This window comes from Polistes fuscatus, unplaced genomic scaffold (assembly GCF_010416935.1).
Source record: "Polistes fuscatus isolate 324 unplaced genomic scaffold, CU_Pfus_HIC Scaffold18, whole genome shotgun sequence".
Classification (NCBI taxonomy): Eukaryota; Metazoa; Arthropoda; class Insecta; order Hymenoptera; family Vespidae; genus Polistes; species Polistes fuscatus.
The window spans coordinates 3,740,271-3,812,359 of NW_025113086.1; the positions used below are offsets into that span (position 1 = coordinate 3,740,271).

General features: G+C 43.1%; 1 protein-coding gene and 3 long non-coding RNA genes across 21 annotated transcripts; 2 read left to right on the forward strand and 2 right to left on the reverse strand.

Annotated features, from left to right (window-relative positions):
• Positions 1 to 210: 210 nt before the first annotated feature.
• Positions 211 to 51,612, reverse strand: LOC122515420 (RNA-binding protein Musashi homolog 2). Of its 18 annotated transcripts, none has more exons than XM_043632775.1 (6): positions 51,446 to 51,612; positions 50,066 to 50,257; positions 13,685 to 13,793; positions 10,646 to 11,318; positions 2,286 to 2,526; positions 211 to 1,146 (listed from the first exon to the last, which is right to left on the reverse strand). In XM_043632775.1, the coding sequence occupies exons 5-6, from the start codon at positions 2,517 to 2,519 to the stop codon at positions 295 to 297; spliced, it is 1,086 nt and encodes a 361-aa protein (XP_043488710.1). In that variant the 5' UTR covers positions 2,520 to 2,526; positions 10,646 to 11,318; positions 13,685 to 13,793; positions 50,066 to 50,257; positions 51,446 to 51,612; the 3' UTR covers positions 211 to 294. The 18 variants fall into 18 exon arrangements, 17 of the variants coding, with proteins under 17 accessions (XP_043488710.1, XP_043488709.1, XP_043488708.1 ...); XM_043632774.1 differs by having other exon boundaries at positions 10,650 to 11,318; positions 13,646 to 13,793; XM_043632773.1 differs by having other exon boundaries at positions 13,646 to 13,793.
• Positions 2,539 to 3,016, forward strand: LOC122515426. Its single transcript, XR_006303261.1, has 2 exons — positions 2,539 to 2,805; positions 2,887 to 3,016. It is a non-coding gene; the product is annotated as an uncharacterized LOC122515426 (long non-coding RNA).
• Positions 5,923 to 25,573, forward strand: LOC122515425. Its single transcript, XR_006303260.1, has 2 exons — positions 5,923 to 6,904; positions 19,215 to 25,573. It is a non-coding gene; the product is annotated as an uncharacterized LOC122515425 (long non-coding RNA).
• LOC122515427 lies at positions 13,943 to 19,221 on the reverse strand. The gene is made up of 2 exons (XR_006303262.1): positions 19,014 to 19,221; positions 13,943 to 14,120 (listed from the first exon to the last, which is right to left on the reverse strand). It is a non-coding gene; the product is annotated as an uncharacterized LOC122515427 (long non-coding RNA).
• Positions 51,613 to 72,089: the final 20,477 nt, after the last annotated feature.

Below are 72,089 nucleotides of genomic sequence, written 5' to 3' on the forward strand. Positions count from 1 at the left end.
CGGTTTGAACTTTTGATCTATTTCATGGTGCGTGCGTTCGCGCTTCTACCAAGGGATCGTCGCGACGATGGTTGCGCCCCCGATATTATTCTTGTCGACGTCGTAGACTCCAGAGAGATAAGTAGCAGCAGGCACTTGTAAATTTCTCGTCCGATTTCAGGACAGGTTGATGATGATCGAGAGGCGGGGCGGGGCGGGGGAAGTAGGGACTCAAGGGTAGAGAATAGAAGTCGGTAGAAGCGAGTAGAAACGACGCTTGAAGGAAATGGAAGGGTGGAGGGGTCGGGGGAGAGCTTAGACGTACATGCCCATGCCGTACATGGAGCTCCAGTCGACGCCTTGGAAGCTGGACATGTCGACGTTGGTGAGCGAGTAGCCTTGGTAGGGGTTGGCAGGGGCCGCAGGGGCTGCAGCGGCCGCCGCGGCCGCGGCCGCAGGCGGGGCCGGAGCCGGGGCCTGCGCCTGGGCGGCCGCCGCGGCGGCGACCGCCGCGGCCGGAATCGGGTAGGGCGCGTACCGGTACGCGGACAACGCGGGGTAGCCGCTGGCGAAGAGCTTGCCGTAGCCGGCCACCGCGTTCTGCACTTGGGCGGCCGCGGCCGCGGCCGCTGCCGCTGCCTGAACCTGGGCCTGCGCCTGGGCGGCCACCAGCTGCGAGGCCGCCGCGGTCACGGGGAGCGGCGGCTGGGGCGCCAACCTGACGCCCAGCGCGCCCAGGACCACTCTCTTACCGAGGGCCAGGGCGCCCGGCTGCACCGCCTCCTTCGGCTGAGCCTTCTTGCACTCGACCTTCTTGTTCTTTATCGTGTGGAAGTGGATCTCGCAGACGCGATCCACGACGTCCTCGTTCTCGAACGTGACGAACCCGAAGCCCCGGTGCCGCTTCGTCTGCTGGTCCATCAGCATCACCGTCTCCTCGACCTTGCCGAACTGGTTGAAGTAGGCCTTGACCTCCTCGCTACTCGTCTCCTGACTGACCCCGCCGACGAAGATCTTCTTCGTCCGATTGGCCTGCTTCGCGCGGTTCTTCGGCGTCGCGTGCTTCGGGTCGATCTTCTTCCCGTCGAGGGTGTGGACCGGACGCTGCAGCACCTTGTCGACGCTGCCGGGCTCGGCGAACGTGATGAAGCCGAACCCACGACTACGCTGTAACCGATAAAGCCAGAACGGCCACGATGCACGACTGTCCGCTTTCTCTACCTTTTTTGGGACTCTCATTCTTTTGCTCTTTCAACTTATTTTATGCTTTGCTCTTTTCTCTTAACTCCTGATACTTTTGCTTTTTTGTCTCTTTCCGTTTTTTTTATTTTTTATTTTTAACTTGCCCCTAAATTCAAACACGCCGCTCGACAACACCTGGCCAATAATATTGCGTATCGCGCGGAAACTCGAGAACACGGTCTCCTCTTTTTCCCCGAACGATTTCCAATCGCCGAAATGTACGATGCACACATACCCCTATATATGCATATGTGTGCCTCCTGATTCTAACTGCATCGAAAAAGTAGTCGTATTACAAATAAATATATATATATAGAAAATTTATATATAAATGTTGTTATTTACAATTAGCTAATGCTACCAAACTACCATTTACATGCAAGGCTTTCCAAGCTAATTTAAAGACAAACATTCTAGGGTTAAATATAAGACAAGGAGAATAAAATTTGAAAATATCAATTACGGCTCGTGAGTAATCTCGAATCCCCTACGCGAAACGTCTTCTCCCAATTACGTGTATAGCAAACTTTCGATAAATATATATATATATGTATGTATGTATATATATATATATATATTTCTGCCCTTTGTCACTTTTTACGGTCAATATACATTGTACTATTACGTTCTACTTCCTTTATACTCTCTCAGCTATTAGTTACATCGATTAGTACAACTCTCTTTCTACTTTCTACTGTATAAAGTCTCGTGCAAAAGTGAAAGGAATAGAAACTGGTGCATCGAATCTCCTTGAAAACGAGCTTGTCGCGCGCCTTGTACATATATATAGAAATTAGATACTTGGAAGGTACAAGGAAAGAACTGATTTAATGTACGATTTGACCTATCGAGAAAGAGACGAAAAATTGGTCGATTCGGGAGCAAATACGCGAAGCTGCTGCTGTTGCTACTCGTATTGAAAAATTTTCGTCTTTCGTGTTTACCAATGAAAATAAGTTTCTTTTTTTCTCGCAAAATGAATTCTAACGAGATGCAAACAGCCTCGCGTATAAAGCGCGATCGCTCCTTCTAATTCCTCGAGAGAGTCATGTTGATAAACCGACCTGTGTAACGGGATCTTTCATGATGAGTACATCGGTAACGGTCCCAAATATGCCAAAATATTCCCTGAGTTTTTCGCTACTGGTTTGCCACGACAGACCACCGACAAAGAGTTTCCCTGGCGCTGGATCACCTCCGTTTGGCGTACTTCTACCAGAGCTGCCAGAATGGCTCCCGTTTATCGGTACCAAAGCATTGTGAAAATCGTGCTCGATAGCACCGTTCGCTGCCTCCATGCCGGCGCTGAAACAGAAATTCCACGGATTCGTTAGTGTGCGCCCGAATCCTCGAGCCAGGGACACGCTCGTATCCCTTTTATTTCAACTAAATAACTTTGATACGAATACGGGAACTATACGCTAACATCTAGATTTACTACTAATCGCGCTAAAATTATGTTTCTTTAAGCGTATCGTGTTGTATGTTTCAGCTCATACCACTGTTTGCAATTAATGCAACGGTATTGATTGCCATCTCTTTCATGTGCTACCACAGGATGTTTGTGACTACAATCGATGTAACGTGAGTCTTTCGTTAAAAACGTCTTTTTTTGGAATGATCACTTGGACGATTTAAATCACCTTTAGTTTATTTGCATTTTAGACTCGGGGATTATCATCGATTCGAAATACCCTCGGAACCAAGATTTTTCGACTTGCGAAACCCCCGCATTCTCAAGGTCTGTCTTTTGTTATCTACTCAAAGTACGAATAAAGAAAATTTATTTCCTGCCTATTAGTTTTTGATTATATACCATCCAGAATCGATTTGGTTGGCTTCCAACATAATCGATCATTACCAGCCGTCGTTATATCGATCGGCTAACACGATTCCAAATGTCGGTGAGAGTTTTTTTCGCGAACGTCCAAAGGAAATGGCGAATAATTCGAAAGTTTGTTCGAACGTCTAGCTGAAATTGTACAAATGATACAATTCTACGTTCCCATCGCCACATGGGACAGAAATCTGATCGACTAATTCTTCATCTTTTCCTTCGTGACATATCGATCCTCGGGAAGAGAAGGAAGGGCTTCCTTGGACGATCACGCGAACAGCATTATCCTGAAATTTTGCGAATAAGGAGCGACCCTGACGCAAGAGGAAAAAAATGAAAAGAAAAGCGGATTCACGGGGATGCGGAAAAAATAAAAGAAAATAGAAGAAAACATCAGGAACGATAGAATAAAATGGATAAAGCTAGGAAATAGAATAAAAGTATAAGAGAAAGAGTTCGCTTTGGATATATCGTGCAGGTTCGCGGGCACAGTCGGAGAGAGAAAGAGGGTGCACGCCGGGTGGGGTGCGCCGTCGAGCTTGCGAGACGAGAAAGGGGATGCACGATCGCGAAGAGAAGGTCCCGAGGCAAGTAGAGTGCCTGCCTGCCTGCCTGCTGGGAGAGGGTCGAAGAGAAACGAGCGAACGTGTTTCGATGTACGAACGGAGAAAGAGAAGGTGCTGCTAGTGGGGGTGCTGACGGTGGAGGCGGAGGGGCTGAGAGAACGCGCAGCTGGTGGATCAATACGCCCCTCCGCCGTTCTTTCCCTCTCCAGCCGACTCTTCCGGGGGTCGTCGCGTTCCGCGCCGCACACCGCACCTTACCGTAGTACCGCGTGCGGCCTGATCCACCCCTGCGAACATTCTTTCTTCTATTCTTCATCTTCTTTCTTTTCGTCGTTAGATCTCCTTCTCAAATTTCTTTCTCCAACCGAGAGAATTTCCTACTTTGTCTTTCCCTGGCTCGTGGAAGAAATCGATCGGGATGGAGGGGGATCTCTCTTAGCCCTAACTCACACACACACGCACACATCGGAGGAAGGAAAATTTTCGCACGATGGATGTAGGATAGAGATATCAGGGTTTATTTCATCCTCCTATATTCTTCGATCCCCTAGCAGCACCTTACACTGCCATCGGTAAGACAGGAGAATATAGAATTGGATTTGGAGTTTGTCGCAAATCCAAAATTGATCGGGACGACGGACGGACGCATCGTCAAACTTGCGGTAGAACGGAACCCTTTTTCTAGCCATGACCCCGTTCGCTTGGTTCGCCATACCGACCACCGCCAAGCGCGTTGAAGAAAAAAGGAAGAAGAGGGAAGAGCGAGACATCGAATGGGAAGGGAAGGGAAGTTAAGTCGAGCAGCGGAAGAAGAAGCAAAGAAACGAAGAAAGTACGAACGAAGTACTTTCAGTGTAATATATATGAAAAATATTTTCAGTGTATCGGCGAATACTCCAATGGCCGGTAAACAGCAGTGGCCTCGCGGTAACATCGAGTCGTTCGGCTACCCTCTTTTCTCTCTTCTACGGGGTTGCGTGCGCGCACTCGAGTGTGCGCGCAAGCGCGAGGAGAAACCACGAGCCACGCAGACGCGACTACCTTCGCCGAGAGAGGAGTCGGTGCTTTTGAGGGTGAGTCCTGCTCTGGTGGGGCTCCAAGGTAGCCGATCGTCTCTCTCCCGCTTTGGGTGGGGGAGGGACAGGGTGCGGAGACGGCACCGCCATCGAGAGACGCAGTGCCGTCGGGACGCTCGGCCGAGCGATACGCGTACCACCAATCGCGGAAGGAACATTCGGTCGAACGCGAACGAGAACAAACCTTGTCGTCGAAAATTCTCTTCGCCTTCGCCTTGCCTTTACCTTTACCTTTACACCGAATCTTTACCGACGTCGTCGGCGCCGTCGTGTCGTCGTTGCCGCCGTTCATAACCTTTTTGATCGACGTAAGAACAAACACGTAACCTAGACGCGAGTTGGCGCGTCGCGTTCGAGAAATCGATCCACCCAGAATCTAACAAAATGTAGCAAAAGTATTGGGATTTTCTTTTAAGAGACTCTCCTCCTGTGTTTGAGAAAGATATCGGGACTGTTCAGTGCCACGATCATCGGACGAGGAAGAGGACCCGCAGGACACATGTGGACCAGTGCCGGGGATATTGTCCTGTCACAGCAGTACGCCTTCAAAAAGTTACTGGTGTGATGGGACATTGTCCTCGTCTCGTGGTCCATTCAACGCCACGACGACCGCCGCCGATCCTCGACGCCAAGGACTTTTTTCAGGAAAAAACACTGGCGCGCGATGGCTGAACCTCTCTATTCCTATACCTCTTACAATTTCTTCTTCCGCGTTGATTACTTTTCTTCTTCTTCTTCTTCTACTTCTTCTTCTTCTTCTTATTCTTCGTTGGACCAATAAAACACGGCAGTGTGTCGTATTATCTTGCTCGGTGCTTCGTGACAAACTTTGTTTGATCGAGCAGCCATTATGTTTTATCATATATGTACATATTTAACGGATAGATGGGTATAGAAACATTCGTGGCCCATCGTCATCTTAGAGTCGAGACTTTTAGGAAGAAAGATGGCCACGAGGTGAACGCGGAGGTGTCTCTTCTATTATCGCCAATGTAGATGCTACGAGCGATGTGGTGTTTCCGGTCGATAAGGCAGCTCCTCCTGGAAGGCGCGGCTTGTTCCTCGTACTCTTTAATCTCGTAATCGTCGGGACGACGTTCGATCGAAAACGATTCTTTACTCTCCCGAGTTGTCTCGCGTCTCCAAAAGTCCAAGTGATCGAGAGATGTATTTAGGACAAGATACGTTTCGTTTTCGCAGCATTCTCTGCTTGCCATTGCCAAGATGGCCGGTGTTGAACGCGAAAACGATATCACAATTTCTCACCAAATTCTCATACATTTTTCCCGAGTTGGCTAAGAAATAATATCCTATTATATACGATGATTCGAAACTTTGTTTCTCGTGAGAATGAACAAAATATAGAGTTTGAAGAATCCTCTAAGTAATTATAGGTAATTCAAAGTCTATATAATTGGTAGTCTCGAATCTCTTCCTTTGAACGTTCCACGAGACTGGACATGTAACTAAACTTTTTTTTTGTATCAATCATTTGCTCGTAAAAGAAAAACCTAATGTCTTATTTGAAGCAGATCCTAAAGAATCGATTTTGTATCCAAGCGTAGTTTGGTATAACAAATTAGAGTGACTCCATAAAAAGGGGTGGCGGTAGTCTCGAACGAGATCGATGCAAATGTTAACATCAAGGTTGCTCGCGAAAAATCTGATAGAAATGATGATACGGAATGAAGATGGAGAGAGAGAAAGAGAAGAGAGGGCCATTCTTCGCTCGAAAGATTTGTGAAAAGTGTCGAGGATAACCGTGTTGGTGGCGTCTACTACGATGATCGTGACGGAGACAAGTTGTTAACCGTGATGACTGTGATAGTGGTGCTTTTTCTGTGGTGCTTCGAATGATATGGGGTGGAGCAGAGAAGTCGCGATTGGGGTTGGATGGGAACGCGTTGTCGGCTCGCCCTCTCTCTGTACTTTACTTCAGGGCATGGACGCTAGGTGGCGAATCTTCCATCGATAAGAAAAGGGATAGAGGGAAGAAGAGGGAGAAGAGGAATACCAAGAGGAAAGCTAGCTGTTACCTTTTATTTATCCGGAGGATGCCGAAAACGAGAAGGGGAAGAAAAGAACAAAGTAATACAAGATGGACGAAAAGGGACAACCCAACGACCACGCATGGAAACAAGTCGACCGATGAGAATGCTGCTCGAACTCTCGTTCTGAAAAATGTATATTAAAAAAAGAGAAAGGTCCGCCATATTAATTCGCGTGAGAGACCTTAGACAGAGAACCCCATAGATGTTGTAGATCGTAGAGTACATGCTGCCACATGCAGATGTCGTTGTTGTGTAGGCGCATTACTATAGATTTTAGATAATACTTTGGTCAATTCTCTATTATTAACACACTTCCATCCGAATAAATCGCGTCGTCAATTTCTTAGCTTTATTTTTCTTTTCTTTACTTTTCTTTTATTTCGATCATGCAAATATAGTCGTCGTAGAAACTAGTTTGGTCGGCTAAAGATTTCTCTCGACCGGGGAGAAAAAAAAAGAAAAACTAAAGAAAATTTTGTAGCATCGCAACATAACAAACTCTGACGCGACACGCAAAGTTGCCGACGAGTTTTTCCGACGGAGTGAAAAGCCCCGGATCGATATAATCTATGTATTTGCGGCGGCAGCAGTTTGCATGCGTTGCACGTCGCAGTGGCAGCTGTAATCAAGCTATGTTCACACGTACACGTTAACTGTATAAACGTTGATATAAGCACCATTACCTTATGTGTAATTAGATATGCACACGTAGTATTTAGATATTTATATATATATATATCGAGTGGAGCTCCGATTTGAGATTCAAAGAATACCTGCATATTAAATATCCATATGTAATATGTATTATTAAACATTGGTCGTGTAATACTTGTCGAGTCGCGTTGTGTGCGCGCGTAAGAAGAATACGATCGATAAAAAAAAAGAACAAAACTCGATAGAACTTTAAAATCCAATAGAAACTGTATAAATTCAAGCGATCACGTTGTGCGCCGAACAAAACCTGGAGAGAGAGAGAGAGAGAGTCGATGAATAATAAATCCAATTTCAAGGAAATAAAACAATACGAACATTCAGTTATGTATGCTTCATTTCCGAACGAGAAATAATTTTTGTTCAACGCGCGAACTTTATTTCTCTTTTTCTTTGCCTTTAATTTTTCTCCCCCAATTTTTTCGTACTCTCTCTCGCACGAGAGGGAGCGCGAAACTTCAACGAGCAAAATTCCGAGATTACGCGCGGAAGACTACTGCCGGCGTTGCGTTCTCAATTTGTTTTAATTTGGACGATATTAGTTTTAATTAAGACTGACAATTAACGCGGTGGAACAACGACGTACGTTGGCATGGCTGAGGCGAAACAAGATGGTAATGACTAGAGGGGTTGCTTTAAAGTCTTCGAGGGTAGTCGCTTTTTAAGTCTCCCAACCCTCCCCCTTTTCCCTTTTTCTAGCAAGTTACGCGTCCTGAATCCTTTTAAGAAATTAAACGCACGCCGAGCGAAAGAAGATTCGGAAAGAACTGCGAGTGGTCTTTCGAACGAGTAAACATCTCCCTTTTCTGCTTCCTGCTTTTTATATTCAGTCACGTTAAATTCAATCGAAATACCAACATCTCAAAAGTATTCGAAGAATGAACCATTAGGGATTTTCAAATCCGTTGAAATGTCGACGCAAACGGGATGTTTAACGATGACTAACGATTTGTCTATTAGCTAATAGGTTTCCTTATTCCTTCCATATTTCATATATCCCAGAAATATCCGTAGCTTTCTCTCGCTCCCTTTTTCTCTCTTCGAAGCCCTCTACTACCCTCCTCGTAGGCTGACGACTCGCGTTAGCTCCCTCCCTCCCGCCCTCCTACCCTGTTGGTGGCTCGTGTATCCAGTACCTCTACGTTATTGGATCAATACGCAGGGCTCCAATTAATCCACGGGGGGCACTCTCGACAGATGGCCAACGGGAAACACCATACCCCAATGCAGTAACCCTCCTAAATCCGCAACGACCGCTAGAAGCATTGCTGCTAGAAGCATTGCCAGCATCGATACCAACACCACCCAACAATGTGTCTTATACGCGCGGAGTGCACGCTGGTCACGCCCAGCTCGGGAAGAACAGTTCATGCGAATGACTGTCCTTTCCTTTTGCACGTCTCATCAACCGATCCAACATTTTCTTCTCTTTCCCTCCTATTTTCATTAGCAAGAACATGAAAAAAAGTCTACGAGCGAAGAGAGCCTTGATTAAAGGCGAAGACCTTTCTGATATTTCTTTTCCCCTTCGAGGATCTTCTCAATTTCATCGATTAATCTCGACAATCTTCGACTTGTTCTTTTTCTTAGCATCCTTTAGCAAGGACGAAGAATGAGAGTCATTTCTCTCTCCTTTTTCTTCTTCATTTTATACATAGAAATGGTATTTTCGATAAATCGTTGAATTATTATTCAATCATAGGAAGTAAAAAAAAACGGATTAACATAGGTTTCGTTCGTTGAGAATTACCAATCGAGCCTTCGTAATACATATCTTCGCGAAAAGACCATCGAATTATGGGCTGGAAAAGTTTGCACGCGAAGAGCAGGGTAAAAATCGATGAACGTTAGACGAGAACTGGTATACGCAACATGCTACTACTACTACTCGTTGCAACGAGATGGGAACACGCTTTCAGATTTACGTAACTATTGCTCGTGTTCTCTTCAAAGGAAATATAGTCACGTTGCAGTATTTGGATACGATAATTTTATGCTATAAACGCGAACTTTCTTTTCCTTTTTCTATCTAAATAAAAATCATATTAATCAACGAGGTTTTCTATGAAATCGCATAATTATTATCGAGGGTAAGAGGCCAAACAGATATACCATTCGCAAACTACAATTCCGTAATAGCAAAAAACTCTTATCGATCGTTTAGTTGTTTTTTTTTCTTTTTTTATAAAAAAAGCTGAAATTCTTTGGAAAATAAACAAAAGATCGTTTGGTTAAGATTCGTTGAAAAACTTTGCGTAGCAATTACAGAAAAGATAGCTAGCATTCGTGCCAACGGTAGATTTCTGTATTATCAGCAGCTTGCGTTCTCTGTAACATCGATCGAATCCGTCTCCCTGCAGAATTTCGCATGGTAATGCAGATAACGTTTGCGCTTGCATAGTTTTTCTTTTTTCCAAAGAAAATTCTAATATCATAACGTTATCGTTTGTTTATTTTTGTCTCGCCAAGTAGTTCCACTAAAAATTTAGAAATACGTAGCATAGTTTGAATATTTGGCTTTTATTCCATACTTTGAAGCTTTGTCAAAATTCGTATACCGTAAAGAATCGTGGACGCAAGTGTCCTGGCGTTTCTATCTACTTGAAAGGAAAGAAAATCGAGAAAAAGTTGGATAAACAAGGCATTAAATTTCGAGCTAATGGTTTAATCTTTCCTATCTAATAATCGAAGACGATACAAATTATTTACTCGTAGACATCCTATCCTAGTAACTATCTACAATGGAAACTTGTAAACTCAACGACACGACATATACAAATTAAAAACACAAAGAAAATCACTCGGATTATAAAACGAGCAACGAATGCTACTTACGATATTTCGAAGGAGTGTTCGACATCTTAACCACTCGTATTCGTTAAAGAAAGAGAGCGAGAGAGAATATCGAACATCTCCGATCGACGGTCAAAGAATATCGATCGTGGAAAAAGTCTAATTTCGGGTTGGCTACTTCGATTGAAAAGTATATGCAACACAACAGTGAGATCTTGCAGAAAAGAAAAAGTAGAGAAAACCAGCAAGGAAACGCAAATGAGAAAAGAAATAAAAAAGGTACAAAAAGTGAACGGAACGGAAAAGGAAATCAAAACGAACGAGTAAGTTAGAGGTATAGTAGTAGTACGGTCTGTGTCGTGTTCGACAGTTTTCAACCAATTTACTGACCTACCGCTAAATCAGTGTCGTACAAGAGTTCGTCACCATCACCGGCCTCCTCCTCTTCTCTTCTCTTTCTTCTCTTTTCGCTTTCCCACCCCGCGGGCACGTGAACCTTTCTCTTTCTCTCGGACGACGATTTCATTATCGCACGAGTGAGGGTACTATAATAAGAGAGAAGAGAGAAAAGAGGGAAAGCTTGAAAAAAAGGGATTAGTTTTGATCAACGGATCGGCCTCTTTGGATTTGAACTCTGTCTAGGTCCTCCTTCTGCTCAATCGCTCCCATCTCCCCGCCGATCTGGAGAACACCTCGTTCGCCTCTTATCGCGTCGATCGATGCGAGATCCTTCGGGACCCTCTTTTCTTTTCTTTCCTCGCTCTCTTCTCCGTGACAAAAGCGAGAGAGACTCTTTGCTCTTGGCCTTTGTACGCAACGGAGAGAAACGAGGAGCTTCTTTTGTCTTCTCCCAAAGGTACGCGCTCGCGCGTCACCTTTCCCTTTGTCGAGCTTCTCCGTCGACACCCTTAATAAATAAGCTTTCGCGAGGCCTCGTGCACTCTGGTCCTGCGCCATCTTGAAATCCAACATGGCTCCGTTCTTGCTACTATACACCACGCCATCGACGACGACGACGACGACGACGACGACCAAACTGGATCGATTTTACTTCTTTTCTTTCCTACGGAAGCAGAGTACTTGCGGATGGTGCTTGTTTCTTTATGACGATGATAGAGAATGTGCAACACATCAACCAAGTTACTTTAAACAATATATTTATATATATATATATATATCTCTAGATTTATGTATATAGATATTTAGATTTCTATATGTACGTACTTATGTATAATACCCATGCTCTTTTTTACGATGCTCTCAACCAATCGACACAACGTGATATACATAGTTAATCGGTTAAACAATGGGAAATATATTTGATGTTATCGATGCTTCGTTAATATTGGAATTTGCCCAAAAGAACACTACGGACTAGTTGCTAAATCAAAATATCCAAAACGGGAGGGAATTACTCAAAGGGTAAGTGACACCAACCATGGTATAAGACGCGCGCTGCATAGTCAACGAACTTTCCTCGATCCAACTGAACCTCTACAGAGACCTATGGGATTTACTATGAAGGACAGTGGTCGGTGAAAGCTTACAATTAGAACGGATTTTCTACTACGTCTACGACAAAGTGTACGAGTCTCTTTGCTCGTTGTTACTCAACGTTACGAAATCAATGGCCGATCAAACGCAATCGGAAATATTTCGTTAGCTAAATTCGTCAATGAATTCTCACGCGATACATTTAACGTTCATTAATGTTTCTAATCGTTCTAAGCTAACACGCACGTTGGGAGAGGAGATTGTTTATAGGCTAAACGAGAACTGTTGCTATTAAACCAATGGGTTTGACGAGCTAAATTGATTTATATATCTTATTTCTTTGGAAGACCGTTAGAACGCGCAGTAGAACGAAAAAAGGAATAGAAGAAACGCTCGATTTCGGGCGAGCGCGAGAGAGTAATTTCGTGGTTACGATCCAATAGATTTTCGCGAAAAAAACGGAGAAAGAGAGATTGCGGGAGAATAGCGTGACTATGGGAAAAATAAAAACAAGGAAACGAAGGAGTGGACGGACGAGACTAAAAAAGTAAAACAGTAAAAAAAGAGAACTAGGAGAAAAAGTTAAGCCGAGAGAGAAACGAACGTCGAATAAAACGCGAACTCGTTCTGCGCTTTTACGACCACGTAATAACCGATAGAAAAATAATATCAAAATAGAAGAAAATAAAATGAACGACAAATAAAAAAAAAACAAGAAATAGAATTCGTTCGAGCGATTCCACGTTGGACGATCATTTCGGATGAGGCTAAGCAATTTGTCATCGCGTTTACCGTACCATACGCTTTCCATTACGACTACTACAAATGAACGAGTATCCATCGAAAAGGAAGATATCCTGCGTTTGCCTTTTCTACGTGGCATTACGCGGAGACAACGCAAACCCGTTTCGAGATTACGAGAGAAAACCCGTTTGGAAACTGGCATCGATAACGTGGGGACCTGTGATCCTACTTACCGACTACACCATCCTACACCCGCGCACCTTTACCACACTCTACCTAATAAACGTGATAAAGTAACCACGTAATAGGTGTTTACCTACATACACCATTTGCGAGAGGATCTAGGAAAGATCTAAGTCGTAGGAGGAGTCAATTTTCTTTCAGTTTCTTTTTCAACGTTACGTTTTTACATGATTATGTATGTTAGTGATGCTTTTCTAACGATTACCCTACTTCCATGTATTATACATAACGAAAGAGAGAGAGAGAAAGAGAGAGAGAGAGAAAGAAAAAGAGAGTCAAAATGTGCAACGAGAAAGAGAGAGAAATAGGAATACTGGGATGGCGAAGGAAGAGAAAGGTTGGTCGGTGTGCAAGAACAAGCTAAAAACAGAAAAAGAGGTGACAGAAAGAGAGAGAGAGAGAGAGAGAGAGAGAGAAGAAAAGGGCGACGAACGAAGGAAAAAAGGAGAGAGAGCGATAGAATGCGCGAAGGGAATCTTGGCGAGAGAGGCAGAAATCCTGACCACACCCATCGATTCGATTGTTGTGTATCGGGCGATCAGCGGCAAACGTTTTTTTCCTCCTTTCAATCCGGTTGAATTAAGACCGACGAACGATATTATGGTGGTGCTTTAATTAGAGCTCGTGTAAAAGACGATCTAACCTAAATTTCATCGCGTGCATAACTATTCGCGATAGAGTCGAACACTTATTGTGCAGGTTCTTAGAAAACGTAGAAAGTATATCTGGTTGAGCCAGTTTCCGAGATTTTTCGTCCTGCCATTCTGCGCTCACACCCACGCGGAAATGAACTTTTTATTATCGACTCGTTGGTCTGCTCCAGTTAACCTTGCTACGAGATAAGGAACCTATTCTCTCTCTCTCTCTCTCTCCCCCACCCCCTCTCTCTCCTCGTGGTAGTTTCTTTACCTGGACTCGGTTAGGATCTGGTAATTAGAGGAGACTCACAATAGACAATACACCGTGTCTTGGTCACCGTTGGTCCACCGTTCGCGCCCGCACCTGGTGGTCCACAGTCACTTCACCAGGTCCGACAACCAGATTTCGTACCTGCATCCTTGAAAAAAAAAAGAGACAACAGCGGTTCTCAGCTGAAAAGACTTTTCATCAAAGGGCCGACGGCGGCTCGCCATTTCTTTTTTTGTTTCTTTTCTATTTTTTAATGTACATTTTACTTTTCACCAGTCTCGCATACTTTTTCCATTCTTTTCATTTTCTCGATGGCAAAACGTAGTCGGGAAAGTCTGCGAAAAAGAATCTCCTTCTCAGACGTCAATCGAGCAAATTCAGGAAACGTCTTGAAAACTTCTTTCTTTTCTTTTCTTTTCTTTTCTTTTCCGCTCGCGAAGTTAGGAACACGTTCGTTCAAATACACAGCAAATATCTAACACAATAAACTCATTCTAAGATCGCTGCGACGAAACAGAAATAATATATAATATAAGTCTACCATAGAGAAGCTTACGTAAGTTCAACACGACAGAGACAATCACAAAATCCGCTAAGATACAAATACGCCGCCATATTTCTTGCACTTTAATTTGATACGTGTGGCTATGCGTTAGAGAGCAATGGGTGATATACTAATGACGATTAATAATTAATGCATCTAGATCTAAACGATATACACAACTATATATAAATTTTATATAATATGTATATACATATCAATAGATAATAAATACGTACAATGATCGAGTAAAAAAATAAGCGACAGAGTTATGTGTTAAGTTTGCCGCAACTACCAAATATATGTAACAGTGCCTCGCCATTCTAATTGCATAAAATTTAAAGCCACGAATATTCTAGGACCGGTGAGAGATTTATTTTCAACTACTAAAGCGATATAGAATAAATATAATATTAATATGATAATTATATGCTATGACAGCGTTTTTGAAGTTTTTAAAGGTGCTTCGTACTACGCTCGATAATTATTCACTACGTACTTATCACCAACAATACAGAGACTCTCCCCTTTTATTCGAAAACATCGAGATTTCCTACTAATACAGCTAATTGATTACGTTAGTAGCAGGAGAAAAGAGAAAGAGGGAAATTAACGCAACTCGCGAACGGAACACTGAACATGGCAAGAAAAACAAGATTTTCCCGATAGAGCAACGCGTTTAGAAGAATCATCATCATCATCATCGTTATCAGTTTCTACCTCTTTCTCCCTCCTCGTCGTCGTCGTCATCGTCATCGTCGTCGTCATTTTGTCGCGTTTCTACGGTTTTCTAACGATCTCTATCCTACTCGAAAAGTACTCGAGCTTTGTGAGAAGCTTCAAACTCGATTGGAATTTGTTTCCCGCAAAGTTCTCGCAAGCTTCGGATACTCGAATGATCGTCATGGTAGACGTTCCGTCTACTCTCAAGTATCTCGAGTAGAGGTTGAAGAAAAAACGGGGAAAAGTCCAAAGAGAGTGGAAATTTCGATGTCGCGCAAATTCTCTAATGAGAGAACGTACCTGGATGAAGTTAAAAAAAAAAAGTCTACGAGAAAATAAAACGACCTGGCTTGAAAAGTTTCCCTCCTTCCCTCGGAGCGCGCATAGCCTATCCGCCGTTCAACGTGGACTCGCTTTGGACCTTTTCTCGTTACTTTTTTTGCCCCCTACTTTTTATTATCTACGGTTCATATGATTCGCGAGTAAAATTTTCAAACGAATTTCATTTTCTTAGCACGTCAAGGTCGTTTGATTAATTTTCCCGCAATTCGTAGTAACGATAAGAGACAATCATCTAAGAAGAAATAGGGTGGGAGGTTAGTAATAATAGTAGTAGTAGGAAGAGAGAGAGAATAACGTAGGAGGAAATCCATAGGCGTAAAAGGTGCGCGCGGGCGCACACGCAGCTCTCGCACAGTTTTCGAGAAAGTAGTGGGGGATGAGGCTAGACACGATGGGGAGGAAGGCAAGGAAGGAGAGAGAGATAGCAAAAAGGCACGATAGGGAGAAAGATCGGACTATATGCCGCCACATCGGGTCGATACTCGTTTCCAACGAATCGAGAAAATTCTTCCGAATGACTCGTCTAATCCAGACACAAATATACACGCGCGTATGCATTCGTTGGGAACAGAGATATGAGAATAAAGTGCCATCGAGAAGTCACTCGAATCCGCTTGCGAGAGAATATTATACCTGGTGTCAAATAGACCCGCCGGAGACATAATAAATTGTAATCTAAGACTCGATCAATAAAGCATAACGTTTAAACGAGAGTAAATTATTACTTCCTTCGATTTTCCTCGCTAACTATTAGCCGGGGACAATATAATGGGTTTCTTTTTAATTATTTACATCCCAGCTGCAATGGAATCGTTCGCGCGCAATATTTAGCGTATTAACGGTAGTAGCACCCGGTGACCAATTCGCGTCTCGTTCCTACGAATAAATTTTGGCAAGAACCTTCGAGGATAGAAGATGTCCTTCTCGTTCCGTCGTAGGTAGAAGCAGTCGGTAAACTTAGATTCCTACCTCCGTGCGAACGCCTCCTGCTGCCACCAACGTCGTCCGTGACACCTCCCTTTCGCACCCACTAACACATCAGCGGCACCTCCTTACGCCACCGTCGTCGCCACCCCTTCGGCAAACCTATCTTCGCCTGGTCAATAACCTCCGAGCTCTCCTCCGCGACGCGTAATCGTTTCCTCGTCGTGGAGGAGTCCTCCGATTGAGAGCCTCTGCCTTCCCTCCCCCTCGGACCTTTTTCCGTTTCGTATTCTTTACCTTTATCGACGCTAATTCGTTTCTCTCAGTTATTTATCCTGCATAAATTATTCTAATTTTTATTTACATCAGAGTCGCCATCTTAAACGATATCAGGGAGCGTCCCTCGAGTTCCGTTGAGAACCACCGTCGTCGTCGTCGTCGTCGTCTCGAGAAACTTACCTCTCGAGGGAAACCTTAAGAAGTTATCACGACGTAAATGTTTCCAGGTAGACAGCGAGCCGGAGGGCCAGGGGGAAACTATACGAAACTTTAAAACTACGTCCCTGTCGATTCTGATCAAAAAGGAATGATTATTTATGGACGGAGGATGCTCGATTATTAGCTAATTAATACAAACTTTCAGTCTCCGCAAAATGAGAGCATAGAGAAACACGTATAATGGATTTTAATAGCGTTAAAATGGACAATTAATTATTATCGATCCTTGCGGGGTAGCTCGTGGGCAAAGCCAATGAAATTCAAGCTACGAATTTGATCGAAGAGTTTATAAAGACTAATGTGCAGACGCGATCTTGGACGAATTCGCTAACCCTGGAAATTGCAAGCGTAAGGTGATGCCATCTGTGCTGGTGGTCTGGAAGCGAGTCTTAAAAATCATCCCCCTAAGATCAATACTCTGTACGCGAGTGGGCACGAAGTCTATATAGCGTCTCGTCTGTTATTCTTCTTCAATCCGACTAATGTCTTACCGTCCCTTATAATCGTTGATAATTTCTATCGAAACGGTATCGTCCCTTCGTTACTATGATACGCGTACCTACGTCAAATTTTCTTTCATTCGATCTAGGCCAATTTGTTGCCGCAATCGCGGCTAAACGCGCGGATAATTTCTAGACTCGCGAGAAATGTACTCTCTTCTCTCTCTCGTTTGCTCGGAGAATCAACGAAGGGAGTTCAACATGGCTGCCTTCTTCTTGGGTAATCGATGATCATTAGCGAAGAGCTCGTTAAACAAATGCGAGGAGAGTCGAGACGATTTAGAAACGCGTGCTCTTTGGAAACCCTATGGCAGAGCAGTCGGATGGACGGATATGGAAGAAGACCCGTGAATTCGGGTCAGGTATTTGGCTTAGGATAGTACTTTGCAGAGGTTTCTTCGCGAGTCCTCTTTGCGGCTTCTAACGAGATAATTCGATTTCTACCACTTGAGTCGTAAAGCCTGCCCCCCCTCCCTCCCACCTCTTGCTTTTTCCTCTATCTTTTTACAACAAATTTCGTCTTTCGAGAATATTTTTTCTTCGACTTTTTGCTGCTCCGCGAGTAAACTCGCAATTTACGAAATTGATTCTTCTTCGAAGAGAGCGAGCAAGCAAGCGAGGGAAAAAAAAGATAGTCGCCTAGAAGAGAAAATAAAAAATTACAGGTGCAACAGGTCCGTCGAAAGAGAGCAAAGAGGTACGTACATGTAAGTATGTGTACGTAGAGATGCTAACGCGGAGATTCTGCGCGTAGGTCACGACGAGAAAATTCCTCTAACAAAATTAATTACTCGGCATCGATCGATTCGCCGATTCATTCGAACGAACATCTTCCGCGAACAGGTAGTAAACTAAAATGGGTCACCCTGTATACCGAGGACCACCAGCAGGCTACTATTCGAGCTCGACGATTCAGCCCACTCGTGTGCGTTTCCGAGTATCGAACTTTCCTTCGAAACGGGTAAAAGAGAGAGGCGAGTAAATACGGAAAACGCGTGTCGAGTACCCTCTCTCTTTGCTCTTCAGACGACCCAACGTAAAAAATTCTTTCCAGAAGTAAGACTCGCAGGAAAAAGAGGGAGCGAGAGGGATAGGAAGAAAAGGTTGCTTCGTTTTAAGCTGCTTTCGATGAACGGCAAAAAAGAAAAAAAAAGAAAAAAGGAAAAAGCAATGGCTTCTGCCACCGTTAATCGCCTTAACGACAAAACTCGAAGTCTTTTCTCGACAAATAAAATTTGTTAACGAAATAGAATGAAAATAGGAACGCAAAAATGTAAGTTGCACGAGCAATATAGATGAAGAGTTTGGTCGGGGTGAGAAGAAAAAATTGCAGAGCTTTGCACTCGTTTCGAAGGGGCTGACTCGATGAGCAGAGCAACGTCGATAGAAAAGCGTGTTTACTCGTCGTCGTGGTCGCGTTGTCGTCGTCGTTGTCGTCGTCGTTGTCGTCGTGTCAGCGATTCTAGGACGTATTATTCCCTGAGCGAGCTGACAATCTCGTCGGTTTAACGCGAGGGGGAGAGAGAGAGAGAAACGCGTAGAGGCACTTAACAAGCACTGTGGTCTATGCTTCCCCGAGCTCGTCGAGACGCGATTAAAATCCTGAATTCCACCCTAAGCGAGAGAGAATATATGCGCGATCTCGAGTTCCGTTCTACTTGGAGAATATCCTTCCAACTCGCGAAACTTTCGCTTGATCGAAGCTCCTACCCACCGTTGCTACTGCTGCTGCTGCTACTACTACTACTACTATTAGCTTACCAAACAAAATCTTTCGAATTTTACACAGATTTTGATATATCATACGGAGTCGCCTAAATCTTCGGTGAAAGCTTCTTACCCAAAGATTTTCTCGATGGACTGGTACTACCGTTCAGACGTTTTCAATAACGAAAGTCATCTCGGTGCTTACCGATCGATACTTTTTCAAACTCTTTCCACTCTTGGAAGTAGCAGCAACTTTGCTTGCTTATACTTAACGTCTACCGTCAAAATACTCGAGAGTTTACATTTGATTAAAAAGTCTCTTTTCCTTTTGCAGTTATGGCACACGAAAAAACTGAAGCCAGCCATTCATCTGGACAATCGATATCGACTCATGAGACACGAACCAATGCTGGACGCCAATGGAAACGAAACCAACGAAATCGGCGAAGACGATACGATCAGTATCGATGATCTAATAGAGGAAGAACAAACTCGAGACTAATTTAAGCCTGTTCAATGATTCCTAACTTTATGCATAAAAGATATCTGTTGGGAAAAGCAATTTCAGGTCAAAGTTTTGAGTGAGAAGTAATACAAAAAAAAAACAGCCAGGTAAATCCTCGGAGGACTTGCAACGCGAAGAGGATTAGGTTCTATTCAGGGCTCGTCGTAAAGTACGAAATTGTTCGAACCGGTGACTGTTTCGTACCAACCTTCTAACCTTTTCTTTCGAAATCCCAAAATCCCTTAGTTCTTTCTCTCTCTCTCTCTCTCACACTTTTCATCACCGAGTACGTTTCAACGTCGGAATAATTCTTTTAGACATCAAATTCGTGTAAGACGAGCATGAGTAGGTCGCAAAAATAAAATACAAGATAATTTACAACTATATGATATCTTTTTTGTTTATTATGCCAGTTTTTAATTTGACGCGCACGCGAGAAGCAATATTCTGGATAATTTTCAACGGAGACGCCAACGAAAAGACGTTCAACTTACGTACAATAGAAATAGAGAGAGAGAACGTGTCCCTTTTTCAAAACTTTAGTTGGAATTTTAATTTTCCAGAGACCAACTCCTAGAGCCCCGTACCAAAGCGTGTCCGCATTCACGTATCTAATTAAGAGAAACCCTCCGGAAGAGCTACTAATCTCAAACTTTTCCCCGGCTCCTCCCTTTTATTTTCCCCGGCTCCGGTAAAAAATAATTTCTCTTAGCTACGAACTGAATTTTTCCAAGGACCTGGAAAACTTAGAAAAATGGAAACGTATCGCCAAAACTGATTTCAAAGTAATAGAAAAAATGAATTGCAAAGATAATAATGGCACCGATGTCTCTGTTGGCAGAACAAGACGTTTAGAGGCGGCCGTGTTTGAGCTTGCCGATCGAGTTATATCCGGAACGTTGTTATCTCGAGTTATATCGAGAGTACAAGCGAAAATAGGTTGAAATCTTGCACCGTACTAATTTAGGGCGTGGTGTTGGTAGCTCGTAAAAGAGAGGAAAATGACAAGTCGCGCCGATAGGCCCCCCATCGATCGAACATTGCCGACGTTGACCCGATTGCAAAGATTTAACCTACCGCAAGTCTAGTACTTTTGTTTCTTTCCGAAAAAAAAAAAGTTTCTTCGCCCCCGTCTATTTCCATCTAGTCCAAACTCAATAGTAATTATTAATAGATGAATCAATGTCGGTAAGATTGCATAGATGCACCAGGTGACGCGGTAGCAACGGTAAAGCTCGAGTACTCCCACTCGAGTTCTCTCCTTCTCTGTTAAACGTCGATCTTCCGCCATAATGGTTAGAGCAGTCGATGTTCGGCAGCTGTTGCTCCTCCTTGCACACAACTATATATCTTGTTAAGGCTGGTTTAACGTCCTCCTTAGTCGGTCTCTCTCTATCTCTCTCTCCCTCTCTCTTACACGCGCCAAGGTAGACAGTTTCTTCCTCGAGATTCATCCTCGATGCGGTCTGAAGGACTACGAGCAGCTTCGAGGAGGCTAGAGAGAGTATGAGAGAGTATGAGAGAATATGAGAGAGAGAGAGAGAGAGAGGAGAAAGGAGATGCATCGTATCATCGACAACGAGCACGCCAACGAGCACGCCAACGGGTCAGCAAGCAGCAGAGCCAGCAGCAGCCATCGTCAGTGGCCGCTAGCAACGTCATCGACAACGCACACCATGTGTCCTCGCGACAAAGAGCTCATTCAACGGCGGACAATGGGTCTCCTCTCCCTTCTCTTTCTCTCTCTCTCTAGCACAGCACGAGCGTTCGCGTCGAGCCTCCAACGACGGACTTCAAAACCGAAAACTGGAAGAGAGATTATTGCCAATGGATTTCGATGTATTCTTTTTATGTATAGAAATATTTTATTCGATAATAAAATGATATTTATATGTTTCCGCGTATAGATATATTTTATAACTGAAGAAAAATCAATTTACGGTATATAGGTACGGGACATAAATGATATCTAAGAATGAGATCGTTGATCCTTTAAGACACCCGTGATCGATGACTTAAAGATTCATCAAGATCGTTTGTCGAACGACTGCGAAGGAAAGATGAAGAGAGAAGGGGAACGGTAAGAGAGAAAAACATCGCGTGCCGAGCCTGATGAACGACAAAGATGCGTCCGGTGCATCCCAATCGTAGTTGGCCTTCGCTCTTTGAATGAGAACCATCGTGCCGTTAGCAATTTAGCAAAGCTTCGCTGTCGGCAACAACGAAGCTCCTTCAGGATGAACTAACCGAGAAAAAGAGAAGAGTCGGTTTCTCTTTTCTCGTTTCTTCGTTCCAAGGCTTCCCTCGCGAAACGAAAAACGAGGAGAGAAACGAGAGGAGAAACGAGAGGAGAAACGCACGATGGTCCTCCATATATCCATCTTGCTCTCTCTCTCTCTCTTCTACACGAGAGAAAGAGGAGAGTTACTATCTCTCGCGATGCCAGTCCAGAGTTTCGTCTGGTAAAAGCGAGCCGAGCTACTCCAGAAAGGGTGTGGCTTGCTTGTGTTGCACGAAGGAGTAGTAATATATCCGTAGGTGCATACACGAAACCTACACCGAAAAGACTATCCAACACGGATGCAGAATTCACGTATAATACACATGGAAGAGGACGAGTGGTGCTCGAGGTGAACCGCGAGATGAGAGGAAAGGTGCCGTCTGCTCGGACTAAACTGCTTGTTTTCAACGAAGTAGGAGAGAAGTAGCTACCTTCAAAGGGACCGCTCCTGACCACGGACTCGATTTTATTGGTTGAGTAGGATGCTGCTCCGGTGGCTAGAACGACGACGTGTTCTCGAGTTTTCTCGATCATCTTATACGAGTTACGTGCCCCTTAAATTGGACTCTATTGCACTCCGCATATTCGGTGCGCAAACAACGGACGGAAACTAAATGAAATAAAACGTTCGAGAAATATTTATCCGTTAATAGTTTTTCCTTCGAGCAAAGTCACGCATGACCTGTTGCGCTCCGTCGCAACGACGCAACGCACGCTATAGCAAAAAACAGCAGACGTTTCGTGACACGTCGCAGCATCGAAGGTTAGACTCGTTAAAATCTTAATTACTGGCTTCAACACGCGAGTGTTCTCCTTTTGAATGCAAAGCAAAAACTTTAGGATTCCTAGATTGGCCGATCTAATCGTTCGATCTCCCAACAAACATATGCATTTTTACGAATTCATTATTAGTTAGAATTATAAATAATGAAAAGTAATCGGAAGTTTTTCAGATGTGTACGCGAGAACTAGTGACCGACTAAACGTCGTGGAATAAGAAAAGTTTCTACGTATTTCAAAGCTCGGCCAATAATTTTAATTAACGATTGCTTTTAACCTTATACCACTGTGTCGGAAGCTTCTAATAGATTTCTTTTTTTATTATGTATATATATACAAACATTGTCATCGATTTTCAGTCTATCCAGAGATACATTTAGAATTATTTTATTAAAAAAGAATTATTCATTATATTTCTTAGAAGGGAAACTCTACAAATGTAATATTAAATAAAATATCAGGGATAGGTAGATCCGAGAGTGGAGAGTTTGGTCGTTCCCTTCTGCAACTTACATATAAAATAAATGAGAGCTCGCAGCTGCTATCTAGCACCTGGCGAGGAAACCTTTCGATCCTGCGAGCCGTAATAAATACAAAAAGACAGAAAGAGAGCGTTCAGGTATCGGAAGTGGCCCTGTAATTCTACACGGGCGGCTTTCGCTGAGCGGAAATTTTCAAAATTATACGGTTTCCCGTATAAGACAAGTCCCTCTTTGAAAACTTCTCTCTCCTAGTGGATTAATGAAACGATTTTTGTTCTCTTTCTTCGCCCGAAATGCAAGAAACTTTCTGCGTAACGCAGAATTAACAAGGTAATTTAGCAAATCGATACGCTGCTGCCTCGTTTTTCATCATACTACCAGCTCCAAGGAAGAGAAATCAATGAGGTCGCGTGAGTCGCTATTGTGCGAAAAATTTGTTTTAAATCCCACCTTAGTATTAGCACGTTCCATTGTTCTTTCAGAATAACGTCGTACACGATCGAACCGAGTTTACGACGATTGTTAATAAAACGAATTTCAGTTAATAAATCTATTGTGTCATTTTTTTCCATACACATTTCACAGGGGAACAGAAGAAAAAGAAGAAAAATTACAAATGTGATGTGATGTGATGTGATGTGAGGTGATGTGTAAGGGTCCTATGAAGTTCCCTTCATAAGGGAACTTTTCCCCGGCAGAAAGAGTGTTTTGGAAATTTGGAATGCTTTCGAAATTATTCGATATCACCGTTTATATCAAAATCGTGGTTGCGCTTTTGACAAACAAGAATTGAATGGAAAAGTGTTGACTGTAACAAGGTCGAACACTGATTATTCCGTTTCTTTCTCGATATCGTTCTACACTGCGGAAAGAAGGAAAAATGTAAACGTTGACGTTGGCTATTTGCGAGAGAGAATACATGTGTCCTCTGTATAGTAAGTAAACAGGAGCTGCATAAAAAACACAAAGCTGTCTGAAAACCTTGGAGGTTTTTTATGTGGTGTGAAAGAAGAAGAAAGAGATAAAGACGGAACGATCGCTTCCCCTGGGAATAGATCAAAAAATTGTCTTCGAGAATAACCAAAAGTACGTACGCATACATTTGTTAATGAAATGTTTTTCCTTTGAGCTTCGTTCCGTTTAAATAATAACCGATCTCTTCTCAATCTTATGCAAATAATAAGAAAAAAGGTATATAATTAATTGATAGTTTAATGTAAATCAGCATTTATAACCGTTTGTCTAGAGTCATTATAAGGAAAATAAGTTTTTTCTATTCCCACATATATTTTACCGTTATCGGTAAGATTTGTTGGGCATTTTGAATAAAACAATAAAATACGTGGTTAAGCGGAAAAATTGTCCGGATGTGCAGGTCAATTATTATAATTAATTACAGTCTGGTGGGAACGGATAGGCGTTTTACGAATGACGGATTTAATTCGATGAATTTAGAGTTTGACGAACGAGCCGTCTCTGAAAATAATAATAACGACCAAGTAATGACGATGATAATAACAGCAATAATAATAGTAACAATAGCAATAAAAAGAAATGCGAATGTAGGGTGGTGGTGCATTCGACAGAAACGCCGGGGGGTCGGGGGGGAGGGTTATAAGAGAAAGAGAGAAATGCTTGTAGCAAATAACGAGCGTTTCTCCGCTCAGTTGAGAGAACAAGAATCCGACAATAGTTATCTCGTTATTCGAGATTCGTTGGACCGTGTTCCAAAGTTACACGCGAAACGCCCAAGGTAAAACGATCCTGGCAACTAGACGAATCGATGCATCATCCTAGTACCTATGCCGTTCCTTTTTCTACGCTAATCCCAACTCAATGTTCACTTTCACCACCAACCAATCGCCAAATCGATGCACGAGCACTTTGACGCGAGCTCCCGGTTCATTTTTCTACGAGAGATCCGATCTAAAATACAAGTAAGGAATAGTCAACGGTTAAGTTTCCGCACCGACAAGAGTAGCCGAAAAAAAATAATCTATTAGGTTATTTATCATAAAACCATTCGCGCGATTATTCTTCAGAATTACTAAGCGGAATATTGGAAAATGTATGATCGCGTAAACAACTTTAAACCGAATAATCAGGGCACGCATCGTCGATGCTTTTATAACTTTCAACGTCATTACGAACGTTGAATGAAAATTCAATGAGTCGATGTAGAAATACCCGTTAAACGAATGCAAAGCTTTTGTACTTAATACCTAAGCAAATAAAACAAGATTTAAATGGAATTCAATTCGTTTTATACGAATTCGAAGTTCGCTCGCATAAACGCGCATCGAAAGAATGGAAGTAAATATTATTCGTTTGTAAAACGCAAACGTCGGTTATTAGCTGTGCGAGATGATTCGGTTCTGTAGAAAAAGAACTCCTCTATGCGCTCAAAAATAATTCGATATCGCCCATAGAGTAATTACGGTTGGCGTAAACAACCGGGAGAAAGAGAATCGAATAATATAACGATCGAATTAATTCGGGTCACGTAGGCATCCTACTTTCCAAACTATACTATCGATCAATTCGCTTAATATCACGGTAAGTGAAAAAGTCGTCGCGTTCGTTGTTCGGTGATCGATGTTATATTAAGCATTTGTACTCTGGTCAATAAAGTGGTCAATAAAGTCTAACTTCTTTTTTTTCGATCCTATCATTTATAATCCCATAAAAAAGCAATAGAAAAAATCCATCGATCAAGACTAAGGAATAAAGTAAGAGTGCTGGAACGAGAAGAGATGAGAGTAGAGGAGAGGAAGAGGCGGAGGACAACAGGCCATAACAGGAAAGATCGCGAGAAAGAGAAGTGGAAAGAACGTATGCAGGTTGCATGTACGCGTATTCCAAGAGTAGTTGGTAGAAGGAGAAGCTCGACTGGTAAGCCAGAGGAATAGAGAGGTAAAGAGGAGGAAAAGAGTGGCAGGCAGGCACACCACGTGCATCGACCGAGGTCTTTGTCACTGGAAACCACCGTACTCGATTTCTCTCTTCTTCTACCTCTTTTTCTATTCTTCGTAACGCGAAGCCAAAGTTCTCCTATTTCGAAAAATCTACCAATGAAGATATCGAGTTCGATCGGCGAGAAAAATGCACGAGCGCGCTACAGGAAAATGAGGAAAATGTAAAAATGCGAGTACAACCTCGATTCGCGTAATCGCGAACACGTGCGTTGTAATTTCACGTCAATAAAGATATTAGTCCTATATGCTTGATTATGTTTCAGCTAAGATGTTTTATATCCACGGGAAGATTCAACGTTTATGTTATTTTTAACGAGTATACCAGTTTCTCTACCTTTCATCTTATTATTTATGTACCTTTCTGTATTCATTTATCAGACAATAAAATGAATGTGTATATTTATGCAAAACTGTTTATCTCATAATACGCGGACATCGAATCGAGCTGCCGTTCGATATCGCATAGAAAACTTTTCAAAGCGGAAAAAATTCCAACGCTTTCTTTTTCTCTTGCTTTCGACGAGGGTACGCCAGGCCTGAAAGAGTAAAAAAAGGAAGAGAGAAAGAGAAGGAAAGCAATTTGCTTCTAGTCCGCGAACGAGTCGCAGTCCAAACTAATTACGGCGGTCTGCGCTTTGCAGCAAAAAACAAAAGGGCGTTCATCGGAGCCGATGAACATTTATTGCAACAGAACCGAGGCGAGCACCAGAAGTCTCGGTGGAGTTGCGAGAGAAAGAGAAATGCCTGGCCTGTCCGAATTTCATCCGTAAAATGAACAAAGCTACGACGAATCGTTCAAAGTAAAAAAGTATCCCCGGATAATTATTGCTAGTATTATTATTATCAAGGGAGTTATGACAGAGTTGCAATTATTCCTTCCGCAATTAATTAAGCTAAACGAGCGCGCGAGATTTGACGGACGGACACTCGTACACACTCATACACACGCGCACGCACACACACACACATCCACGGTTTAGCCTTTTGCGGTGGGATGTCACTCTCGTGACGGCACTCGAGAGCCATGCGTTCCACTTTATCGGGGATTATCATGCACGAGGGGCTTATCAACGATATACGTATACTCTTTAATCGCTCTCCCTGACGATTATTCGCATTGGAAATTATTTACCGAATGTAACCAAGTCAAATTTTCCGAAAATCGTCGGCAGCTCGTTTTCATTTTAGTCGTATGGAAATGTGTCGGGCTACTTTGCTCTAAAAATTTTCCTTCGACCGAAATCGTAGCTCCTGCTGCTCGTCGTCGGATATAATCGGAGATTGCCACTTGAATTATCATCGATGCAAATGAGTCGACGGATCGAGTCTAATTTAGCTTCTACTCTTTGCTCTTAATAGAGTCCCTTAATGGACTTTAATAGCCGTCTTCATCTTCGAATACTTCCGTGTACTCCGTAGTAGAGTGAAAAAGCAAAAATAATCTTTCAAGGCCGATGCCAGGCAACGCGTGACAAAGTTTCCAAAGTATGCGCACAGATTATATCTGCGGGATAGTTGCAAGTTTCCCGCCTTAAATCCGTCCTTCCGCGAAGTCAAAAGTTCATCGCACGCTTCGGCTCATTTTTTACTCTCTCTCCTTGCTTGTGTCAAATAATTGTAGCTTAGAAGATGGGGGGAAAACCGTCCAGACGAAACTACTTTACTTTACTCTAATTCTTCCAGAGTAGATTTTCCTCTCAAACAAACTACACACAGCCATTTTGTTCCGGGCTTTTTGCATCCTTTGGAAAAGCAGTCACGGTCGACGTAACAAAAGACGTCTGTACGCGCGTGCTTCGTGTCGCGATGATATACATTCCCTGCCTATTTTTCGCAATAAAAGAAAGATAGAAAAATAATCTCCCGTGTTGGTGCACTCGTCGCGTCGACGAGAGAGAGAGAGAGAGAGAGAAAAAGAAAATAAATGGCAGCAAGTGTAACGGACAGATGGACTTCATTTCCGTCAAATCGTAACGTACGAGAAGCAATCGAGCAATTATTGCTGAAAGAAAAATATACCTGTCTGCATGATAATAAATATAAAATCCAGTTAGGAGAGATAAAAACAAATAAAGATGGAATGCATCCGGGCATACCATCTGTTTTTGCGTTGTCAAGACTACGAGTGCCTCGAACGTTGTTGAACGTTGGCCATCGCCGAGGAGGGAAAGAAACGTAACCGCGACACCCTTCGTCTTTTCTGCGGATTCTCCCCTTTACCTCGACCAATCGCAGCATAACGCTCGTCGTCATAACGACCAAATGAGGAATGCGGGGAACAAAAAATAACCAAACGAAACAACAAATGCAAGAGGAGTTGATCGTAGAGACGAACGATTCATTATCTTCCTTAGGTTATATTTTAATATAGGAAATAAAGGTTTTGCCAAAATAAAGATCGTTCCAAATGTGATTAAATCGATTGTAGAGCAGATACTAACGATAACGCAAAACTCCATCGGCTAGACGAGCACGTAATTCAAATGGTCGAACACTTGAAAAAGTGGAGGTTTGTTTTCTTCGCAATAGACGACGATAGTAATACGTATAGGTGTCGTCGTTGTGATTTCTTGAAAATGTGTGCGGCTCGCGTTCAGGAGGGGAGGTAACTACGCGACGAGAAGGCAGAAATGAAGAGAAAGCGAAAGCGGAGAGCGAGAGCGAGAGAGAAAGAGAAATAGGGTGAGCGGCGAACTAACTGGGAAGCCTAGGACGAAAGAGAAAGATAGAAGATCGCAGAAGGGGATAGACAAAGCCTCGACGCGCGTTCCCAAGTCCAGGCTACCTCTCGTGTGCGCGACGTGCATACCTACACACGCGCAAACAGTCCTTTCTACACAACAGCACGCATACAAGCAAAGGGAACGGCAGACAATATAGGCAAGGCAAAAGGGAGAGAAAGAAGAGACCCGACAAGCGATATCCTTTTTCGAGAGAGTCGTTCTACGAAAGGAAACAAAGCGTGGTGGTATGTGTAGCAGTGCCAGAGGAACAGAGAAAGAGAGAAAGAGAGAGAGGGAGAGAGGAGAGAGGAGAGAGAAAAGGGAGGGAGAGGATGCACGAGGACGAAACGTGCAGGTAGAAAAGCAACGCTCTCTCTCGCTTTCTCTCCTGTCCTCGCGGCAGTCGTCGCAACGAACGAACGAAGAGAAACAAACAAATCGAGGAAAGGAGAACAAGACAAATTACGAGGGAACGCGTTCAAATTTTAAAATGCGAGAGGAAGAGAGAGAGAGAGATAGCCATTAAGAAAGAGGAAGAAAGAGATTGTAGTTTTTCGTAGCTTACCCGACTGCCGGAAAGGTCGTGTAAGGAAACATCCTATTCTTCGCTTCCAGGCTCCTCGCTTTCCGCTCGCCTTTCTCTTTCTCTCCCTTTCTTTCAGTTTATTCCAAATATGCACAGGACAGAAATCTAACGTCGCCCCGTTAATATTTTGATAGTGTAGGTTTTCCCACGAGCTAGCCCTCTCCTCCTTTCAATGGATGCACGCGAGAATCCAAGGACGCGTGGAAGAAACGAATCGACGACGACGACGCGCGCGATGCCGATTACGAGGACGAGACTCGGCACAGCAAGTTCAAGGTCTCGGAGCACGCAGTATAAAGAACACAAAGCAGCACTACGATGCCAGTTAGTTGCTCGGGGAAAAATAAATCAAAAGAAATAAACGAATCCTCGAGAATTGTTCGTTCTTTTTCTCTCTCCTCGCGTGGTAACGCGCGGAACGAAACAGAGCGAGGGCCGGCGCGCGATCGCGCGAGACAAAGGACGAAAGGGATCTGCGAGCAGCGCTCTAACCAGTCTCACGCGAAACCAAACGGAGCAGGAAAGAGAGGTAGAAAAAAACGGCAGATGCCACACGTACTACTATACCTCGTGTTTTGTTCACACGAAGCCACGCACGCACAGTCACACACTCGTAGTCCCAGAAACTTTCTCGTCTCGTCTATTTTCTTCTTATTCTTCTTCTTCTTCTTCTTCTTGCTATCCTTGCGGTTTCCTTCTTCAGTCGTGTTACGCGTGCGCGGAAATGACGCGCGAAAATTCTTGCGATTCAAAAAAGTGATCGAGACAAAAATACTCGTTCGCGAGAGAAAAAGAGAGAGAAATAAATCGAGCAAACAAAGTTATGATAGATCGCGTTGCTTTTATAAAAGGGTAAACAGTCTTGGAACGGAAGAAAAATATAAGAAAACGCTCAGAGTCTCCGTATCTCTCTCTCAACGAAATGCGTCAACTGTGTGCTCGCACCGGGTGCCGGTGCTCGAGTGGTGGGGGTAGCTCCTGCCTCGGCGACTAGGCAGCAGTGGCGCCGCGCCGGCTGTTGCAAGGGAGGGGGGAACACTGCTCGTTGGCTAACACACTTTTACCGGGGGATGGGCTGCCTCGAGTTAGGTTAGGTAGTCTGCGGGGGGATGAATATGACGTGAGCGCACCCTCTAACGCACAACGGCCGACGTGCGTACTAACGGCCCTTCTCCTTTCTCTTTCTTTTTCTTTCTCCCTTTTCCTCCTCCAACAAATTCTTCTGAAAGTTTGTTACGACTTTTAATACATTTTCCTACACTCGATATCGTTCTCGTTCTCGTTTTTACGGTACCTACAAATGGCCATTATCGTTGGAAACTGTGCGAAAAGCAAGCAACTATAAATTATTTCAAACTTTGAGAAGCAAAGAAAATTTGTTTAAGAAATAAAAGCTAGGAGCTAGCGTCGTTGAAGTTGTAGAAAGGTTTCGCGTATGCTATGTTACTACCATGACGTTTGCCTATGCAAATAACGACCCGCTAAATTCGATACGCGAACAAACACGATCGATCAAAACTACGAACGAAACAAACGTATATCTTTCGGAATATGTTTTATTATAATAGGAAATATCGACGCGATCGACGTGTACCAATTCGTAGTACCTCTGCCCTTCGACAGAGGACCCTGCATCGTTAAATAAGCTATAATCCGTAGTGACGGCACTGGCCAAAATTATGACGCGTCCCTTCGGTCGGTAAGCTGTTTGCAAGCTTAATCAAATTAATTACAGATATTCATATGTATATACAACATGTATGATGGCGTATAAGTGGTCGCGTTTAAATATCGCGTCATTTATACCGGACTCTACGGCGGCGGTATCTTCTCTATCTCCCTCTTGATCTCTTCGCGAAATCGCATCCTAACGGATAGTTTTTAATCAATTTTCTACGTACGAAAGGACAAAAGTGACAGGGAAAAATGATGAAATATGTGTATTTATCCGCGCAAGATTTCGCAACGACGACCACGACACGCGCGAAGACGTTGACGCTTCGTTTCTCTCGACGTTGGAGGAAACTGCGGTGAAGGGAAAAAAAGGGAAGCACGCGTACGTACATATATAGATAAGTAAGTGTTCGCGCAAAGGTAATACGTGGGTTCGCAGGGAAACCGGTAAAGTGCCGCGGTGTTGGTTGCACCGTGGGTCGACGCCATGAGTTATGCAACCGTAAGACGTGTACGGTTCGTGGGTTTATATGCTCGTAGGAGAAGGAGTTTGACGGAATTATTATCTCTCTCGCTAAAAGAGATATATCTAAAGATCTTAGTAAAGCTAGCAGATCAACGTCCAACATTTCCTCCTTGTTTTTTTCCCTTCTGGACCACACGGGGATCCGATAGGAGGATAGGTCACGATCGGAAATAGCTGGCCAGCCTCCAAATCGTCGGACAGATTCCGAGCGTGCGAGGAACGTCTCAAGGTGAATGCGTTGACCCTATTCGGTAAATATACGCAGCTATGTATGCGCGTTCTGACCATATGCAGAAGAGAACAAAACTGGACTAGACTTTGCTCGAAATCAACGTCATCGCGTGCTCCTACGTATTCCGATTAAAGATTATTTCGCGATAGGAGCGCATACATATGCAAAAGTCGATCGAACGGGGAAAGAAAAACGTCGGAGTGGAATGTAAAAATTGCAGAATTGTGCGCGCGAAACGAATTCCACTCGAGTCGTCGGGAACAAAAAACAGGAAGCGTTCACTCGCGGTGTTTCCTATCTGCAATACGAGCTCCCTTTAAGAGGATTCTAGAGAGAAAGAGATGAGACACCTAGGGTGACCCGTTCGACGGCACTCCTCGTGCTTCCCCGTCCTCCTAGAGACTGCAATCGCGTCGCGTTCACCCTCCAGCCACGTGTTTCCCTTTATTCTCGATATACACATTGTACGCATAGCGTATACTCCTCGATGCATACGGACGCAGATGACGAGGATGGTGGCAGCGGTGGTCGTAGCACAATTTTATTACGCAAACTCGATTTACCTCGCGTCTACCTCGTCTATCTCTTTGGCGAGGAGCAGCGAACTGTTTTGTCGAATTTCTTGATAAGAAAGAGGATCGCGAGCATAAATAATTAGCGCTCTACTGCTCCACATAGTCATTGCACTTTTCACGTTTTCGTACGTAGGTAGATAGATCTTGGCAAGCCACAACTACATCAGCCACGCACATTCGGCCGCGATCGTTACGCCGTGTAACTCGGCTCCGGTGAAAGCTATCTGGGTTATTTTACAAAGGAACTCATCCGAGGGAGCTCTTAACAAGTGCTGCGGGTCGTACAGGAGAAAGAGAGAGAGAGAGAGAAGAGAATGAAACAAACGCGGTAACGATTTTGTGTCGACAAAAGCGGCCGTTTGCAATTTCACCAAATGGAACTTTACTTTAATGCTCCAAACGGCAAGATAAGTAAAGGGCGCGCATTAAAAATATCTATGTTGCATCAAACGGTTCGCTCGTGTCATACGAATTAGAAGACAAGGTAATTACGCGTTTACTATCTTCTCGCGCATTAACTCGCATTGGAATATCGAAAATGAAGGAACGATTAATAGGCAGTCAAGTTCGAATTTTAAACGATCGCCAGTGGCAGCTAGCGCCGTTTGAATATCACGGAAATTGAAACTATAAATTCTGCGATCCCATAAATTCCGTGACTTACCGAGCGTAAACTCTGTTCTCTCTCTCTCTCTCCCACACCCTCGTGGATAGAGAGAGAGAGAGAGAGAGAGAGAGAAAGTCGTAAGTACTGTGAAATAACGAGCGCGAGCTAGCTACCACTTCGGAACATTCTCACCTCGAGACTACGAGTCCGAAAGGCCTCTTACTTACAAAGATTCATTTTATCATTCTCCTCTCGTATCGCATACGCGAATAACAGGTAGCTAGCTACGTGACGCGAAAGAATTGTCCGCACAGAAGTCTATTATGCCCGAACGAATCTTTGCTTTTTAACTAACAACAATAATTTAACATTCAATCTTGAAAAGTCTTTAACTCGCGGAAAAGAGAAAGGTTTGAATAGGCAAATGCTAAGCTGTAAATAGCAAAATGGCGCTTGGTTGATCGTTCGAACGAGAGAGAAAGAGAGAGAGAGAGAAAGAGATCGAAAATGGTTCTCGCTGGTAGCGAACGTAAGTACGTATTCTCGTCACGACGAGTTGCACCGGGTGGTACGGCGTGCCAGACACGAGCCGGTCTTTACTACTGGCTACCCCTGCTACTACCACTACCACTACACACCCTTCTCACCCTTAGTCTCGTTCGACCTCACCCTTCGTTGTCGGAACACTCACTTAACTTCCATCCTTCCTTCTCCTTCTTCGTTGAGACTTTGCAAGATTTTCCTTCTTATCGCATTTTCCTTTTCTCTCTCTCTCTCTCTTTCTCTCTCTCTCAGTTTTGCCGAAGCTTATCCCTTCCCGCAGCTTTGCGTAATTTTATCCACCGTTTACTCGCGACACGTGTATAGAAATAAACACGTTTCCTAGCTTGTCCGACATTATTTCGTTGGGTTGTTAGAACATTTGGATATCTCGGATCCCTTACCTTAAGGATCGAAAGTCTTTACTTTGGAAATATACCGATAAACGTTCCAGCCATGAGATTGTGTCAACGAGCTAAGTATATCCTGGCAGAGATATCGTCCGACGCGATCGTTAGCAGAGTTCGTCCTTCGTCGTACCATCGAGTTTCTGGCCCCATTGTCGTGCTCGATACCGTATCGATTCTAAGGAGCTCGAGGTGGGGTTGCGAGTAGAAGAAAGAGAAACGAATGGAGGAGAACCGATGGAAAAGAGAAAACAAGTGGAAAGGGGAGAAAATGTTGCTGGAAAAAAAAAGAGAAATGGATAGTATAAAAGTACGCGGCCCTCTTCGTTACTCTTATCGGAAACCGGAAGCAGTATCGACAGCCCTGAGGTCACTCAGATCGAAGATTTTTCGATTGTTGCCTCCCACGAATACTCTGACAAAAGAAATCGGAGAAAAGTCGGTCGGGTCGGCGGCGGCGGTCCAAGGGAGAGGAAGAAGGAAGCAAACCACCAACTATATCTCGCTAAGGGTGGCCCTACCTTCGAGTTTACAATTATAGCTGATGACGACATTCGATAGCTCCAACGTTTCTCGACCTCACTTTTCTTCCTTTTCGTTGTAAACGTTTCTAAAAATCAAACAAGAGATCCGTGAAAGTCTTCCCACTCGGGCAAGCGCGATTAGATCTGATTAGAAAATCGATCGAAATAAAAGAAATATGCGAAGAAACGTCGTCGATTCTCGCGAAAGTGGGACGCATCGTTGCGCACGAATTAACACACACCGGACGAACGCGCATTTGACGCGCCTAACGCTTTCCTTTCCCCACCTCTAATCTTTGGTTCCTCTTCGTTAATCACGGAAATGCGACAAATCTTGGTAGACTTTTTCGAATCCCGAGGATCCCCCGCGAACTCTTCGATCAATTGCCAGTAATCTAATCGTCGTTTTATTTTCATTTGGAAACTCCAGAAATGACGTTTGCTTTTTTGTCGAATCTATATAACTCGCTAATCGGTCGTTTACATTAATCCTACCATTAGAGTAATTACGTTGGAATCTACAGGTCTTGTTGGAGCGTGCAGCAGGTGGGAGAGAAACAAGGCAAAAGGAAGATGATCATCGTGGTACCGATCGAAGCTGATTTCCATGGAGAGCGAGAGAGAATGGGAGAGAGAGGGAGGGAAGGGTCGAACGTGACTTCGTATAGGAAAAGGGGGTGTCCCGTTAGCGAGCTGTCCAACAACGCCGTAGAGACCGAAAACTATCGGGAATCATCTTGAGACGAACTCGTTTAACCGAGCTCGCTTATTCGACGAAGCAAAACCACGCTGCGGCTTTCTCAACGACAGTTTCAAGAGATTATCCTTACGCGAATCCCCCCGTCTTCCGTATACGCCGTGTCGTACAATTATTCCAATACTTTTTTTCTTGCGACGTGACATACTTTTCAACAAACGAATAATCTCTATCTCATGGAATTTGAGGATATTTCGGAATAGATGCATCCACTGTTCCAATATCTATCTTTTGATCGAATATTTATAGAATATCGATATTATCGTTAACTCTTTCGAAAGCAAAAAGGAGATTTCCGGGGATTAATACAGATATCGTTCGCGTTCTCCTATTTATTCATCATTCACGATAATATCATCCGCCATGTAGGATTGTTCGACTATTATCTTTGCCGAATTTAATCTATAAAGATAACAAAATATGAAAAGGCAACTGGGGTATCGCATTTTAACGGGGTATCCTATTTTGGGGACATCCTATGGATGAAATCGTGGTTGTTGTCTTTGCTCTCACACCTGTCTTCATTCCGCATTTCGTCGCGCAGCTGTCGTCAGCTTCTTCGTCTTCTAGAGTCGGCACGTTAATACCCACCTCTTTAACGAAACTTTGGAATCTCATTGTCAGCGTCGAAGACCACCAGAGAGAGAGTGAGAGATAAATGAATGGAACGATCAGAGCCATGGCCAAAGCATACGAATGCGCATACATATGTCAATGACATTAAAGCGTTACACCTAATTGCTCCATTACGGTATCCGTTTAATGCCAACTTCAAACCGTAATACCGTTCGATCCACAATTTCGATCCGATTTTGATGAATTTTCCAAAGCAACGAGAGATCGACGCTATTTCTTCAAACTACATTTTTCCCAATCATATGCACCGCGTCCGTAGTCAAATCCAGTTTAAATGCAATAAAATGTAAGAAAATCTAGCTGTTCTTTTTCTTACGATTACATAAAATTATAATAATAATTAAACAAATCGACTAGCTTGACTGGGTATAAACGTACACGTAATCCTCCACCATAATGGTATCTAAATGCGAATCATTTGATATTCCGGTTATATTGGATCTCTCGTATCAAGGCAAAGCGATATTATCGTGAGAATATATCGGAGATAGGAATAACGTTTGCTTTACTCGACGATAATTTCGTGGTCTTGCAAGTGTAAATACGTAGATAATCGCTTGATCGATGCAGGCAAAAATAATAATAATAGTAATAGTAATAAGAATGAGAAAATAATTTCGAAGGAATACGAGAAGATTGTAAATGAAAAGAAAATTATTCTTACTCGTGTTGCAACTCTATTCAACGTCTTAACCTCTCGCACATTCCTTAACAAAGCTTTTGGATTATTACCCCTCTCTCTCTCTCTTATTGATCTTCGAGAAATCTTCGCAAGGCAAAGATTCGCGAGAACAAAGAGCGGCTACGCTAGAAAGAAGAAGTTAATTGCAGACGCCGTTCTTTAGATCCTTTTTTTTTCTTTGCCCCCTTCTACCTGTAACGTAAAAAGAGAGAGAGAGAGAGAGAGTTGGGGAAGAACAACGGAAAAGGCTGAAAAAAGGGTACGCGCGTGTGCGTAACTCGTGCGTTTACTTACACGCTTATATACGTGTCTGTGTGTAAAATCACGGCGTTCTGCCCCTGAAAGAACTTTAATCAAAACTACAAGAGAGAGAGGAGACCTACTTTCTCACTCGTTCATCCTCGCTTCGGAGTTATATCTCCTCTCTCTTTCTCTTTTGGTTGCTACTGCACGTAGTCGGAGAAGAATCTAGGCAGAATGGCTCGTGCCTGGCAACGATGCTACATTGTCTATGCCACTTTATTGTCGCGACCGTTAGAAGACCATCCCAGTCCTCCTTCTCTTCGTTATTGTTGTCGTTGTCGTCGTCGTCGTCGTCGTCGTCGTAGTTTTTTTCAGAGTTTGATTTAAACAACGCGGGGACTGTCCGTCGACTCTACACCCTCTCGCGAAACTCTACGAAAAAAATGGACCCTTCTTCTTGCATCATCGATTATATTATGCGCTCTCCCTTCGGTAAAGGTAATAATAAATAATAATTCGTTTATTTGAACGCGGAATCTATTGCGAGATAACAACTGCATGATCTCCAGCGAAACGTTGCAATCTGTTCGTTGTACTATTCTACGGCATTTGGTGAAACCGGATAGCCAAGTGCTAGACTAGAATCGCTTAGAAATGGACGGAATATTGTCGGCTCGTTAGGAATTCGATCGTTCGATTCCAAGAAGAGAATACTCGCGGAGGCTAAATAATCTGCGTTATTCCGAATGGTCCATCTAATATAACGTAAACTGGGGGATGTTTCGATCGGGAGGAGAGAGAGAGCGAGCAAGCATCGTTTTTTTTTTTTCCTTTCGAGTAGGATTCGATCGAGACGACGATGCACATTTCTCGTTCTTCCATTCTATTAATTACCCTCGCAATCAGGAATATCCGAGTTTTAATGAATAGTTTAACGCGTCACTCTGTCACGAGTTTCTTCGATACCGAACAACAACCCCCTGTCCATCCACTTTACTCTAGGACGTTGATTCTAAGTACCGAGTGTGTCTAATTAAAAATCGTCATTCTCGCAACGAGCCTGTTAAACAGAAGCATCATAGAAGTTACCAATTATATTTCCCGCAAAATCGATAGTCGCGCAAAGTGAGCACGTTGCTTCGATTCAACCTGTGCAAACCTCGAAAACGAATTAAAGGAGAGAAGAAAAAAGAGAGAGATGAGAACAAATCTTATTGTCCTAAGCAGGTGGAATCGGAGGGATCGTTTGCTTAGGAAGAGGGATCTCTTATTTTTCACCTAAATAATTAAATCCTAATAGAGAGAAAGTTTTCATCGTATTCTCGTTGCTCTCCTCCTCTCGTTCTCTTCGTGAAATATAATGTCGATAATATACCGCGCTTGTGGAATTTATCCACGATAATATTGTAGTGATATTTTGTATGGATAAGTTTGAAAGTAGAAATATAATACTATGTGCATATCGGACGGATGGATCCCTTTTATCCAGGTTTATTCTTTGCCAAGCATTGTTTAATAAAAAGTCTACGGTATTCCAGATATTCCCGAGGTTAAATTTTCGCGAGGTACGCGAACAAAGTTCTTACAAGTTTCTCTCTCGTCTCGGGTAGGTACTCGGGCATTCGTCGTTAAGATATATTTCAGATATTCTACATACTCTTATATACTACTTCTATAGACATGCATGCACTACACGGACTTCTACACACGCTTTACGTACGTATCTATGTCAAGTGAAGCTTTCGATAACAGCTCTCTACCGCTTTATTTTACGCACTACAAGCGTGAAAGCACCTCGGAAACTTGTACGTTCGCGAATAAAGGAAAGAAAGTATTCCAAGAAAAAAGAAAAGAAATAAAGAGAGAGAGAAAGAGAGTGGGAGAGAAAATCTATCTCGCGAGCCATTAGATCTTTTTTCTTTTTCTTTTCTCGAAAATCGTACGCTGCTGTATCGCGTTCTTTTCCGAGTCGAAATTGAAACGAATCCGAAAGATTCGTTCAAACTTTATAAACGATGATTGGAAAAAGTATTCGAATGTTATGCAAACGTATACGTCTAAGATTGCATAAAACGTGTATTCTGAAGAAAATGACAAAAAAGAAAATAAAGAAAAGGAAAAATGATAATCAACGCTAATAAGACGACACTGATAAAGTGCCAAAGTGCCTTCACGTTTTACGTTAGAATTTCCGATCGGTACGAAAGCCGAGGCTTTCTCCGAGAGCTTTTATAAGAGGCTTCCGAAATGGTGGAAATATCGAGGAAACGACAAGGCATTTAAGAGACGTCACTCACCAGTTCTCTATGACGCCGACGTTCGTGAAATTTGGTGGGAAACTCGCGGCCGCCATAGGTGGTCGCGACCGATTACTCGAGTCTCCGTCACTTCCCTTTCTTCTCGAGGACACCGACGTTCTCTAAGAGTAAAACAATATCATAGATGAAAACACTTCGATGCTCCCGATTGCTCGATCAAACTGTACTATTAAGCGTCAAACTTTCAGTATCGACATTCGAAATTTCTTACTTGTGGTTTTTTTTTTACGCAATCGCATATCTTTATCGTATAAACTTTCAACAGGTTCTAACCCCGAACGTCTCCTCGCAGAAGACTCTATATTGTTCGATCTTATAGAGAAGATTGGTCGAGCAAACTACGTTTACAACAATAAGATGTATAATTTTAATTGGAAATAAAACCATACTATTACCTACTATATCTAATTACAAGTTTTCAAAGTTGAATTCATCCCTATTGTATTTAAATTCGTTTCCTAAAGTTACAAAGTTCTATCACCGAGCAAACAAGACGATCAATTTTAAGAAAGTCTGCGCAAATAGTTAAGTAAGACATACCACTGTTATAAAGGAAACTGAACTGAATTTCTTGTTCTCGAGAAATTTCTATTATATCGGAAAGAAACAAAAGGTTAGAAACTTGAAATTAACCGCACACGTAGACACCGACTTTTGCCTCTTAATTCTCAAAGACTCTACGCTGAAGTCTTCGCGTTTGGAGACGTTTGCAGTGTCGGTTATTCGAATCTCAACGCGAACGAAAGAAAGCGAGAAGGGTTGACGCTGTAGTTGGAATATGCCGAGAAAGAAAAGTCAATGATTATATCTTATAATTAATAAATAATTCCAGCGCCAAAAAGACAGGAAAAACGTAATCCTAAAGAATTCTTGTGGATAAAGTAAAAATAGAGTTGATCTTGGAAATAGATCAGCACCTAAAAAAGAAGTCTCCTCTTACGCAATATCCTCGTGGAAGTTTTGTATGCAACAATTTTTTCCGCGGAACGTAATTTCAAAGTTATTCAAAACGTGCGCGCGTGGCTCGCACCGACACATCTGAGCTCGGTATCTCTATCCGTATCTATCTCTTTGGTATACCTTTCTCGCATTATTATCTTTCTGCTTTCGGGTAGCACTTCGTCCCGCAGGCAGTCGGTATCGGTAATGAACGATCTATTGTGCCGTTGGATGCTCTTTGAAGAGGAGAGAGAGAGAAGGAGGAGAGAGAAGGAGGAGGCGACGGAAAGGAGAAACGGAAAATAAGAGAGATGGGTGCTGAACGAGCGAGATGGTCGCGAAGGGCTACGAAAAGAGTATAGAAGAGGTATGAAAACGGTACTCGTTAATGGACTCCCACCAGACACTTTTACCCTCTTCGTCCTCCCTCCCACTCTCTCTCTCTCTCTCTCTCATACTCTTTCTCTCTAACTCCCACTTCTTTCGAGGCAGCTTTTAACAAGCCCCAAGCGTACAGAGAGCGAGAGAAAGAGAGGTGGATTTGTTACACGTGTAAGCTCGTCTCGGTACATATCGTGCCGTTGTGCATCATTATCGTGCCCCAGCGCGTCTTTTTAGCGGCTATGTAGATAAAAAGAGAGACGATGTAATGGTTCAAGCCTAGTGCAATGCAGCCTAGACAAATATATATATAGCGGGTTCTAATAGCAACGTTAGGTAGGATCGTTTTCATTAGGACGCTTAAACGTGACGTTGAAAATTGGCAGATTACTTTTTTTTTGTTATTTTTCCTATTTCTTTTTCCTATCGCGATTTAGATCATCGGACAGGATAATGAGAAAATACGAGAAGGCTCTTCATCGTTGTACGCTATCAACCGTGGTCTATCCTGGATTTTCAGCCATGTTTTGTTCTTGAAAAATAAAAGAACAAAAGTATTCGATCGCAACGAAAGTATTTAATCGTCCCCCTATCTTTCTACCCCCCCCCTCCTATTCCTGCATGATTAATCATTTTTCATATTCCCGTTCTTTTGATTTCGTTTAATCTTGCAGACTTTTGTCTCATCGGTTGTCTAAATATTTGATCGACGATCGTACGTGATAATCCAAGTCCGTTCGGAGATTCGCGTAGTTATTTATGTATGTACTACGTACAAGAGAGAATAAGAGGAAGGAGAGGAAACTAGTTAGGTCCTCTTTGGCAGAGTTTGGGCCCGAACTTTCCTAACTAACTGACGAGAAGTCGAATGAGATGTATTCGCGAGGAGAAGGAGGACGAATACACTCGAACCTGGCTAATTAACATCGGCAGAGAGAGAGAGAGAGAGAGAGAAATCGATAGTCCCGCACCAGCTCGGCCAACGAATCGTTGTCGCACGAGCGCATGCACGTCGTTAAAAAAATCGAGGACTCGAAGCCCGCATATTTGGGTTAATTGAGGATAATCCATCTTTTCCAAGACTATCCATTTACCGGGCTCTTCATAAACCGACGTTATTTTCACGTGCACAATACCTCTCTCCCTCTGTCCGTCTTCTACTTTGAATCATTTTCTATGACAAGAAAGGGAGAGGTAAAAAGGCACACGATCCGTTCAACCTAATTTCGTTACGCAAAGACCTCGTTCGTTTCGAGAAATTCTATATTTTTATCTTTTATCTTTCTGCCTTTCTTGCTCTCTCTCTCTTTCTCTCTCCAAAACTATACATGGAATTGTGCGAGAGTTTCCAAGTTTCTAACTGTTGAGGAAAAGGGAGAGAGAGAAGATGCACGGTAATGCCATTTGCAGTTCTCCCGTTCCGTATCATTTCTGGCCACGAGCAGAGATACTAGCCCCGTTGTGTAGCACCGTCCTCGAGTACCGGCAAGTCTAGATAATAATATAATAGTAGGAACGTATTCGAATAATGTGTCTCTACCTGTGTGTTCATACATATCTTTCGAGCATTGTAATTGATAGAAGAGAGCCAAGTAAGTATATTTGCAACCGCAGCAGCCATACTCTTAGATCTTGTACGCGTATGAATGAATAGAAAATATCATTGACTCTGAATCTCTTCGTAGATACGCCGCGAATCGTTGAATCTTACACAACACACCACGGAGATCTAGATAGAAATAAATAATATGTTATAATGTACAAGTTGGCATGTAAATTTGCGGCAACGGAGTGCTCCTTCCCGACGGAAATTTTTCCTTTGATTTTTATTTCTTCGTCGTCATATTAAATGGGGTTGCGCAGGCGCCAGGGTTACTGTTTAATCCCCCATTCCTCCCCACCAGGTTTCTTTTGGTAACCTTCCAAGCCGACTTCCGGCCGGTTGGCCGAGATTCAACGCGTTAAACTACGTCCACGTCGAAAATTGAACGTTCGGACGCGAGCATCCGTATTAGAAAAAGATGGAGGAAAAAGTCGCGCGAAACTAATACGAGCGGATACCTGCATAATCGTTACGTAACGAGATAAGACAGAGGCCAAGTTCTTTTACCCATAAACGTATGAAGCTCCAATTATTGACGTTGCAAAAAGTTCATTAGACTGTAAGAACAAAAAGTCTAACACGTAAAAAAGAAAAAAGTAAATGATCGATAACGAGCGGAAGAAAAATATGAACGACTCGGCGTCCGGCTATTGTCAGTCGATCGTTCTCCTTCGGCCATTGGTCGTTTTGAATTTGACGAAAAAGAAAGAGATATGAGCGATGATACTGGAATCTCGATGGGATAACCGCCTAATCCATCACCGTTTATCCTTTGAATGAAGATCTCGATGACGATGCGATAGGGAAAATAGAACATTCCCGACAAAAGGTATGCTAACGATAATTCGATTCGATGAGTCTAGTCGTTTGGCGACTTTAAAATCGTTCTTTTTAACGGAAATAAAAATAAATAAAATGGTAGGGGTGTAAGGAAATCAATGGCGGAAAGGAGAAGGATGTTGGAACACTTTTGCTCGCGGTACTCGCTTTACGGTTCGCGTGCGACGCCACTTCGAATCTAGGTTGCGCGTCCTCGAGTGGTCCACGTTAGTTCTCCATTTTTTTTCTCTTCCTTTTTCCTCCTTCCATTCGAAGGGATTCGCGTCCTTAACTTACGCTTTCTTTCCTCTACTTTTTTTTCTCTTTTTTTTAATTACTTAACCCTTGAACTTTTCACATCGAACGCGTTCGATATACTTTTGTCGCGTTCTTATTATATTACTCCTAGATTCCTAGATTGTTTTTATAAGATAGGTGATCTAGAAAGTTGGACTCATTTATCTTCGTTGGATTAAATCTGTTAGCTCGTAAGAAGATTTACTTAACTCGTTTTTCGAAATCAAATGTGAAAGGAAAGAAAAGAATGTTAGGACTCGGAATGAAATTTCCACAGAGGAAATACTTTAATCGGGTTATCCAAAGTGTCTAATCTTTGATTATTCCAATACCAGTTTCGCTTTCTCTTTATCTAGACTGATTGTAAGTGGGAAGTTGTAAATCCGGTATCGGCCATTTCTCAACGAGTTCCGATAGATGCAAATAAGAAACGGAACGAACGCGATTAAATGGAAGGAAAGAAAATAAGTCGTTATAAATAACTGAAAGTGCTTTTTACTAAACGTCGATGAACGACAATGAAGATTACGAAAGAAGCACGTGGGTGGATCGGAACGTTCGTTGGTCATGGTCCATGTACCGCAGGCGGCACCACCTCGTTCCTGTCTCTGCCCTCCTTCTCTCTCGTGTTCTTGTTGCAGGAAGAACGATCGAGTCAGAAAGCTTAATGGATTTCCCAGGCTTGTCCCTTCGCTTCTGCTTTTGTCTCCTCAAATTGTATTAGCCCTTTCTTCTAACCCTTCCTTCCTCCCGGATCATCGAATTTACCGACTTAATCAAGTGGATGAGAATGTACCCAAAAGAAAAACTAAACCGAATGGAAGAGATGAGAAATATTCCTTTTATGTAAAACCTGCTAAATCCGTATGTAAATAGCGCGATAATATTTATGACTTACACCGTAAGATAATCGGTGTAGCAGTGGTTAGCATAATTAAAAGTCGATCGATTTTACGCAAGACGACCGAGGTGAAGAGAATTGAATCATCGTTGGCGGATCTCTCGCCACGGGAGATTTAAAGGGCTCGGCAGTAGGGAGCTTTGAAGAAGAAAAGAGAGAGAGAGAGAGAGAGAGAGAAAGGGCGAGACGGGATAAAGCAGAGTAAGAAGGAAACGAGATGGGAAATCAGATGTCGATTAGCGCCTTTCTTCGACGACTACCGACACTTCCTCCACTTCCTTTTTCTGTCCCCCCCTCTCTTACTCTTAGAGTCAACGGTGTCTGACATTTTCCTGAATATACTTCGTCGATCTATTCGAGGCAAACAAATTTATCGATAATTCTTCGCTTCGGAAATATAATTGTGGCTTGCAATTGGCTACCCAAGTATTTATTATATATTTATAGAAGAATTAACATATTGTCATTTCAGGTATTCTATTCTCTCTACTTTTATCTGCAAGTTTGTCCGTCTCTCCGTTTCTCGATGAACATTAATCTTTCTTGAAATAAGACATTAAGATTTACGAGCTTCGAGAAAGATTCTTTCGTCTGTTTCTTTTGCTTTGAAATTGTGACGATGACGGTAGCCAATTAAGAAGCAAATATAGACGACGACGTACCGTCTATCGTTCGCGAGGTAGAACAAAAAAGTATCGAATTTGCAAAAAATGAACGTTAAATTAGGAACAACGAGTTGAGATCGATTAAAACATCTTTCGATAATCTTTATCGACTAGGCTCGTAAATAAATAGTCGAAGAAATTGTCGGCGTTGGTCTCGTTCTAATAACGGGGAAGCCTTTTAGAAGAGAAGCGCGCGGGTATCGACGGTATCTCGTAAATAGGAAGCTTGCCTTTTAGGGCTCAGTAATATTTACTCGGCTCCATCGTGGTTCGTAGGATAGGAAAGACTCTAGGAGAAGACATAGCTCGTGGAGGTATCGGCGTAAACTAGGTAACGGAGAGAACGTAATGTCGAGATGTGGCCGTAATTTACGCGACGCAGCAAACTGATTAATGATCGGAACGGTTGCTCGCGTAAGAGTACCCTTCTCTTATCTTTTGAAAAATGATTAGATCGGAATATTTTTTCATGATAAATTTCCTTCCTTTAATTAAAATATCTAAGGTAAGGGGTAAGGTGTCGAGGGTGTCCCGTGGATGCCGAGAGCACCCATCTCGACTTATCGTTGTCTCTTCGACAAAGTAGACCAAACTCGACTCGGGAGCCGATATTTTTCAAACTTTTCACTTAAACTACCTGCAACGAGCTTCTCCCAGAGTCAAAGTTCTCGAGCGAGTGCTCGCATTATCCAGCTTAGACTATACGAGCGTGCTGCTCCTGCATCCTTCGCGACTTCCACCTCCGTGAACTTTGCACACTTTTTACGAGGATCAAAATGGTCGATATTCTAATGGTTTCTCCCTATTCCAAACTATCCGAGCTTCCTTTTCTCCCCGACGTCATTTCAAATATCCGCGTATTTCTCTATTTCTAATTCGATCGATGAAACGCGATAGGCGCACGCCGTTCAAACGTTTCATTTCGAAGCGAAGCGAGGCTATTCGAGGCATTGAATTCTCTACGAATCGTCGAAGCACGAAATATATCTATATGCATATAGATTTGTCTACGTGTGTATACGTGTGTTTTTAGTTGGATGTTATACATATGCTTGATATCGGATCGAACATTTTACCGCAAACATACCGCAACGAATCATTAGAGAAGTTTCTATGCAAACGGAAGAACCGATGTAAAAGAAAGAGAAAGAGAAAGAGAGTATCTTTCCTCTAGGCAAGGTCGCAAACGTGCCGCTCGGACCAAGCCAAATTCGTCCTCGGCGGGTAATTTGAATCAGGGCCAAACGACTAATCCCATGAATACCAGCAGCAGGTCTCTAACTGGAAACGTCGCGAACGCTTCTTACTCTTAATGACGGCATTTAAAAGCACCAGGTGCACGCTCGGTGTTATTTTTTCTCGCGAAGAATGGTGGCCGGCAAACCTTCCGGGAGAGGATCGATAACGATGCGGCAATTTGATATTTCGCCTGACATTTTCTTTTCTCATTACCTTCTCGAAAAAAACGGAGCCGTACCGTCGTCGCGCGGGGGGGCCCTTTGTTTTCCTCCAAAGAAATTCTTCGAAAATTATTCCGTGAGAATGCTAGGACGTATACGGTAGAATAAGGTAGGTATGCACGCGTGTAGGAGGCAAGGAACTTGCAATTAGAGCGCGGGTAATTACTTCGCAATTACGAAATTACGTTTTTGTTCTATCATGTCGGAAGTGGTAATCGCAGGACGATAATCTTCCTACGACTATCGTGGCGAACACCGCGATTCGTTTCATCGGCGTACTCGCGTGATTTTAGCCACACCCCAATTATATCTTTTTTCCTTCCCCACCCTGCAAAATTCGCTTATTCATTTTTTATTGTCACCCGAGGTTGCGCCCGAGGAAATTCACTTTTCCATTAAACGCGAACATTTCTTTTCACGGTTACTCCGTTTCATTCGCGTCCCGCTTTACGGATTTCCTTTGGCCCGGTGGACTGTTAGGATTTTCTCTAAGCCCCGTTCTCCGTGTTTAAGCACGGAAAAGTAGAATAAAAGCGTGCTTCGCGATACCGTCCCCTATCGTCTCGAGACGAGTACGTGTGGGTGCGTGTGTGCCACCGCAACACGACGGAAACTCCTATGCCCCGAGAGCAAATTATCTTTCTTTTCTACTCGTGTGTCTGTCTCGTGAAACATCCACGAGCCCGTTGAGAAAATTACATCCAGTCTGAAAGTTAATCTGTACTGATTGCGAGGAACGGAGCACGGAGCACAGAGCTCGAAGAGAGAACGAACAAGATTTACCGAAATCGAGATAATAAGAATAATATTTAGATAATACAGAATGAATGTTCGTAAACGTATTCAAACCGTTATCGAAACTTCAAATCGTTGCGATGCTTTCATAGACTGAAACACGCGTATGTTTGTATAAAAAAGAAAAAAAAAACAACTCCAAAAAGAACCGATAAGATTGGTTTATTTGGAAATTTCATTGGATCGTCGTTATAAAAGAGCCGTCGTTGATAAGTATCCTTTTGTTTGTCGCTCTTTGCCAACCGTTTGTCCAAACGGAAAAAGCCCGGATAAAGTAGAGATGTTAGATGACGTCGAAACGGACAGCGCGAATTTAGGCTCTCGAAAATGTCTGTTCAAAGTTCCACGATAAAACTCCCAGCTAAAGAATAGCGCGAATTTCCGTTCGAAGCGAAGAACGCGTTAGCTTTTAAGAAACTTTTAGGATTAAGGAAAATCGACGAACCGAAATCCGAATAGCTCGTAGAAGTCAGGGCGGAAGGGAGAAGAAAGGGAGAGGGTGGTATCGAGGGAAGGTGGTTGATGTCCTAGCGCTCGGTGGCTCCTGTCGCATGGGAGGTAAACATCGTTTGCTTCTACCCCGTCCATCTTTTTTTCCCTTTACCAACGTGGATCAAAGGACCACGTTAGAAAGAAGAGAGAGTAACGCATAAGTCGTTGCCCTACTATCGACGTTCCGTGGAGAGTCGTTTTAGCCGTGAGAGAGGAAAAAGGAAAGGAAAAAAATGATGGAGGAGGTTGATGATGGAAAAGATGGAGGGAAGGGAACGAGTACGGCGCGCGAGAAGAGTGCGAGAGCTAGAAGGAACACTCTCTTTTTCCTTTTTCCCTTCTTTTTTCCTTCTTTTTGCCAGGCTATGACGAAAAAACTGTGTCGCCCATTGTCGACCGGTACACAGCGCGGAACAATCGCGATAATGAGAAAGCTACGCAGTCGAAGAGTTCCTTTTTTCTCTCTTCTTTTTCTACTTCGTTCTATCTGTTCTGTTCTGTTCTGTTCTGTTCTCTTCTCTTCTCTTCTCTTCTCTTCTAGCCCAGGTTCCAACTTCAATCTCTCTTTCTTTCTTCCTCTTTGTGATCATCGACGAAACCTCCGAGACCTTTCCACTAATTGTTTCGCGGATCTCGATCGATCCGACATTTTCGAATACTCGTACTTCCCCGATGAAAGAAAGAAGGAAAGAAAAGTCCTAGAGACTTCAAAGTTTCTCGCGGTCCTTATCATGGAAGATCGATCAAGATCTCAATCTTTTCCAACTTAAATTAGTATGTTTCGTTAGTTATTTTCTATAGGAAATAACTAAAGTGATTTAGGTAGGGTGATCAGAAGCGTGGCAATAAGTCAATCACGGATATCGATCGATCGAGCTCGTTCCGAGACGCGTGCATAAGCAGCAAGTAGGTACTTTTCCGAGCTACGTCAAACGCAACACTGAAAGACGTCACTCGATGCCAATATTACTGTGTACCATCGTATCGTACAACTCGCATCTATTCCTATCGCTGTTACGTCGGTATTACATAAGGGAAAATCGAGCCCTTATACTTCTTATTCTTTATTTATTATCGCGATCGCGTTCCTACAGCACACAACGAGAGTCAGATAATAAATTAATCAATTGGCTAGAAAATATCTACATACGAGATGTAGAAGAATTATTACGAATGTTTCCAGAAAGAATCTTCTTGAATACTCTGCGTTTGCTTCGATTTAATAATCGATGTCGCGTTCCGAGTTTGACTTTACTCTCGCAATGTCAAGCATCGAGAAGTAGAAAGAGAGAGAGAGAGAGAGAGAGGGAAAAAGATGACACACACCGCGGTGCGCGTTAGAGACACCGTTTAACGCCTTATTTGCTCAAATTACACACACACACACACACACAGAGGGAGGCTCCATGCGAGAAAAGATTTCGTTGAGAGATTCTTAACGAAGATGCGTGCTCCAACTTGCGCTCGTATACGTGGCTGCGCGTGCTACGTGTCTCTATGAGAAATCAGCATCGGGGAGACGAATCGACGAAGCAGCACAAAGCAAAAGCAGTCGCCGCCGGCAGGAACGTTTGGATAGGTTCCACGAAAGGCCGATTTGCAGGAATCCCTCTCGTGGACTTTGCCAGCAGGGCTCTCGTCGAGCCATGCCTCGGGAATCGATTGGCTGCCGTTCGTTCGGCCGGACGTTCCACCATTGCTACACGAATCAGAATTTCTTTCGTTTCTTCTTAACCGGCTCCTGCAAGCCTCTTAAGAAAATACCTAACGTGCGCTCGTCCACGCCTACTTTTATTCTTTCACGTTTATCGATTACATTTTCGCGCATTTCCTTTTTATTCTTTAACCTATCCACGTCCAAATGATTATGCACCCGAGCAATTGGAGAAATAAACCATTTTTGCCTTCGTACTTTGAATTCGATCTATTTTCGTTATCACCAACACTATCGCAAACGTAGTAGACAGCGCCGAGTAGAAGCACAAGACTTACTTAGTCTAGAAATAATAAAAAGATTGACTTCTGGCACACACAACCGAGTCGCGAACGTAGCAAATCCTTCGAAGACCAAAATACTGCTATCCGAGAAGGCATTTCTTCCCAAGTGCCAACGCGTGCGATCTTTCAACCGTCTCTCAACGACTACAGCCGTAGGCGTTTTTTTTTTCTTATTTTTATTAGATTTGAATAAACTCATTGGAATATTCTTTATGAAATGCAAACGATCGTTAGAGATTCCGACATTTCTTGCTCGCGAGATGAAAAAATCACGAGTTAGCTGGGAAAAGATGAAAGGAGAGAGAGGGAGAGAGAGAGCTTGTGCCGATGAATCGAAATAAGATCGGAGGGATGCGCAAGAAAGTTGAAAAAGCTAGGGAAAGAGAAAGAGAAAAGATACAAGATGAGAAGATGCTTTGGACGTAGAGTCGTCTGCGGGACGACAAGAGGCGAACTCGCTTGATGTTACGGATTTAGCCAACATCTGGTCCGGTCCATTCCGTAGCTTCGGTCTACGAGAAGCACCGATTGAATTCGAAATAACTATCTTTGGCCTCTTCTTGCTGTGAACTCTGTTCCTTTGAAAGGTGCCTAACCAAATGACAAAGAATCTAAGCACGGCTAAACGTGGTAAGGGAGGTCCGATTCCGACTAGAACAAATGACGCGCGCGCGCGCGCGCGCGAGTTTCGTTCTACCTTTCTCTACCCGCTCGAAAATGAAATAATAATCTTCCGTTATTTTCCAAGAGACGAAATACTTGTTGTTGTACGTTGTACATACGTGAAGGTGTGACGATAACTACAGCTAGGTGGTCGTTGACGTTCCACGATGAATCCACGATGTACGTAGCATGGACGCAAGCCTGAGAGACGATCGTGCTGCCAGCAGAATTACGACTCCACCCGCGTACACGCTGCATACCATTCTCGATCTTCGGCAAGGTCGCTGTTAACTGCGGCTCTCTCCGCCTCCCTACGAGATATATTACATACTTTTTTAGCCGCTCATCTTTCCCAACTTTTACCTTCTCGCGTAAACATTTTGTTTATATGAACCTAACGATCAACGTCTACGAGTCGTTGTATCGTTTGAATCGGAGAAAACAACTCATCGATCGCAATGTTTATATATCGCGATAAGAAAAAAAGATTGCTTCTTTAAATGCCTCCAAGCGATAAACGAACAAAAAGGAAAACAACGAACAACGGTTAAACGATTCCTTTCTTATATAAATAAAAAGTTGCAAAGCTCCTTTTTTACCCATATACGCACGCGTATCTTTAATCCGACAGGCTTTGCGAAACCGTTTATTTAATTTTGGTCTTTAAGGAATTTCAATGAATTGCGCAAGGCAGCAACGGCGTATCAGCGGCGGCGGCGGCGGCGGCGGCGGCGGCTTTTCGAGCGGTGCAAGGAGTCGATACACTATCTCACAGCGATGTCAACACAAACACTAGACGAACGTCAAGAAGAACGCGTTTTTCGAGAGGAAACTGATAATAGGGTAGAAAAAGAGAGAGAGAGAGAGAGAGAGGGAGAGAGAGTAAATATCTAGAACCGAAGTACGGGAGAGCGCATTTCCCACGTTCTGCCCTTTGACGTTATCGATCTCGGCATATGCGCCCCGACGATGCTCTTCAATTTCCACCGGCACTAACCGAAAGACAAAACGATCTGCCGAAAATTTCAACTCCGTTCGTCTTATTCCTCCCCTTCTTCTCGATCGAATGGAATCGTACAAAGTAACACGATCGGGAGATCGCACCAATTAAGATCGACCGAATTGATCAATTCGATTGCGGCTCTAACGCTGCTTCTTTATGCGCGTACGTACACGCGCGAACAAACGGAAGGTCCCGTGTCAAACGGAATCATTGCTTCTCATCCTACATCTACGTACGATCGAATACAGAGCTGTCACGTTTTAACTAGGTGTCGCTAATAAAAACGATTAATCCTACTATCGATGGAGCTTGTATAATGCGTAAAAATACAGATACGGATATATAATCGATTAATCTTCTCCGTTATACGATGCCCGACAAGGTTTCGAGTCGTAGCTAACTTTCCATACGATTAAAAAAGTTCCGACGGGCAGACGCGTTTTGTTCTTCGTTAGCGACGCATAAAAAACAAGAAGATCCATGGAAGTTTGATCACCTCATGACGAAACTTTCCTCGGCGTTATTCAGGAGAAGCACCTTTCTTCGAAACTCTCTATCTCCGTTTACTCTGAGCAGCTCGGGGTATCGAAGCGAGCGAAGGCGTGCTGACGTCGCCGATGAAATTCCAGACACACACCGAGAGACAGATAAAAAGAGAAAAAGAGAGAGGAAAAGAGAAAGAGAGAGAGAGAGAAAGAGAAAGAGAAAAGAAATGGATAGACAGTTTGCGCGGGCGCGCAACACACAAGAAGGATACACAGAATGCACGTTCACAAAAAGAAATAAAAATTAGAGAGAGAGAGAGAGTAAAAAAGAATCAAACGAAGAAAAGAGAAAAGATCTCCGTCCGGCGTGGGTTTCTTGCAAGTTTTGCGTCTTTCTTTTACTTTCTTCGATATTTCTATACATACGTACGTATACGTAGAAAGTAAGAGAGATCGAAAGAGAGAAAGAGAGGGAGATACATATATATGAGATATATATATATATGTATGTATATATATATATATATAGGCAAAAGGCACACGTATACGCGGCACGATGTTCGGCTTGCGACTGAGCTTTGATTATCCTCGAGCGCGAGGGTGTCCCGCGCGGAAAAGAGAGCTCTACCCCCACCGCTTCGGCTCGACTCGTCCTCGCTCGCCGACGCTCGTCGCCACATGGCGCCCCGATAGAGGCTTTGCGAGGGGTTGCAACCCCTCATCCTGACTTTACCGCTCTACACGGTGATCGAGCTTTTCTTCGGTCTATCCAAAATTCACGATTCGCAACATCCGTCGCTTCTGCTTTTCATTTTGACGACGTAACTTAACGTATCCGCGAAATAAAACAATGCGCAACGGTCGCATAAATTTGTCACGCTTCCAAAATACCTGAAATATTAACGCGAACACCCTGTACATGCCCGTGTGTAAATATACCTATATAAGTATATGTATATACGTATGTGCGCACACAAACGATATAACGTTAACGTCGATGCGCGCGTGCGCACTCTTTCTCTTTCCCTTTCTCTCTCTGGTCCCTTTTCTCTCGTATTCTCTCTGTGGTAGCATCTACGTCGACGGTAGAACGCTCTCCACCGCAAAGTGGCAACCGGTGGCACCGGTGCAAACCTCGTCAAGCGCCGTCTCGGCCGTGTATTTACATAGACACGCGATGCACTACCACCATCGCATCGCTGAGAACCGTCATCGTCCTAATGCTAATCGCACGATACCCTCGACTCTTTGTATCAAAGGTGCACGATGCATACGTAATATATATTATGTGAACTTGTCACAGAGTCATGCGTGACGCAAGCAGAAACGTTGAATAGAGTATCAAATCGAATAGAAATGACGAATGATACTTTCTTCCACGCTTAAAGTTAAGAAATTGTACGATCATAGACAAAAATTAAAAAATAAAAGGTGATAATTTAATAGACCTGTTTTTCTTTATTTTCATATTTGTTATTATCCTTAGGAAAGAATGGAAGCCGTTAAGTACATCTAGTCATCGACGGCAGATAAGGGGTTTGATCGCTCGTGCACATGCGCGAGCGTGCATTTAACCGCATCTCCGTCTCTCTCGCTCGCAGCATCCAGTATACCGACGTTATTGGGTGGAAGCTCGATAACGCTTTGACGACGACTTCATCGTTGTCCGACGCATCGTTGCACCGCCGCGGACCAAGGTAAAATGCATTTTCTCTCGTTTGAAAACAAACGAAACTCGAGAGAAACGCACGACACAGGGATGATACAATGGTAACGCGATTATCCTAGAAAAGAATGGTCAAAAATATTTCGGAAAGGTAGGTAAAATTACGAAGAGGATTAAAAAAGAGCTTTTTGCTGGGAACGCGTTGCAAGAGGAAAAGAATGGCGGATCGATTTCCGTTGCAAACTCGAAGGCGATACATTCGCACGCGGAAACGAGCGCGCGAGTAGACGGAAACGATTTCGCGAAAGGCCGCTTCTTTCTTTTTACTTTCGAATCAAGTGGAAACGCGAAATAGTATTTTCAAAGCGACACCTGCTAGAGATGCCATCAAGCCATCGACTGACAAAGACGGAGAGAAAGAGTTTCCCGCGCAGAAAACTCCTTGACTCGCTCTCGCGTCCCTAAGCGACGCTCGTTGTCTGCCCATTAGCGGACTACTGCCGTCCTTTTGTGCTTTTTGTCGCTTCTGGCTCGTTTTTACTCACCCACCGACGGCGGAAAGCTTCCCGATCATTTTTTGCTCCTTTCCGTCGACTACTTTTTATCTCTATCTATTCCGAATAATGATTCCCCCTCCCCGAAACCTTGGATTTCTCCTACGCGTGGGAGGAGTGCTCGAAAGAAATCCTACGGCCCTTAGTCGCTTTCGATCTTCGATCGATTTACTTTCTTTTTCCACTTGCCTAAAGAATATGGATTCTAGCTAGGCAGCCAGCAGAAGTAGCACTTTCGGAGAATAGAATGCAGAAGAGGGATTGCAACTTATAAGAAAAGATCCGCTTCCCAAGCTCGCTTAGCAAAGCGGGTATAGGAGACGCGGATACCGAAATACCGCATAGATCACGCATATTCTTAAGTTCGCACGCGTACCGGCAATACCGTGACTCGCCCGGCTACCCATTGTTGGCTTCGCTAATTTACGGACCAATTAATTAGCGCCCCCGAAGCTCAGATATTCCAAACTCCCGCCCATACGGACGACCACGTTCCTCTCCGCAAAAGGAGCTGAGGGATTCTCTCTATATCTATCTAACATGAGCAACAGAGACAGAGAGATGGTTATAGTTGAGTTCCACGCTTACAAATATCGATTGTTTCTCGTCGTAGATAGTTACAATCGCTAATCGTTGAAGCAGAGAGAAAATACAGAGAGAAAAAAGACCCCCTCAAATTTATGCCACCCTTTACAGGCTACAAAATGCGAAGACGTGGACACGAACGACCCGAGAATTGGCTACACTTCATTGTTCATACTTTTATGTAATAAACTTTTTTTTCTCGTGTCTATTAATTGAAGGGTAGCGGGTAGATTCTTTGTTAGCACTCTTAGCGAAGGAGGATCTACTTCAGGGATGCGACCCTGCCCACGCGAGCCTTGATTCTCTCCCATCTACGAAAATTGGGAGAAATCATGACCTACTCCTCAATCCTATCCCTAAATCATGATATCCTACTCCCCCCTTCAACGCTACACTTTAATTTTTCTTTTTGTTCACAGATGAAATAATTCTATTTTGCCAGAACTCCAACATTTTCCAACAACGACCCGAGGATTGGTCAATCTTCGTTCGACTGCATTCGCATTCGTTTTTATATATTATACAGGGAAAAATGAGACCCCCTTAAATTGATGCCCCCCCCCCTTTACAGAGTACAAAATGCACAGACGTGGACACGGACGACCTGAGGATTGGCTACACTTCATTGTTCATACTTTTTTGTAATAAACTTTTTTTTCTCGTGTCTTTTAATTGAAGGGTAGCGGGTAGATTCTTTGTTTGCACTCTTAGCGAAGGAGGATCTACTTCAGGGATGCGACCCTGCCCACGCGAGCCTTGATTCTCTCCCATCTACGAAAATTGGGAGAAATCATGACCTACTCCTCAATCCTATCCCTAAATCATGATATCCTACTCCCCCCTTCAACGCTACACTTTAATTTTTCTTTTTGTTCACAGATGAAATAATTCTATTTTGCCAGAACTCCAACATTTTCCAACAACGACCCGAGGATTGGTCAATCTTCGTTCGACTGCATTCGCATTCGTTATTATATATTATACAGGGAAAAATGAGACCCCCTTAAATTGATGCCCCCCCCCCTTTACAGAGTACAAAATGCACAGACGTGGACACGGACGACCTGAGGATTGGCTACACTTCATTGTTCATACTTTTTTGTAATAAACTTTTTTTTCTCGTGTCTTTTAATTGAAGGGTAGCGGGTAGATTCTTTGTTTGCACTCTTAGCGAAGGAGGATCTACTTCAGGGATGCGACCCTGCCCACGCGAGCCTTGATTCTCTCCCATCTACGAAAATTGGGAGAAATCATGACCTACTCCGCAATCCTATCCCTAAATCATGATATCCTACTCCCACCTTCAACGCTACACTTTAATTTTTCTTTTTGTTCACAGATGAAATATTTCTATTTTGCCAGAACTCCAACATTTTCCAACAACGACCCGAGGATTGGTCAATCTTCGTTCGACTGCATTCGCATTCGTTCGAAATGCTTGAGAATGACGAAAGGATATTGACGAGTTCCACGCTTAGCGAAATCGATTGTTTATCGTCTTAGATGGTTACAATCGCAAGTCGTTGAAGCACACGGATACAGGGAAAAATGAGACCCCCTTAAATTGATGCCCCCCCCCCCTTTACAGAGTACAAAATGCACAGACGTGGACACGGACGACCTGAGGATTGGCTACACTTCATTGTTCATACTTTTTTGTAATAAACTTTTTTTTCTCGTGTCTTTTAATTGAAGGGTAGCGGGTAGATTCTTTGTTTGCACTCTTAGCGAAGGAGGATCTACTTCAGGGATGCGACCCTGCCCACGCGAGCCTTGATTCTCTCCCATCTACGAAAATTGGGAGAAATCATGACCTACTCCTCAATCCTATCCCTAAATCATGATATCCTACTCCCCCCTTCAACGCTACACTTTAATTTTTCTTTTTGTTCACAGATGAAATAATTCTATTTTGCCAGAACTCCAACATTTTCCAACAACGACCCGAGGATTGGTCAATCTTCGTTCGACTGCATTCGCATTCGTTATTATATATATTAAACAGGGAAAAATGAGACCCCCTTAAATTGATGCCCCCCCCCTTTACAGAGTACAAAATGCACAGACGTGGACACGGACGACCTGAGGATTGGCTACACTTCATTGTTCATACTTTTTTGTAATAAACTTTTTTTTCTCGTGTCTTTTAATTGAAGGGTAGCGGGTAGATTCTTTGTTTGCACTCTTAGCGAAGGAGGATCTACTTCAGGGATGCGACCCTGCCCACGCGAGCCTTGATTCTCTCCCATCTACGAAAATTGGGAGAAATCATGACCTACTCCGCAATCCTATCCCTAAATCATGATATCCTACTCCCCCTTCAACGCTACACTTTAATTTTTCTTTTTGTTCACAGATGAAATTTCTATTTTGCCAGAACTCCAACATTTTCCAACAACGACCCGAGGATTGGTCAATCTTCGTTCGACTGCATTCGCATTCGTTATTATATATTATACAGGGAAAAATGAGACCCCCTTAAATTGATGCCCCCCCCCTTTACAGAGTACAAAATGCACAGACGTGGACACGGACGACCTGAGGATTGGCTACACTTCATTGTTCATACTTTTTTGTAATAAACTTTTTTTTCTCGTGTCTTTTAATTGAAGGGTAGCGGGTAGATTCTTTGTTTGCACTCTTAGCGAAGGAGGATCTACTTCAGGGATGCGACCCTGCCCACGCGAGCCTTGATTCTCTCCCATCTACGAAAATTGGGAGAAATCATGACCTACTCCGCAATCCTATCCCTAAATCATGATATCCTACTCCCACCTTCAACGCTACACTTTAATTTTTCTTTTTGTTCACAGATGAAATATTTCTATTTTGCCAGAACTCCAACATTTTCCAAGAACGACCCGAGGATTGGTCAGTCTTCGTTCGACTGCATTCGCATTCGTTCGAAATGCTTGAAAATGACGAAAGGATATTGACGAGTTCCACGCTTAGCGAAATCGATTGTTTATCGTCTTAGATGGTTACAATCGCAAGTCGTTGAAGCACACGGATACAGGGAAAAATGAGACCCCCTTAAATTGATGCCCCCCCCCCTTTACAGAGTACAAAATGCACAGACGTGGACACGGACGACCTGAGGATTGGCTACACTTCATTGTTCATACTTTTTTGTAATAAACTTTTTTTTCTCGTGTCTTTTAATTGAAGGGTAGCGGGTAGATTCTTTGTTTGCACTCTTAGCGAAGGAGGATCTACTTCAGGGATGCGACCCTGCCCACGCGAGCCTTGATTCTCTCCCATCTACGAAAATTGGGAGAAATCATGACCTACTCCTCAATCCTATCCCTAAATCATGATATCCTACTCCCCCCTTCAACGCTACACTTTAATTTTTCTTTTTGTTCACAGATGAAATAATTCTATTTTGCCAGAACTCCAACATTTTCCAACAACGACCCGAGGATTGGTCAATCTCGTTCGACTGCATTCGCATTCGTTATTATATATATTATACAGGGAAAAATGAGACCCCCTTAAATTGATGCCCCCCCCCTTTACAGAGTACAAAATGCACAGACGTGGACACGGACGACCTGAGGATTGGCTACACTTCATTGTTCATACTTTTTTGTAATAAACTTTTTTTTCTCGTGTCTTTTAATTGAAGGGTAGCGGGTAGATTCTTTGTTTGCACTCTTAGCGAAGGAGGATCTACTTCAGGGATGCGACCCTGCCCACGCGAGCCTTGATTCTCTCCCATCTACGAAAATTGGGAGAAATCATGACCTACTCCGCAATCCTATCCCTAAATCATGATATCATACTCCCACCTTCAATGCTACACTTTAATTTTTCTTTTTGTTCACAGATGAAATATTTCTATTTTGCCAGAACTCCAACATTTTCCAACAACGACCCGAGGATTGGTCAATCTTCGTTCGACTGCATTCGCATTCGTTATTATATATTATACAGGGAAAAATGAGACCCCCTTAAATTGATGCCCCCCCCCTTTACAGAGTACAAAATGCACAGACGTGGACACGGACGACCTGAGGATTGGCTACACTTCATTGTTCATACTTTTTTGTAATAAACTTTTTTTTCTCGTGTCTTTTAATTGAAGGGTAGCGGGTAGATTCTTTGTTTGCACTCTTAGCGAAGGAGGATCTACTTCAGGGATGCGACCCTGCCCACGCGAGCCTTGATTCTCTCCCATCTACGAAAATTGGGAGAAATCATGACCTACTCCGCAATCCTATCCCTAAATCATGATATCCTACTCCCACCTTCAACGCTACACTTTAATTTTTCTTTTTGTTCACAGATGAAATATTTCTATTTTGCCAGAACTCCAACATTTTCCAACAACGACCCGAGGATTGGTCAATCTTCGTTCGACTGCATTCGCATTCGTTCGAAATGCTTGAGAATGACGAAAGGATATTGACGAGTTCCACGCTTAGCGAAATCGATTGTTTATCGTCTTAGATGGTTACAATCGCAAGTCGTTGAAGCACACGGATACAGGGAAAAATGAGACCCCCTTAAATTGATGCCCCCCCCCCCTTTACAGAGTACAAAATGCACAGACGTGGACACGGACGACCTGAGGATTGGCTACACTTCATTGTTCATACTTTTTTGTAATAAACTTTTTTTCTCGTGTCTTTTAATTGAAGGGTAGCGGGTAGATTCTTTGTTTGCACTCTTAGCGAAGGAGGATCTACTTCAGGGATGCGACCCTGCCCACGCGAGCCTTGATTCTCTCCCATCTACGAAAATTGGGAGAAATCATGACCTACTCCTCAATCCTATCCCTAAATCATGATATCCTACTCCCCCCTTCAACGCTACACTTTAATTTTTCTTTTTGTTCACAGATGAAATAATTCTATTTTGCCAGAACTCCAACATTTTCCAACAACGACCCGAGGATTGGTCAATCTTCGTTCGACTGCATTCGCATTCGTTATTATATATTATACAGGGAAAAATGAGACCCCCTTAAATTGATGCCCCCCCCCTTTACAGAGTACAAAATGCACAGACGTGGACACGGACGACCTGAGGATTGGCTACACTTCATTGTTCATACTTTTTTGTAATAAACTTTTTTTTCTCGTGTCTTTTAATTGAAGGGTAGCGGGTAGATTCTTTGTTTGCACTCTTAGCGAAGGAGGATCTACTTCAGGGATGCGACCCTGCCCACGCGAGCCTTGATTCTCTCCCATCTACGAAAATTGGGAGAAATCATGACCTACTCCGCAATCCTATCCCTAAATCATGATATCCTACTCCCACCTTCAACGCTACACTTTAATTTTTCTTTTTGTTCACAGATGAAAATTTCTATTTTGCCAGAACTCCAACATTTTCCAACAACGACCCGAGGATTGGTCAATCTTCGTTCGACTGCATTCGCATTCGTTCGAAATACTTGAGAATGACGAAAGGATATTGACGAGTTCCACGCTTAGCGAAATCGATTGTTTATCGTCTTAGATGGTTACAATCGCAAGTCGTTGAAGCACACGGATACAGGGAAAAATGAGACCCCCTTAAATTGATGCCCCCCCCCCTTTACAGAGTACAAAATGCACAGACGTGGACACGGACGACCTGAGGATTGGCTACACTTCATTGTTCATACTTTTTTGTAATAAACTTTTTTTTCTCGTGTCTTTTAATTGAAGGGTAGCGGGTAGATTCTTTGTTTGCACTCTTAGCGAAGGAGGATCTACTTCAGGGATGCGACCCTGCCCACGCGAGCCTTGATTCTCTCCCATCTACGAAAATTGGGAGAAATCATGACCTACTCCGCAATCCTATCCCTAAATCATGATATCCTACTCCCACCTTCAACGCTACACTTTAATTTTTCTTTTTGTTCACAGATGAAATATTTCTATTTTGCCAGAACTCCAACATTTTCCAACAACGACCCGAGGATTGGTCAATCTTCGTTCGACTGCATTCGCATTCGTTCGAAATGCTTGAGAATGACGAAAGGATATTGACGAGTTCCACGCTTAGCGAAATCGATTGTTTATCGTCTTAGATGGTTACAATCGCAAGTCGTTGAAGCACACGGATACAGGGAAAAATGAGACCCCCTTAAATTGATGCCCCCCCCCCCTTTACAGAGTACAAAATGCACAGACGTGGACACGGACGACCTGAGGATTGGCTACACTTCATTGTTCATACTTTTTTGTAATAAACTTTTTTTTCTCGTGTCTTTTAATTGAAGGGTAGCGGGTAGATTCTTTGTTTGCACTCTTAGCGAAGGAGGATCTTCTTCAGGGATGCGACCCTGCCCACGCGAGCCTTGATTCTCTCCCATCTACGAAAATTGGGAGAAATCATGACCTACTCCGCAATCCTATCCCTAAATCATGATATCCTACTCCCCCCTTCAACGCTACACTTTAATTTTTCTTTTTGTTCACAGATGAAATAATTCTATTTTGCCAGAACTCCAACATTTTCCAACAACGACCCGAGGATTGGTCAATCTACGTTCGACTGCATTCGCATTCGTTATTATATATTATACAGGGAAAAATGAGACCCCCTTAAATTGATGCCCCCCCCCTTTACAGAGTACAAAATGCACAGACGTGGACACGGACGACCTGAGGATTGGCTACACTTCATTGTTCATACTTTTTTGTAATAAACTTTTTTTTCTCGTGTCTTTTAATTGAAGGGTAGCGGGTAGATTCTTTGTTTGCACTCTTAGCGAAGGAGGATCTACTTCAGGGATGCGACCCTGCCCACGCGAGCCTTGATTCTCTCCCATCTACGAAAATTGGGAGAAATCATGACCTACTCCGCAATCCTATCCCTAAATCATGATATCCTACTCCCACCTTCAACGCTACACTTTAATTTTTCTTTTTGTTCACAGATGAAAATTTCTATTTTGCCAGAACTCCAACATTTTCCAACAACGACCCGAGGATTGGTCAATCTTCGTTCGACTGCATTCGCATTCGTTCGAAATGCTTGAGAATGACGAAAGGATATTGACGAGTTCCACGCTTAGCGAAATCGATTGTTTATCGTCTTAGATGGTTACAATCGCAAGTCGTTGAAGCACACGGATACAGGGAAAAATGAGACCCCCTTAAATTGATGCCCCCCCCCCCTTTACAGAGTACAAAATGCACAGACGTGGACACGGACGACCTGAGGATTGGCTACACTTCATTGTTCATACTTTTTTGTAATAAACTTTTTTTTCTCGTGTCTTTTAATTGAAGGGTAGCGGGTAGATTCTTTGTTTGCACTCTTAGCGAAGGAGGATCTTCTTCAGGGATGCGACCCTGCCCACGCGAGCCTTGATTCTCTCCCATCTACGAAAATTGGGAGAAATCATGACCTACTCCGCAATCCTATCCCTAAATCATGATATCCTACTCCCCCCTTCAACGCTACACTTTAATTTTTCTTTTTGTTCACAGATGAAATAATTCTATTTTGCCAGAACTCCAACATTTTCCAACAACGACCCGAGGATTGGTCAATCTACGTTCGACTGCATTCGCATTCGTTATTATATATATTATACAGGGAAAAATGAGACCCCCTTAAATTGATGCCCCCCCCCTTTACAGAGTACAAAATGCACAGACGTGGACACGGACGACCTGAGGATTGGCTACACTTCATTGTTCATACTTTTTTGTAATAAACTTTTTTTTCTCGTGTCTTTTAATTGAAGGGTAGCGGGTAGATTCTTTGTTTGCACTCTTAGCGAAGGAGGATCTACTTCAGGGATGCGACCCTGCCCACGCGAGCCTTGATTCTCTCCCATCTACGAAAATTGGGAGAAATCATGACCTACTCCGCAATCCTATCCCTAAATCATGATATCCTACTCCCACCTTCAACGCTACACTTTAATTTTTCTTTTTGTTCACAGATGAAAATTTCTATTTTGCCAGAACTCCAACATTTTCCAACAACGACCCGAGGATTGGTCAATCTTCGTTCGACTGCATTCGCATTCGTTCGAAATGCTTGAGAATGACGAAAGGATATTGACGAGTTCCACGCTTAGCGAAATCGATTGTTTATCGTCTTAGATGGTTACAATCGCAAGTCGTTGAAGCACACGGATACAGGGAAAAATGAGACCCCCTTAAATTGATGCCCCCCCCCCCTTTACAGAGTACAAAATGCACAGACGTGGACACGGACGACCTGAGGATTGGCTACACTTCATTGTTCATACTTTTTTGTAATAAACTTTTTTTTCTCGTGTCTTTTAATTGAAGGGTAGCGGGTAGATTCTTTGTTTGCACTCTTAGCGAAGGAGGATCTTCTTCAGGGATGCGACCCTGCCCACGCGAGCCTTGATTCTCTCCCATCTACGAAAATTGGGAGAAATCATGACCTACTCCGCAATCCTATCCCTAAATCATGATATCCTACTCCCCCCTTCAACGCTACACTTTAATTTTTCTTTTTGTTCACAGATGAAATAATTCTATTTTGCCAGAACTCCAACATTTTCCAACAACGACCCGAGGATTGGTCAATCTACGTTCGACTGCATTCGCATTCGTTATTATATATATTATACAGGGAAAAATGAGACCCCCTTAAATTGATGCCCCCCCCCTTTACAGAGTACAAAATGCACAGACGTGGACACGGGCGACCTGAGGATTGGCTACACTTCATTGTTCATACTTTTTTGTAATAAACTTTTTTTTCTCGTGTCTTTTAATTGAAGGGTAGCGGGTAGATTCTTTGTTTGCACTCTTAGCGAAGGAGGATCTACTTCAGGGATGCGACCCTGCCCACGCGAGCCTTGATTCTCTCCCATCTACGAAAATTGGGAGAAATCATGACCTACTCCGCAATCCTATCCCTAAATCATGATATCCTACTCCCCCCTTCAACGCTACACTTTAATTTTTCTTTTTGTTCACAGATGAAATAATTCTATTTTGCCAGAACTCCAACATTTTCCAACAACGACCCGAGGATTGGTCAATCTACGTTCGACTGCATTCGCATTCGTTATTATATATATATACAGGGAAAAATGAGACCCCCTTAAATTGATGCCCCCCCCCTTTACAGAGTACAAAATGCACAGACGTGGACACGGACGACCTGAGGATTGGCTACACTTCATTGTTCATACTTTTTTGTAATAAACTTTTTTTTCTCGTGTCTTTTAATTGAAGGGTAGCGGGTAGATTCTTTGTTTGCACTCTTAGCGAAGGAGGATCTACTTCAGGGATGCGACCCTGCCCACGCGAGCCTTGATTCTCTCCCATCTACGAAAATTGGGAGAAATCATGACCTACTCCGCAATCCTATCCCTAAATCATGATATCCTACTCCCACCTTCAACGCTACACTTTAATTTTTCTTTTTGTTCACAGATGAAAATTTCTATTTTGCCAGAACTCCAACATTTTCCAACAACGACCCGAGGATTGGTCAATCTTCGTTCGACTGCATTCGCATTCGTTCGAAATGCTTGAGAATGACGAAAGGATATTGACGAGTTCCACGCTTAGCGAAATCGATTGTTTATCGTCTTAGATGGTTACAATCGCAAGTCGTTGAAGCACACGGATACAGGGAAAAATGAGACCCCCTTAAATTGATGCCCCCCCCCCCTTTACAGAGTACAAAATGCACAGACGTGGACACGGACGACCTGAGGATTGGCTACACTTCATTGTTCATACTTTTTTGTAATAAACTTTTTTTTCTCGTGTCTTTTAATTGAAGGGTAGCGGGTAGATTCTTTGTTTGCACTCTTAGCGAAGGAGGATCTTCTTCAGGGATGCGACCCTGCCCACGCGAGCCTTGATTCTCTCCCATCTACGAAAATTGGGAGAAATCATGACCTACTCCGCAATCCTATCCCTAAATCATGATATCCTACTCCCCCCTTCAACGCTACACTTTAATTTTTCTTTTTGTTCACAGATGAAATAATTCTATTTTGCCAGAACTCCAACATTTTCCAACAACGACCCGAGGATTGGTCAATCTACGTTCGACTGCATTCGCATTCGTTATTATATATTATACAGGGAAAAATGAGACCCCCTTAAATTGATGCCCCCCCCCTTTACAGAGTACAAAATGCACAGACGTGGACACGGGCGACCTGAGGATTGGCTACACTTCATTGTTCATACTTTTTTGTAATAAACTTTTTTTTCTCGTGTCTTTTAATTGAAGGGTAGCGGGTAGATTCTTTGTTTGCACTCTTAGCGAAGGAGGATCTACTTCAGGGATGCGACCCTGCCCACGCGAGCCTTGATTCTCTCCCATCTACGAAAATTGGGAGAAATCATGACCTACTCCGCAATCCTATCCCTAAATCATGATATCCTACTCCCCCCTTCAACGCTACACTTTAATTTTTCTTTTTGTTCACAGATGAAATAATTCTATTTTGCCAGAACTCCAACATTTTCCAACAACGACCCGAGGATTGGTCAATCTACGTTCGACTGCATTCGCATTCGTTATTATATATATTATACAGGGAAAAATGAGACCCCCTTAAATTGATGCCCCCCCCCTTTACAGAGTACAAAATGCACAGACGTGGACACGGACGACCTGAGGATTGGCTACACTTCATTGTTCATACTTTTTTGTAATAAACTTTTTTTTCTCGTGTCTTTTAATTGAAGGGTAGCGGGTAGATTCTTTGTTTGCACTCTTAGCGAAGGAGGATCTACTTCAGGGATGCGACCCTGCCCACGCGAGCCTTGATTCTCTCCCATCTACGAAAATTGGGAGAAATCATGACCTACTCCGCAATCCTATCCCTAAATCATGATATCCTACTCCCACCTTCAACGCTACACTTTAATTTTTCTTTTTGTTCACAGATGAAAATTTCTATTTTGCCAGAACTCCAACATTTTCCAACAACGACCCGAGGATTGGTCAATCTTCGTTCGACTGCATTCGCATTCGTTCGAAATGCTTGAGAATGACGAAAGGATATTGACGAGTTCCACGCTTAGCGAAATCGATTGTTTATCGTCTTAGATGGTTACAATCGCAAGTCGTTGAAGCACACGGATACAGGGAAAAATGAGACCCCCTTAAATTGATGCCCCCCCCCCCTTTACAGAGTACAAAATGCACAGACGTGGACACGGACGACCTGAGGATTGGCTACACTTCATTGTTCATACTTTTTTGTAATAAACTTTTTTTCTCGTGTCTTTTAATTGAAGGGTAGCGGGTAGATTCTTTGTTTGCACTCTTAGCGAAGGAGGATCTTCTTCAGGGATGCGACCCTGCCCACGCGAGCCTTGATTCTCTCCCATCTACGAAAATTGGGAGAAATCATGACCTACTCCGCAATCCTATCCCTAAATCATGATATCCTACTCCCCCCTTCAACGCTACACTTTAATTTTTCTTTTTGTTCACAGATGAAATAATTCTATTTTGCCAGAACTCCAACATTTTCCAACAACGACCCGAGGATTGGTCAATCTACGTTCGACTGCATTCGCATTCGTTATTATATATTATACAGGGAAAAATGAGACCCCCTTAAATTGATGCCCCCCCCCTTTACAGAGTACAAAATGCACAGACGTGGACACGGACGACCTGAGGATTGGCTACACTTCATTGTTCATACTTTTTTGTAATAAACTTTTTTTTCTCGTGTCTTTTAATTGAAGGGTAGCGGGTAGATTCTTTGTTTGCACTCTTAGCGAAGGAGGATCTACTTCAGGGATGCGACCCTGCCCACGCGAGCCTTGATTCTCTCCCATCTACGAAAATTGGGAGAAATCATGACCTACTCCGCAATCCTATCCCTAAATCATGATATCCTACTCCCACCTTCAACGCTACACTTTAATTTTTCTTTTTGTTCACAGATGAAATATTTCTATTTTGCCAGAACTCCAACATTTTCCAACAACGACCCGAGGATTGGTCAATCTTCGTTCGACTGCATTCGCATTCGTTCGAAATGCTTGAGAATGACGAAAGGATATTGACGAGTTCCACGCTTAGCGAAATCGATTGTTTATCGTCTTAGATGGTTACAATCGCAAGTCGTTGAAGCACACGGATACAGGGAAAAATGAGACCCCCTTAAATTGATGCCCCCCCCCCTTTACAGAGTACAAAATGCACAGACGTGGACACGGACGACCTGAGGATTGGCTACACTTCATTGTTCATACTTTTTTGTAATAAACTTTTTTTTCTCGTGTCTTTTAATTAAGGGTAGCGGGTAGATTCTTTGTTTGCACTCTTAGCGAAGGAGGATCTTCTTCAGGGATGCGACCCTGCCCACGCGAGCCTTGATTCTCTCCCATCTACGAAAATTGGGAGAAATCATGACCTACTCCGCAATCCTATCCCTAAATCATGATATCCTACTCCCCCCTTCAACGCTACACTTTAATTTTTCTTTTTGTTCACAGATGAAATAATTCTATTTTGCCAGAACTCCAACATTTTCCAACAACGACCCGAGGATTGGTCAATCTACGTTCGACTGCATTCGCATTCGTTATTATATATTATACAGGGAAAAATGAGACCCCCTTAAATTGATGCCCCCCCCCTTTACAGAGTACAAAATGCACAGACGTGGACACGGGCGACCTGAGGATTGGCTACACTTCATTGTTCATACTTTTTTGTAATAAACTTTTTTTTCTCGTGTCTTTTAATTGAAGGGTAGCGGGTAGATTCTTTGTTTGCACTCTTAGCGAAGGAGGATCTACTTCAGGGATGCGACCCTGCCCACGCGAGCCTTGATTCTCTCCCATCTACGAAAATTGGGAGAAATCATGACCTACTCCGCAATCCTATCCCTAAATCATGATATCCTACTCCCCCCTTCAACGCTACACTTTAATTTTTCTTTTTGTTCACAGATGAAATAATTCTATTTTGCCAGAACTCCAACATTTTCCAACAACGACCCGAGGATTGGTCAATCTACGTTCGACTGCATTCGCATTCGTTATTATATATATTATACAGGGAAAAATGAGACCCCCTTAAATTGATGCCCCCCCCCTTTACAGAGTACAAAATGCACAGACGTGGACACGGACGACCTGAGGATTGGCTACACTTCATTGTTCATACTTTTTTGTAATAAACTTTTTTTTCTCGTGTCTTTTAATTGAAGGGTAGCGGGTAGATTCTTTGTTTGCACTCTTAGCGAAGGAGGATCTACTTCAGGGATGCGACCCTGCCCACGCGAGCCTTGATTCTCTCCCATCTACGAAAATTGGGAGAAATCATGACCTACTCCGCAATCCTATCCCTAAATCATGATATCCTACTCCCACCTTCAACGCTACACTTTAATTTTTCTTTTTGTTCACAGATGAAATATTTCTATTTTGCCAGAACTCCAACATTTTCCAACAACGACCCGAGGATTGGTCAATCTTCGTTCGACTGCATTCGCATTCGTTCGAAATGCTTGAGAATGACGAAAGGATATTGACGAGTTCCACGCTTAGCGAAATCGATTGTTTATCGTCTTAGATGGTTACAATCGCAAGTCGTTGAAGCACACGGATACAGGGAAAAATGAGACCCCCTTAAATTGATGCCCCCCCCCCCTTTACAGAGTACAAAATGCACAGACGTGGACACGGACGACCTGAGGATTGGCTACACTTCATTGTTCATACTTTTTTGTAATAAACTTTTTTTTCTCGTGTCTTTTAATTGAAGGGTAGCGGGTAGATTCTTTGTTTGCACTCTTAGCGAAGGAGGATCTTCTTCAGGGATGCGACCCTGCCCACGCGAGCCTTGATTCTCTCCCATCTACGAAAATTGGGAGAAATCATGACCTACTCCGCAATCCTATCCCTAAATCATGATATCCTACTCCCCCCTTCAACGCTACACTTTAATTTTTCTTTTTGTTCACAGATGAAATAATTCTATTTTGCCAGAACTCCAACATTTTCCAACAACGACCCGAGGATTGGTCAATCTACGTTCGACTGCATTCGCATTCGTTATTATATATATTATACAGGGAAAAATGAGACCCCCTTAAATTGATGCCCCCCCCCTTTACAGAGTACAAAATGCACAGACGTGGACACGGACGACCTGAGGATTGGCTACACTTCATTGTTCATACTTTTTTGTAATAAACTTTTTTTTCTCGTGTCTTTTAATTGAAGGGTAGCGGGTAGATTCTTTGTTTGCACTCTTAGCGAAGGAGGATCTACTTCAGGGATGCGACCCTGCCCACGCGAGCCTTGATTCTCTCCCATCTACGAAAATTGGGAGAAATCATGACCTACTCCGCAATCCTATGCATATTCCATGATATCCTATTCCCACTTCCACGCTACTTCCAAATTTTTCTTTTTTTCTATAGGTAAAGTATTTGTAATTCGTCCGAAGTCCAACATTTCCTAACAACGTCCCGAGAGTTGGTCAAACATCGTTCGACTGCATTTGCATTCGTTCGAAACGCTTGAAAATGACGGAAGGATATAGATGAAAGTCTGTAGAAAGCCTTAATCCAAATTCGCGATACCCTCTCCTTTTTCGAATTCCTCCTTCGCTATACTCGAAAAGAGAAACTCAAGCAAGGTTCATAAGAATCGAAAGAGGATAGAATGATATGATAACGAAGGCAATCTTAGAAATCTACTTGGGATTTTTGTCTGAGAGTATGAAAAAATAAGGGAAATATAGAAAAAAGAGGTAGGTGATGTATTTTTTGGAGCGAGTTTTAGACGTCGAGAAGAACAGTGAGAGACGTCATACCTAGACGACAGACATTATGGATGACAGTGTCATAGGCAGAGGGGTTAACAGGCTGGACAGGACAACGCAGTGTCAGTTTCCAAGGGGTGCAGAGTGCAAGAGACAACGAATAATTCATCCCTTACTCTCCTCGCGAAATACACAATATACGCATGTAACTGCATAACGAATATCTTCCTACGACTCGTGTACCGTTGTGTTTCGAGTTCGTCCGAATAAAATAAAGCACAATGATTACAACCCACGACCCAACTTCATTATGCAATGTTTCGCTACATCTCATTATGAATTTCATAACATCGATCGAATCCGTTCATTTAAATTGTCATACGTAAGAAATTAAATACGCGGGTGTATATCGAGGAAGATTAATTAGCATCAATGGAGTTATATTTTGGAAAGATTTACAATCTTCCTACTTACACCTTTTGGCAAAAAGCGAACATTTGGTGAACATTTGAATGAGAAAAGTTTTAATCGCGTTAAAGTTGAACGGATTAAACGCTGACTCTCTTTCTCTCTTGATTACGAATACGCAAATAGCTGGCGTGTATATTAGCCGTGGCAGTAAAATTTCGTAATATTTGTCTCGGAGTTATGGCATATTAAATCGTCGATATGGCAGCATCAAGAGAGAAAGACGGAATACGAGAGAAGGAGAGTGGGCTTTCCATAAAACCAGAAGCAGAGAAGCTCGGTAAAAGGATAGGGAGACGAGGTAAATGCAAGAGAACCGTCGACCACCGGTGGGTATATTAATCCGTAATGGCGAAACGATTAGTCAAGCTTGCCTGCAGACCCCACACAGTGCTGACAGTCGCACGCGCGACCTGCACATGATTAATAATCATCGTTCGACCAACGTTATCGGCGTTAACGTTATCGCTATCTCCGTGTTCATACTTGGTCGCCCTTCTTCTTACCCTCACTTATTGTCCATTGTTAGTTGCTATCGGGATGAGGACGGGATGAATGTGCCAAGGTATATAAAACAAAACTCGTCTTCTTCGAAGAACCAAGTTTTACCATTGGGTAATACGAAAACAGGTGGAAGATGGAAGAGATACTAGACTCGAGAGAGGATATTTTGCGGCTGGTACGATCAAATCCTAGGGTAAACCAAGGGAATCCGGCCTGGCTGGCTTTATCCTCGCACGCTGCGGTCTCCTACTAATGCTGCAATAAACATGCATCTACGTGAAAACACGGCCAGACATAAACTTCGCGAACTTTCTCTCTCTCTCTCTCTCTCTCTCTCTTATTCGTATGCACGAATGGAAAGGAAAAGAAGAGGAGATATATCAAAATTCTCTGCAGAGAAGGATCTCGTATCGAATTTTTTCAATTTCATTACGGATATTCCCGAGGAACAGATTCTTTTCGACGATTACGATTGCGACATAGACACTTTTGCTTAGAGCTAAAAGTACAAAATGCAAAAACACGTAAAAAGGAAGAAATAAAAAAAAAGTCTTTTCTAAAAGAACGATTTTTCTCTTTCCACTCGGCGGTTACCATTTTAATCCCACTCCTGATGCACGAGCACGAGCTTCCTCTTCTTCTCTACTCTTTTCGCGAATTACGCGCGGACGACGCGGTTATTTTAAAAGATTGTCTTCCACCACTAATACTTTCTTCGGAGCGACATCTTTAATCTTACGATGCAAGCGAATATTTTCTTTCCATTTTTCTCGACGGACCAAAGAAACAGAGAGATTCTTATTGTCTCCGCAAAAATTAAATGCTCCTTCGAGCACTTTCCAGTCTTTGCTGTTTTTTCTTGGCTTCGAACAAACTGCTAAAGTATACCAAGGATCCTTCCTTTCATCGATACGAATTCGATTTTATATATAACCATGCTCCAAGATTTAATACATATAACTTTGAACGAGTCTAAAAGTTCTAGAAAGAAAAGTAATGCGAGCGGCAAGAGAGAAGGAGAGAAGGAGAGAGTTTTGCCTTTGGAAAAATACACGTAGCGGTTCAATTATCGCTAGCTAAGCTTTCCGTCCAATTTCTTAGCTTTTTTTTTCTCTTTCCATCGTTGACGAAGTCGGTAGGACGTCGAGGACGAGGAGGAGGGCTGGCAACGTGCCTCCCTAGCAGCGACACAACGTAGCACTGCATCCGACAAGCGTGTAATTCGCCTACCTCGAAAAATCATCGCCGTGGAAAAAACGTTCTAGCTGTTCGAAAGCCGAAACATAGTAAACGCGAACGGGAGACGGTGAAAGAGAAATTTGTTCTCGTCGAGTCGAGTCGAGTCGAATAAGAAGTACCACTACGGCGGTCACTTTGTCCGACTACCGATTCTCGCTCGATTTCACGGAAATTCGATTTCGGCGCTACGGGAGTAAGAACGTTCCCAACGTCGACGGAGTTGAAACGGGTCGCTGGGTATTCGGATAATTCAACCATTAGACAAAACGATCAAACTACTAACAAACTTTCTACTTGTACTCTAATGTGCGGGATAAGAGATATTTCGAGCACGTAACGGAACGTAAACGATATTCAAAATTGCGAGTTATGGCTACTCCGAAATTAATCAAGCGAAAAGTTCGGCCTAAAAAATGAATAAACCTAAGACCTCAGAAAAATGAACACCTGTGGCTCCAAAGTCGATCCCGCAAATGAGATTGGATAGGAACGAGTTGTACAAACTTTTTTCTCCATTCGCTAATTTCATGGGAAGCCCGAGAACTTTGTTTTTCATAAGATATCAAGTATTGCGACGAGGAGAACGACCTTCTCGTACGTCCCGAAATAATTTCGAATCGCTTCCAGAACGCCTCGTCGTGGCAATTAAGCGGTCAAAAGCAGGTGTCACGGCACATCTACCAGATATATTTCGAATCGAGTTTTCCACACACGCACACACACACACACACTCTAACTCGGGCATCTCTCGCAATCTACACTTCCGGTCGAACGCTTCGAAAAGTCGCGATCCGCATCTCGCGCAAAGTCGGCCGGCACGTTCTACTTCCTTTTAATCCTCCGGAGAGAGAGACGATCAAATTTCTCGGTCTATTATAATCCATAGATATCTCTGTTAGTCATAGATGTCGAAGCTGATATTTTCTCATTATCATTTTGCTGCTC

Excerpts from the sequence above, each read along its gene's own strand:
- LOC122515420 (XM_043632769.1), bottom strand. The coding sequence starts at position 38,968 with ATGGCGGCCGCGAGTTTCCCACCAAATTTCACGAACGTCGGCGTCATA. Across the intron at positions 2,527-38,912 it reads GTCGGCGTCATAGAGAACTG|CGCCGGCATGGAGGCAGCGA; the intron begins GTGAGTGACGTC and ends TTTCTGTTTCAG. Across the intron at positions 1,147-2,285 it reads TGAAAGATCCCGTTACACAG|CGTAGTCGTGGGTTCGGCTT; the intron begins GTCGGTTTATCA and ends TATCGGTTACAG.